The 72,089-nt window shown below is 37.9% G+C and overlaps 1 long non-coding RNA gene across 1 annotated transcript; it reads right to left on the bottom strand.

Moving 5' to 3' along the window:
• Nucleotides 1-24,130: 24,130 nt before the first annotated feature.
• On the bottom strand, nucleotides 24,131-53,432 carry LOC132342559 (uncharacterized). Its single transcript, XR_009490968.1, has 3 exons — nucleotides 53,201-53,432; nucleotides 35,890-35,983; nucleotides 24,131-24,338 (listed from the first exon to the last, which is right to left on the bottom strand). It is a non-coding gene; the product is annotated as an uncharacterized lncRNA (long non-coding RNA).
• Nucleotides 53,433-72,089: the final 18,657 nt, after the last annotated feature.

The following is a 72,089-nucleotide window of genomic DNA, read 5'->3' as shown; positions in this document are numbered from 1 at the left end:
TTGCACCGTTCTATGTATTCTTGCCACCTTTTCTTAATCTCTTCTGTTTCTCTTAGGTCCTTACCATTTCTGTCCTTTATCATGCCCATCCTTTCATGAAACTGTCCCTTTATATCTGTAATTCTTTTGAAGAGATCTCTAGTCTTACACATTTTCTTGTTTTCCTTTATTTCTTTGCATTGCTCACTTAAGAAGGCCTTCTTATCTGACTTTACTATTCTCTAGAACTGTGCATTCAGGTGGGTATATCTTTTCCCTTTTGCCCTTGCTTTTTGCTTCTCGTCTTTCTTCAGCTATTTGTAAAGCCTCCTCAGAAAACCACTTTGCCTTCTTGCATTTCTTTTTCTTTAGAATGGTTTTGGTCACTGCTTTGTGTGCAATGTTAGGAACCTCTGTCCCTAGTACTCCCGTGAATCTATTTGTCACCTCCACTGTATAATCATTAAAGATTTATGTCATACCTAAATGGCTTAGTGGTTTTCCCTCCTTTCTTCAATTTGAGCATGAATTTTGCAATAAGAAGCTCATGATCTGAGCTCAAGTCATCTCCAGGTCTTGTCTTTGCTGATGAATAGAGCTTCTCCATCTTTGGTTGCAAAGAATATAATCCATCAGATTTCTGGTGATGCCCATGCATAGAGTCGTCTCTTGTGTTGTCGGAAAAGGGTGTTTGGTATGACCACTGTAGTCTCTTGACAAAACTCAATTAGCCTTTGCCCTGCTTCATTTTGTACTCCAAGGCCAAACTTGCCTATTCTGGGCATCTCTGATCCATGAAGGGGCTTCTGAATTTATATCACTATTTACAATGTGGGAAAACAACAACTAAGAGATCAAAATAAAAAGTATTGCTTGAAAAGTCCTTTTTCTTATGTACTGTGGTTCTTCTTTGAACATTTTCAGATTGCACCTGTTCAATAGTGCTTTGGCAATTAATAAATCCATACTTGCCTATTAATAAATCCATACTTGCCAATATGTGGAAGTCACAAGCAAATAAATACATACTTATAATCAAACAAAAGATACATTAATCAGAAAATCCCCATGTTTTTGAAAATATTGTAATTCAGCATAACTAAAGCTATTTAAAAATAGAGGATAAGCCATTTTAAGACGTTTTTTGTTTTCTTTTTAAATTCAATTTATCTAAACTAAAATAAAACAGTTCACCCATTTCTTCCTTTATTGGGACAAATCTTTAAATGTCACATTGTTTAAATTGTTCTTTAAAATTTTAAGTATCAAATTGGTTTAAACTTTGAAGCCAATTCCTCTCCACATCTACAAATTTTAAATCACTTAGTCATTTATTGTACATGATATCTTGTATACTGAGTGCTATAACATGTGATTTATTAATTAGAAGCCATTATTAATTTACAAGAAGCTTACAAAGAAATTACTGTAAGACTTCCCTAAGAATTAAGTTACAGTTTCAAACCTTCTCTAGATAAGAGAGTCCTTTTCCTTAATGAAAAACATTAAGCTGTTTTGAATTTGCTAACATTTTAAACGTTCTTAAAAATTAACTAAAATTGCCACTTAATACTTTTTCCCTGCTATCAATTTTTTTTAATTTTATTTTATTTTTAAACTTTACAATATTGTATTAGTTTTGCCAAATATCGAAATGAATCCGCCACAGGTATACCTGTGTTCCCCATCCTGAACCCTCCTCCCTCCTCCCTCCCCATACCCTCCCTCTGGATCATCCCAGTGCACCAGCCCCAAGCATCCAGTATCGTGCATCGAACCTGGACTGGCGACTCGTTTCATACATGATATTCTACATGTTTCAATGCCATTCTCCCAAATCTATTTCTCTCATGATAGTTATTTTTAATTTTAGTAACTGCCAGAAAATAAGTAAAAATAAATATAAAATACATATGGGGAAAAAACCCACATACGCCCTTTTTAATTAAGAAATACAATCTCCAAATTTCATCATTCTGATTTTATGCCTACCCAGTATATTACTTAAAAAGTGTCATATGAATGGTCTGTGCTCTAGGTCAAGTTTAAGAACAAGTTATTAGCAAACTCAATAGACAACTTTTACTGCGACCTTTATTGCCCCCCCCCCAAAAAAAGGAAGATAGATCAAATGATAGGTATTAAAAATGTAAAAGTAGTTGGAGGTTATGTACAAAATATATATATAAAAAAAAAAATGGTTCCAAGTACTCAACGTATTTGAATAACAAGCTACTTAAAACCATTGAAAATTAAGAAATGGAATAAAATCCCAATGTCTTGTTATATAAATGCATCTTTCATTTGGTTTCAGTTGATAATATTTAAGATTCTTTCACTCACTATTTGCTCACTGCACCCTGTATATTTTTTCTGTTAGTTGTTTTCCTGTCTTGTTTGCTAGTACCAGTTGAGAAACACCTACACAAAAAGAATACTTTGATCATGTCTGTTACTTTCACTTTAAATATGTAGCTTAAAAATATCTGTCATTTAGTCCTTGCTTATGCAGCAGGGCAAAAGAATGTGATAACTACATCTTTTCCCCTTCTATAGACTGGATATTAAATTCCCTTTTTCTATACAGTGACACAAAATCTTATTTTGAATCAGAGGATAACTGTTCTCTATTCATTATAATGCTAGATTAATAATCTCATGTATTCAATATGCTAAAATTCATTTACAGTGTATTTTAAAAACTGAAGTGTAGTTGATTCTTAATATTGTGCTAGTTTCTGGTATAGAGCAAAATGATTCAGTTGTATATTTATTTTCAGATCTTCCACAATTTCTGTATTATAGGTAATAAAAATGAATCTATATACATAACAGAAACAGAATCACAGACGTAGAGAACAAACTTATGGTTTCCAAAAGGGAAAAGGAGACGGGGAGGGATAAATTAGAGTACAAGTTAAAAGATACAAACTATTATACATAAAAAAATAAGCAATAACTGTTCTTCATATTCTGTATGGCACAGGGAATGATATTCAATATCTTACAGTGCATTTTTAATTAAATATGCTTTTTCTAGATTTTAAGTTTCTGAATAATTGTCCAGGTGCTTTAAAGCAGAAATTGATCATAACATCTCTTTAATTATGGTAGCCTTGTTACTGAGCCATAATACCTAAAGTGTGACAATTCTAACCAAGCCATCAATAGCTATTTTAATTTCTTTTTTAAAATTAATTTATATTTTTATTGAAGGAAAATAGCTGAAAAATCCCGATGTCTTATCTTTAAGTGAAAAGTGAAAAGGGTACTTTACACTCTTTCAAAGTTCACTTTGAGTTCTTTGCAGTTAGCTGATGTCCTGACCTTCAAAGTATTCTTCATGGATTCTGGGCACTGCCCCATGCTCGGCCTGGCTTGACAGATACTGGGCAAGTTGTTCTCACTGGCACTCTGCCCCATGTGTTTAAGACTCGGCAGTGACATCTTTCAGCTTAGAAAACTCAGCATGAACAACTGTGCTCAAAATTCTACACAGTGACATCCAAGAAAAGTTTACTTTTGGGGAAAATAGCATATCTTACCCCTGCCAAGCCTATGAAGCTATTTCCAAACCATATATATTTCTAAAAGAGGGAAAACTACTTGCTCTTTTCAGACAAAAATAATATTCATAATGAAATATTTTCTGATCTCTAAATATATACAGGACTTAATTTAAAAACAAATCTCAAAAAACTTTTGTTTCTATCCTCTTTTGTAATTTTCATTCAGGAACTGCAAGAAAACAGTTTTATGTTGAACAGCTTATACATTTGTGCTTTTATAAGGAAGATTAAAATGGGATATAATCTTTATAAATCACTGGTTTAAAATATTCAAAAATTATTTTTACATATTCGATTAGGGAAATTTCCTGTATCTACATACAAGATAGGTACTACTTAATTTTCCTAAATTAAGCATTAAAAAATAAATGAATTTGTTTAAAAATGATCAAATGCATTTTTCTATTAATGCTAAACAATTACAAAATTAAGTATGAGTTTCACAAAGATACTGGTATTGTTTTCTTTATTGATGCTAGAGAAGACAGTTTTTGCAATACTTCATGCCAGACCTTATTATACAGTATATTCAGAAGTCAAAATACATCTGGTTTTATTGTGTCCTGATTACATAATACGGCTTCTGAGGCCACAGGCATCATGTATTTTTGAGTGCCGGATTCAGAGAGTGTTGGAGATGCAAGAGATAGCAAGTATCTGTTATTGTCTAGGAGACAATACCATTGTGCCGACTCCAACAGTCTCCATTTAAAGAATAATAGATTCCATGACCTATACCTTTTTACAAATATCAATATTAAGCCTAAAAGCCAAAATCTCCCCTTCTATTTCTGAACAAAAGAGAGTGTATATTCAAACGATAACTTAGTGGCATATCAACTCACAGAGATTTTTCATCTTTAATTTTGATGAAAATATTTTCACATGACAACTGTATTAACCAAAATCTAGAAGCTCAATGCAAACCATGTATACTTAAGACAGAATTTTATTCTGACAGTTTTCCATAGTTTGAGGCAATCGTTATGGTGGGTGAAATATAGGTCTGAGAGTCTATCCTGTGTTTACTTTTTGGACACTCCTCACGGATCCCTTATACCACTGATATTTATTTTTTCATATATTTCCACATTTTTATATTGAGCAGATGATGTTTTTTTCACAAGTATTCCACATCAATCCTGCCACATCACTTCACATTCCTTGAGTTTGAAATTGAATGTATTCATGTGACTCATTTTGGGCAATGAAATGTGAACGAGAGAGGCTTGGGTCACTTCTGGATTGACGTTTTGAGAAAACAGCATGTGTTTCACCGCGCTCTTTTACATATTGAGGATGGAGTAGAGTGGCACCTCCTGCTAGCCTTCAAACAACATGCGGCAGAACCACAAAGAGCAAGTCTTGGTTGTGTCACTGCAGCACAACTGATCAACTAGAGAATTCTTTTTAAAAAGAAAAAAAGAGCCATAAAAAGTATATGAATTGGAGAATAAAATTAATTTTGTGCATTTCAATTTTTTTTAACAAACCATTTACTTTTCCAAGACTGAATCTCCAAATCTGACTTCTCTTATGCTGTTCTCTAATAGTCAATCTCGAAAATGAATTTGAAGACTTCAAATAACCTGAATCAAGTTACACTACACAAAACTAGGCACCCACAGTCTCCCTTGAGCTTCCTTTCTCCCTCTCCTTCATAACATATAATTCTAATTTCAGAAGGTGTTAAGAATATCTATATGTGAAAAAAGGACACTATTCTCTTAATTTTTAATTCAACTTTAAGAATATGATTTGCTTGTGTTAATAAAGGCTGTTTTTACAAAGAATGATTTGCACGAAAAATGCCCCCTTCAAATACCTGGATCTCTCACTTCTATTCTTTGAATATATTCAATTTGAAAATCTTGGAAATTACATAGCATATCAATTTAACAGAATGTTCAGAAATCATGAGACTGATAAGATACTGATTCAAATAACTTTTATTGTTTTTTTCTCCTAAAATTAACCTTATTAAAGCTGAGAAATATAATAAAATATAAAGAAAACACAGGCAAAATAAATGAATCATAAGGCCTTTTGAGGCATTGCATGGATTTTATTTGATGGCTTGCTGCACCTCAAGGGTTTTCTCCCCAAAATAAGAACATTTTAAGCTATATTATTAAAAGAACACACACTGTTTGATAATCTTCAAGCCGCTTGAATCTTTTGTAGCTAAATGGCTTTATTCCAAAGGAGCAGATAAAATTTAAGCTGATTGGAGTTATAAATATGTCAAGAATCAGTCTAAATCCATCATTAAATATCACACTACAATTTGTAATGCTCTACAAATATCGAAAAAATGTAATTTTGAAGTTTTAAAATATCAATCAAATATATTAACAGGAGAAAAGATACTGCAAACTTTAGCTAAAAACATTAGAAATATGAAATTAGCATTTAAATATATGTATTAACCATGCAATTGCTTTGTATTTGGGATTATATCACATAAAGTATCAAATTCTACTTCATAAATGTTCAGTTAAAAACAGCCTTTGACTTATTAAAAATACCTTATAAATGCAAATACATGCTTCTGAATGAATTGGTATGTATTAATAATCACAAAATGTTAAAACATTTCAATTAGATATTGCTTTTAGCTTATAATCTGATTTAAACCCATTAACATTTCATTTTACATTATCAATCTTAGAATCATGTAAGTCTTTAATAATATTTTTAATTAGTACGTTAAGATTATAGTTACTTTTCATATAAGAAAACTACTAACACATCACAGCAAAGTTTTTTAAACCTTAAGAGGTAGGGTATTCTGGGGTGTTTAAAATAATATTTTAAATTTTTATTTTCTACCTTTTCCCTGAATATGGCTTCATCATGAAAGGTAGCAGAGTATGCCACCTCAAAATATGCCACTTTGGCATAAGGTTTGAGTTGAAGGCAATTGAGAAGAAGCAGATAAAAGCTTTTTTTTTCTCCCTCTATTTGTCTAAATGCAAGACATAAATTTACAAAGGTAACCTTCTCCATCTCTCTACCAGAAAAACAAAAGTTAATCACTGGAGACAACTTTTGGACTCTATTAATCTGGAGAAAATATCAGAAAATCTGCACAACAAACTTTACTAGTCAGCTTATATCTACCATTAGTTTACCCCAACACCAAAATTTATATTCCCACAATTTGCTACCCTTGAAGGCCTAAAACTGCTTTCCTTTGTCATGTAATTGAGCACAAATATATTGTTTTTTTGTTGAAGATGCTATATGAACCACAGTTCTAAGCCATCACTCTGAATTACTCATTTGTCTCTGGATGTCTCCCATTTATACATGAGGTACACATGTTAATGAACTGGCAAATATTTCTCTTATTAGTCTGTATTTTGTTACAGGGACCCTATAGAGAACTTAGAAGGGTAAAAGAAAATTACTTTTCTTCCTCTACAAATACGTAGTAAGAAATATGAGGAATGTGCTTTCTCACTAGTATTTAGCTTGTGCCTACAATGTAGGAGACCCAGGTTAGATCCCTATTGAGGAAGATCCCATGAAGAAGGAAAGGGCAACCCACTCCAGTGTTCTTCCCTGGGAAATCCTATGAACACAGGAGCCTGGTGGGCTACAGTCCATGGCATCACAGAATCAGATACAACTGAACAACTAACACACACATTACTGTCAGAGTGGCACTACCTAGATCCTGGATTTTATATAATTTTAAGCAGAAAATAAAACAACAGAAACCAAGGGTGTCCTCTCAAGGCCTATTCTCGCAATTTATTGGCCATACAGGTGTGTCTATTTCAAACGATTTTCAAACTTATCCCTTAAAAAAAGTTGCATAAAAAGTATCTTTGCTGGAACAGTTCCCTCAAGGTCATGCTCACCAAGTTAAATTATAATTCATTCATTCATTAATTCAATAAATATGAAACAAATACAAACTATGGTGAATCATGGAGTATGCACAGACATAATGTAGGATTCCCACTCCCAAGGCCCTACAGCATGGTTTTCAAATTACCTAAAGCATATGATGAGACTTGACATGCAAATTAGGGACATATCACTTTTTCAGTACAGTTACATCTCAGACCAACAACCTTAGATTTTATTAGATGGGAAATTACAAACCACTTATGGAACTGTGTCTACCATAGGATGAATATGGCAGCTTCCTTATTTGAGGTCTCTAATTCTCTCAAGGATCATTTCTTTGAGTCTTTATTTTCACTCTTCCCCATTCCCATCAACTTCATATAATCATAAATGGAGGGGAGAGTTGAAGGTCTAATGCATTCTCCTAGCTCCAAAACATTATTTTCCCACTGTCTGAGAAAAAATAACTAGTAGACTGAATCCTACAAAATAAAAAATACTCAACCATTGGAGAAGGTTGACTGTTTGTTCAAAGGGCAAATTCATAAAAATCACCAAATAATCTGATGCTGTCAAGACTTTTACTAATCCACTGATATTATCATTTTATAATATTAGCAGTGTTGATTCTTGGCTCATAACCTATTTACCAACCAAAATATTATCAACAAAAACCAATAATTTTAATATGCACTGACACCAATACCCTAATCTCATTCTTTTATCCAGTCATCAAAAACTCTGATGTCCTTTAGCAACAACTCTCATAGTATAGTTCAGTCACTCAGTCGTGTCAGACTCTTTGTGACCCCATGAACTGCAGCACGCCAGGCCTCCCTGTACATCACCAAATCCTGGAGTTCACCCAAACTTATGCGCATCGAGTCAGTGATGACATCCAGCCATCTCATCCTCTGTCATCCCCTTCTCCTCCTGCCCCCAATCCCTCCCAGCATCAGAGTCTTTACCAGTGAGTCAATTCTTCGCATCAGGTGGCCAAAGTATTGGAGTTTCAGCCTCAGCATCAGTCCTTCCAATGAATAATCAGGACTGATTTCCTTAAGAACGGACTGGTTGGATCTCCTGGCAGTCCAGGGGACTCTCTAGAGTCTTCTCCAACACCACAGTTCAAAAACAATTATGTAAAGTTTAAAAATAAAATAAAATTTAAAACAAACAAACAAACAAAAAAAAAAAAACATCAATTCTTTGGTGTTCAGGTTTCTTTATAGTCCAACTCTCACATCCATACGTGACTACTGGAAAAACCATAGCTAGATGGACTAGATGGACCTTTGTTGGCAAAGTAATGTCTCTGCTTTTGAATATGCTATCTAGGTTGGTGATAACTTTCCTTCCAAGGAGCAAGTGTCTTTTAATTTCATGGCTGCAGTCACCATCAGCAGTGATTTTGGAGCCCAAAAAGATAAAGTCTCTCACTGTTTTCACTGTTTCCCCATCTATTTGCCATGAAGTGATGGGACCAGATGCCATGATCTTCGTTTTCTGAATGTTGAGCTTTAAGCCAACTTTTTCAATCTCCTCTTTCATTTTCATCAAGAGGCTCTTTTGTTCTTCTTCAGTTTCTGCCATAAGGTTGTTATCATCTGCATATCTGAGGTTATTGATATTTTTCCTCACAATCTTTATTCCATCTTGTGCTTCATCCAGCCCAGCGTTTCTCATGATGCACTCTGCATAGAAGTTAAATAAGCAGGGTGACAATATACAGCCTTGATGTACTCCTTTTCTATTTGGAACCAGTCTGTTGTTCCATGTCCAGTTCTAACTGTTGCTTCCTGACCTGCATACAGGTTTCTCAAGAGATAGGTCAGGTGGTCTGGTATTCCCATCTCTTTCAGAATTTTCCACAGTTTACTGTGATCCACACAGCCAAAGGCTTTTGCATAGTCAATAAAGCAAAAGTAGATGTTTTTCTGGAACTCCTTGAGTTTTTGATGATCCAGCAGATGTTGGCAATTTGATCCCTGGTTCCTCTGCCTCTTCTAAATCTAGCTTGAACATCTGGAAGTTCATGGTTCACGTATTGCTGAAGCCTGGCGTGGAGAATTTTGAGCATTACTAGCGTGTGAGATGAGTGCAACTGTGCGGTAGTTTGAGCATTCTTTGGCATTGCCTTTCTTTGGGATTGGAATGAAAACTGACCTTTTCCAGTCCTGTGGCCACTGCTGAGTTTTCAAAATTTGCTGGCATACTGAGTGAAAAGACCTTGATGCTGGGAAAGACTGAAGCCAGGAGGAGAAGGGGATAGCAGAGGATGGGATGGTTGGAAGGATCACTGACTCAATGGACATCAAGTTTGAGTAAACTCCGGGAGTTGGTGAGGGACAGGGAGGCCTGGGATGCTACAGTCCGTGGGGCGGCAAATAGTCAGACACAACTGAGCAACTAACTGAACTGAACTGAAACTTTAGTATATGGAAGATTAGAGCAGGCTAATCTTCCTTAATTTGTTTGCAAAATTGTTTTAGGGATTATTGATCTTCTTGCCAATTCAAGAATAGCTTGACAATCATTATTGAAATTCATTTTTATAAAACTGGAATTGTATTATATTGAATAAATTAATATAAAAGTGGTATTTTCATGACATTCAACTTTCCTCTGCTTACACATGATATATACCTTCACATAGACTTTTTTTTTCCCTTCAGGAAAAGTAATGGATTTCCCTATAGCTCTACTAACATTCTATCTATAGTTCATTATGATTTTTATGGTTTTTTCATTTTTCTTAAAAATGGGATATTCATATTAATACTATATGTCTAAGTTTTATAAACTATAAAGGAAACTATTAACATATACTCTAGTATTCTTGTCTGGAGAATTTCATGGACTAAGGAGCTGGCAGACTACAGTCCATGGGTTTGCACATGATTGAGCAATTAATACTTTCTTTTCATTCATTTTAGGTCCAACAAACTTGCTAAATTCATTTATTTCACAGTTGAATTTTCTATACATGTACTAATACCCTCTGGAAGTAGCAATGTTCTTTTTTCCCATTCTTTATTGTTCTGAATTATTCTTCTAGAAGTGGTTTCTGACTTCACTATATGATTCTGAATATAATCAGTGACAGAAAACATCTTGTCTAGTCCCTGAATTTGAAGGAATACTTTCAATTTTTAGTGGTATTCACTGAAGTGATATTTCACAGAACACATTTTGTAAAGCAATGCTTTAACCCTAATAAAATGCAGCACTACTTACTTCTCTGCAACTCACATACTTTAACAAATACAAGCCAGATTACTGTTTTACTTTACCAGATGTAAAATACAGTCTGTATCTACTAATGGCATCAGTGATGTGTGTGTAGTAGCATCAGTTTAAGAAACAGATTTATCAAATGCATATTACACTTGTTCTGGTCTCAACACCAGGATATTATGCTACCCATGTTGCAACTTTAAAGGCATAAAATTAAGCTTGTGGATCTAAGTAGATATATTGTCCCTGAGTTCCTCTGATACCACATGTGGTGATAAGTGTAATACCCTGTCATTATAAAATATACATTCTTAATCCAAATACAGGAGTAAAAGGAGACCACTGATGTACTCAATAGTCCAAGGAACCAAAAACAGAACAAAACACACACACACACACAAAGCAAATTCTGATTAGAGACCCAGTAGAGTCTTGACAAGCTTCAAGAGATGCCTAAACACAAAAGAGGAAAAAGAAAAAAAAGGTATGCTTTATGGAAAAATAAAGCATAATTTTGACAATCTAAGCTTATGAGAACTTCAGAAATACACAGCATGTAAATTCTTACAGAATGGAATGCCTATGTCTGAAGGAAATTCACATAAACAAACAAAAAAAATAAGGCAAACAAGGAAGGAACACTGGAATAAAAAAAATAAATAAAAGGATTCTGATATTGGATGTAGAGCCCACAGGAAAATTATTTCAGAAAGTATTTTTTCAGCAAACATACATAACATTGAGAGTGCCACCTCAAAAGGCAAATCCTGTGGAGCCATAAAACAGGAGTGGAGTGGGGAGGTTGTAACTGGTGGTGAAATTAAAGTCCAATGCTGTAAAGAACAATATTGCATAGGAACCTGGTTTGTGAGGTTCAAGAATCATCATAATTTGGAATGTGGTCATACAGGAGGTGGCCAGCATGAACATTGACATTTTAGGAATCAGTGAACTAAAATGGATGGGAATGGGCAAATTTAATTCAGATGACCATTATATCTACTACTGTGAGCAAGAATCCCTTAGAAGAAATGGAGTAGCCCTCAAAGTTAACAAAAGAGTCCCCAATGCAGTATTTGGGTGCAATCTCAAAAATAATAGAATGATCTTGGATCATTTACAAGGCAAACCATTCACATATCACAGTAATCCAAGTCTATGTCCCAACCTCTAATGCCAAAGAGGCTGAAGATGAACCATTCTATCAAGACCTAAAAGACCTCCTAGAATTAATACCAGAAAAGAACACACGTTCTTTTCATCATAGGGGACTGGAATGCAAAAGTAGAAAGTTAAATCATACCTACAATAATAGGCAAGTTTGGCCTTGGAGTACAAAGTGGAGCACTGGTCATAGCAATCGACCTCCTCCAACAACACAAGAGATGACCCTACACACGGACATCACCAGATGGTCAGTACTGAAATCAGATTGACTATATTCTTTGCAGCTGAAGATGGAGAAGCTCTATACAGTCTGCAAAAACAAGACATGGAGCTGACTGTGGCTCAGATCATCAGCTCCTTACTGAAAAATTCAGGCTCAAATTGAAGAAAGCATGGAAAAGCACTAGGCAATTAAGGTATGGCCTAAATCAAATCCCTTATGATTATACAATGGAGGTTATTAACAGATTCAAGGGACTAGATCTGGTAGACAAGTGTCTGAAGAACTGTGGATGGAGGGTTGTAATACTGTTCTGGAGGTGGTGACCAAAACCATCCCAAATAAAAAGAGATGCAAGAGGGCAAAGTGGTTGTCTGAAGAAGGCTTACAGATAGCTGAGAAAAGAAGAGGAGCAAAAGGTGAAGGAGAAAGGGAAAGATACACCCAACTGAATGCAGAGTTCCAGAGAAGAGCAAGGAGAGAGAATAAAGCATTCTTAAGTGAACAACTCAAAGAAAGAGAGGAAAACAATATAATGGGAAAGACTACAGATCTATTTAAGAGAACTGGAGGTATCAAAAGAATATTTCATGCAAAGATAGGCACATTAAAGGACAAAACCAGCAAGGACCTAACAGAAGTAGAAGATATGAAGAAAAGGTGGCAAGAATACACAGAACTGTACAATAAAAAGCTCTTAATGACCCAGATAACCATGATGTGATCACTCACCTACAGCCAGACATTTTGGAGTGCAAAGTCAAGAGGACCTTAGGAAGCATCACTATGAACAAAGCTAGCGGATGTGACAGAATTCCAGCTGAGCTATTTCAAATCCTGAAAGATGATGCTGAAAAGTACTGCACTCACTATGCCAGCAAATTTGGAAAACTTATCCGTGGCCACAGGACTGGAAAAGGTCAATTTTCATTCCAATCCCAAAGAAAGGCAATGCCAAAGAATGTTCAAGTTACCGTAGAACTGACTCATTTCACACGTCCGCAAGACACAGTGTATACGCACACACATACCATATATAAATACACACACACACACACACACAGTGGAACATTACTCAGCCTAAAAAATAATGAAATAATGCCATTTGTAGCAACATGAATGGACCTAGAGATTATCATACTAAGTTAAGGGAATCAGAGAAAGGCAATGCAAGTATCATATGACTTTATATGTAAAATCTAAAAAGATGACACAAATGAAGCTATTTGCAAATGAGACTCACAGACTTAGGGAAAACAAACAAACAAACAAACAAACTTATGGTTACCAAAGGGGAAACGTGGCTGGAAGGGATAAACTAGGAAGTTGAGATTAACATAAGCACATACTATATATAATCTAGATAATTGAAAATAATATACTGTATAGCACAGGGAACTCCACTCAGTACTCTGCAATAATCTATATGGGAAACAAATCTGAGAAATAGATTATAATTAAACCACTTTGGTATACTCTTGAAACTAACACAACACAGTAAATCAACTAAATTCCAATATAAAATAAAAATGCAGAATATATGTATGTACATATAAAAACAGAAAAAACTACCTAAAAATAAAAAAAAAAATCACAGTTCTAAAAGCACAGTGCAAATCAGAAATAAAATACTTACTAATGTGGCAGAACTAAAAAGCAAATACAAATCAAATCTGTAAGTGTCAGTAAGCCTGCCTATGACACTGTTAGGATGTGAGATGATTTAAAATAAGCATTACTTTCACGGAACACCAGGAAAATTATGATAATATAAAATTATGATTATATATGGAAATATAAAGAGTATTTCATGCAAAAAAAAAACACAATTTCTTACGAGTGGAATTCTGCTGAACTTAAAAGACACATAAATTTCTGAAAATAAACAAAAAGTGTGAACAGGGGTAAATGGAGGTGAAATCTGCCAAAGAGAATTTATAAGATCAGAAAGAGAGCAGCTGAACTATTAGTGATATAGGGTGTGATAGATAGGACCCAATCAAAACTGAAGGATTTCCTCTTGCAAGATGAACTTACTTGAGAAACCATCCTCATCCCTACCCCTTTAAACTGCTCTACGCTGTATTTTAATTGTTTAATAAATAACATTAATCAACATTTTTGAAAAGGAAAATATACCTGTAACCAATTGCCTTCAAATGTTTGAAATATTTTCCCATTACCAGGGCTTCCCTGATAGCTCAGTTGGTAAAGAATCCATCTGCAATGCAGAAGATGCAGGTTAGATTCCCCGGTCGGGCAGATCCGCTGAAGAAGGGATAAGCTACCCACTCCAGTATTCTTGGGCTTCCCTTGTGGCTCAGCTGGTAAAGATCTGCCTGCAATGTGAGAGACCTGGGTTCGATCCCTGGGTGGGGAAGATCTCCTGGAGAAGGGAAAGGCTACCCACTCCAGAATTCTGGCCTGGAGAATTCCATGGACTATTGCCCGCAAAGAGTTGGACACAACGGAGCTACTTTCACTTTAACTTTCTATCAGGTGTTAGAGTTAAAGCAATATTGTAGAAATTACTGTACTTTTGGTTCATTGTATGTATGTATCATATATATGACTATAATATATATGATATCATAGTTATATATTATACTATATAATACCATATATGTATTCTATATATGTATATACCATATATATATGAAAATTCTCCAAGCCAGGCTTCAGCAATATGTGAATCATGAATGTCCAGATGTTCAAGCTGGTTTTAGAAAAGGCAGAAGAACCAGAGATCAAATTGCCAACATCTTCCGGATCATCGAAAAAGCAAGAGAGTTCCAGAAAAACATCTATTTCTGCTTTATTGACTATGCCAAAGCCTTTCACTGTGTGGATCACAACAAACTGTGGAAAATTCTGAAAGAGATGGGAACATCAGACCACCTGACCTGCCTCTTAAGAAACCTGTATACAGGTAAGGAAGCAACAGTTAGAACTGGACATGGAACAACAGACTGGTTCCAAATAGGAAAAGGAGTACGTCAAGGCTGTATATTGTCACCCTGCTTATTTAACTTATATGCAGAGCACATCATGAGAAACGCTGGGCTGGATAAAGCATAATCTGGAATCAAGATTGCCGAGAGAAATATAAATAACCTCAGATATGCAGATGACACCACCCTTATGGCAGAAAGTGAAGAAGAACTAAAGAGCCTCATGATGAAAGTGAAAGAGGAGACTGAAAAAGTTGGCTTAAAGCTCAACATTCAGAAAACAAAGATCATGGCCTCTAGTCCCATCACTTCATGGCACATAGAAGGGGAAACAGCAGAAACAGTGGCTGATTTTATTTTGGGAGGGCTCCTAAATCACTGTAGATGGTGATTGTGGCCATAAAATTAAAAGATGCTTACTCCTTGGAAGGAAAGTTAGGATCAACCTAGACAGCATATTAAAAAGCAGAGACATTACTTTGCCAACAAAAGTCTGTCTAGTCAAGGCTATGGAGAAGGAAATGGCAACCCACTCCAGTGTTCTTGCCTGGAGAATCCCAGGGATGGGGAAGCCTGGTGGGCTGCCGTCTATGAGGTCGCACAGAGTCGGACACGACTGAAGCAACTTAGCAGCAGCAGTCAAGGCTATGGTATTTCTAGTAGTTATGTATGGATCTAAGAGTTGGACTATAAAGAGAGCTGAGCACAGAAGAATTAATGCTTTTGAACTGTGGTGTTGGAGAAGACTCTTGAGAGTCCCTTGGAATGCAAGGAGATCCAACCAGTCCATCCTAAAGGAGATCAGTCCCAAGTGTTCACTGGAAGGACTGATGCTAAAGCTGAAACTTCAATACTTTGGCCACCTGATGCAAAGATCTGACTCAATTGAAAAGACCCTGATGCTGGGAAAGATTGAGGGCAGGAGGAGAAGGGGACAACAGAGGATGAGATGGTTGGATGGCATCACCAACTCGATGGACATAAGTTTGGGTAGGCTCTGGGAGTTGGTGATGGACAGGGAGGCCTGGCGTGCTGCAGTTCATGGGGTCACAAAGAGTCAGACACGACTGAGCGACTGAACTGAATTGAACTGACCATATGTGTGTGTGTGTGTGTGTGTGTGTGTGTATGTGTGTGTCTTATATGAAGACTCATACGTACAGCCAACTACATGCCCTTATTCTTTTGTTGTTGTTTAGTTGCTAAGTCGCATCTGACTCTTTTATGACACCATGGACTGTAGCCTGCCAGGCTCCTCTGTCCATGAGATTTCCCAAGCCCGAATACTGGAGTGAGCTGCCATTTCCTTTCCCAGGGGATCTTTCTGAGCCAGAGATCAAACCTGTGACTCCTGCTTGCCAGGAATATTCTTTACCACTGAGCCACCTAAGAAGCCACTCTTACTCTTTTACTGGGTAATTCTATTCCCAAATTCATCAATTAAATGACCTGAAAAACAGGAATATACTGTTAATTTTTTCCTCTCCCCATCTATCAATTGAAGAAATGTATTCAGTCCCTACATATGCCAAACACAGGGCTAAGTGTGAGAAAAAAGGTGAATATAAGTTTTTATATTCAAAAAGCTTGTAGTTAGAACAAATCAGTCAGGAGGACTGTAATTATCATACCTTATGGCAAACGCAGTAACAGCCCATGCCCTAATGATTATTTAGGCACGGGAAGAAAGCTTTCTATTTTTATCTCATTCTTAATGATAATTGCTTTCAAGTGGTTAAGGAAAGCTTTTTGGATTAAAGAATATCTATCTGAATCTAAGGAGTCAAGAAGGATTCATCAAGCAAGGGAGAACAGTGGAAGAATTACAGACTGAGGCAATAGTAAGAAAAGGAATACGGTATATACAAATAACAAGATGTGCTCAGAGTAATAAAGCAGATCAGCGCTTTTGGTGCATGTATTTTCTGGCATGGGTTGGTAGTTATGTGTGTGCTGAAATCAGTGGTGGTGAAAAGAGTTGGAGAGATTTCAAAGACGAAATCAAAGAGAGAAAGAGATGATCAAATTTGACTCAATAGAATTTTATATGATGAACAGCCTTAATCAAATCTGATTTATAGCTCAGTTGGTAAAGAATCCCCCTGCAATGCAGGAGACCCCAGTTAGATTCCTGAGTTGGGAAGAGCCCTTAGAGAAGAGATAGGCTATCCACTCCAGTATTCTTGGGCTTCATCTTGTGGCTCAGCCGGTAAAGAATCCGCCTGCAATGTGGGAGACCTGGGTTCAATCCCTGGGCTGGGAAAATCCCCTGGAGAAGGGAAAGGCTATGCACTCCAGAATTCTGGCCAAGAAAATTCCCTGGACCGTACAGTCCATGGGGTTGCAAAGAGTCGGACACAACTGAGAGACTTTCACTTTTGTTTGTTGAATTATGGACCTCTCCCTCCTCCTGATAAATGAATTATATTTCCAAAAATCACAAAATAAGAGGTCAATAATTATGTCATGCATCACAGAATGACTGAAAAATGGTACTTTATTTTTTTTTTTTAATCAACTGCTCTAGTGTAGGTGTGAGAGCTAGATTTGAGGAATATACAATTAAAAGGAATTAGAATACTCTACTATAAATGCAAATTAGTCTTCATGGGAATTTATTCTAGAACCATCTCCAGGGATACTAAAATGGTAGAGTGGAATAAACAATTTTATGAATAGTGATTGTGAACTGAGGGTGACAGAAGGATCAAGGATAAATTCAAGTTTCTAATTTCAGGACTAGAAATGAAACAGCTCAGAGACTGCATATAGAAAGCATTATAAATACAATATTTAAATATGAAAACTAAACAATAGGACATACCAGTAAGTGATGCAGTTATAGAGCTCATCTTGTTTGACAGTTTAAAGTAAACAGTGATCAGAATACGTATTAAGTATTATGTCAATGTTGTTTGCTTTGAAAAAGCCAGGTGACAAATTTTAAAAAGATTAAGTTTACTGTTGGTACTCTATTATTCTCAGGTAAAGATGGGTAGGAAGGACTAATTTTAAGCAATCATGATCATTACAGACACATTTCCTAGGAAATTTACTCATCTCAAACAAAATGTTCTATAGTGGGCACTGTGTAAAATACAGTGTAAATCCTGTGGTAGTGATAGAGGAGGATATGAGATACCGATTTTAACAAATTCACAGTTTTGAATGAAATGAAATTGCATCAACAAGAATTCCTTGCCCAAAGTCTAAATTACCTACTCAATGTGCTTGCTGAACATCTGGTTTTCTCTTCTTATGGTTTCCCAGTAATTGGCAGTTACGCAGCACTATATGAAGCTGGGCTTTAAGAAATCCTTGAGCATTCGTTGAGTCTAGTTACCTGGAGTTATGCTCCTCAGTTTGCTGGAAGTAAGTGCTCCAGTTCCTTGGGTACCTCGCAGTCATACAGGCTGCGAGGGGCACTGGGACAGTGCCTTCTAGAGGAGGACGGAAAGGTCGCTACACCAGGCACTGAGCACACTTCACAGACTGCTGCCAGGTTTCCCTCTAGATGCCCATCAGCCACAGTCTAGATTGATGTGTACAGACTTTGAAGGGCCTTCTCCAGTGCTTCCTCTAACAGAGGGTGTTTGGGCAAAGAAACCAAGCTGACCATTTTCAGGAGTAAACTGGTTTTCTCCTAATTTTCTCTTTCACTCAGAAGTTAAACTTAGTCTTTCCCTACTAAAGAAAACTACCCTCAGAGGAAACAACTATCACTCAAAGATGAAATGTTAAAATAGCAACCAATTAATGAACCAACAAAACCCACAGAAATATATGTGTGTGGGGGGGTCAGTTCTAGCTTTCACCAGTCACTCCTATCTTTATGTGGTAAGGAAATACAACTGACACTGTTTACACATGAATATATATATATATATATTTCTGTTTCCTCTAACATTTATTAAGCATGAACTTAGTACCAGGAATTGCACTTTAATGTTGTCTCATTTTAGCATTACAACAATCTCGGGGTATAATTCCGCTTACTTTATAACTACAGAAAATTGAAAGTGTAAGTCACTCAGTCATGTCTGACTCTTTGCGACCTCGTGCACTATACAGTCCATGGAATTCTCCAGGCCATAATACTGGAGTGGGTAGCCTTTCCCTTCTCCAGGGGATCTTCTCAACCCAAGGATCAAACCCACGTTTCCTGTATTGCAGGCGGATTCTTTACCAGCTGAGCCACAAAGGAAGCCCTAATGAGATGCAAAAGCGCTGAGAGTGAGAGCTCCATTCATTATCCCCTCTTAGTTGCAAGGACTAAATCTGAACTAGGGCTAGGATTCTTGGCAACCCACTCCAGTACTCTTGCCTGGAAAATTCCACAGACTGAGGAGCCTGGTAGACTACAGTCCATGGGGTTGCAAAGAGTCAGACACAACTGAGCAACTGCACTTCACTTATCCTAAACACATTGCCATCGCCTGGGGACCTATGAGAAATTTTAAGCAGAAGAGCATTTTAGAAGCTGAGAGGTATGTGTAATGCAGACGGCCCCCTGCTTAAACACAACTCATACACATGTTCGTATACATTCACATCCATACTCAAGCGAAACTTCACTTGAGTGAAACTTCCTGTAAGAAAGGAAGTTTCACTCAAGTGAAACTTCCCCAGGGATCAAGAGAACACAGGTCATTACTTTAAAGAGAATCCACCTACAGAGATATTTTAAAATTTCTGCTTTTAAAGGCATGTAAAGCCAGTGACTCACCTTTCCCTTAATATTATACTATTTTAAAAATAGATTCTAAACATTTACTGATACACTCTTGGTTTAACATGCCTCAAAAATACTCTTCAAAGTAACTGAAACTAATTTGTTTATTCTCAAGAATTCCATGATATAGTTTAACCAACAGTGCCTGATTTCCAAAAAGGCTACATATATGTTGAGATTCTCTAAGAAGGCATGGGAAATGGGAGAGAGTAACTCCTAGAAAAAAGGAAGGAAGATCAATAAATATTGCACATAAATATGTATGATATAGTAAAGGCTACCCAATAATGTATCACCCATTAAATGTTAATTTCAAATGATACTCAAGATCTTTTATATATATTTAACTGCCAAGTAATCAATATGCTTCTGTAACTATTCCAATGTATAAAAGTTTCTAATAAATTATCACAATGAAATATCCCAAAATAAAACTCTATAAATCAACCCTGTATAATAGTATTCATTTCAAATACTTAAACAAAATATTGACAAGTTAAAGTTCCTTTCAGTTTTCATTTTCAACATTAGATTCTGTTTCAAAAATAGTCATTTTCACCTTTCATTCTTACATATAAACATATAATTATAAAAATAATTACTGTACTTGAAGAGAATAAAAATTGGGGAATTCAAGATTCAAAGCAATATTATTATTACTTGCATCAGTAGAGAAGATATGCTGGCCTGAAATACTAAAGAGGTTTCCCTGATGGTTGGCTCAGTGGTAAAGAATCTGCCTGCCAATGCAGGAGATGTGAGTTTGACCCCTGGGTCAGGAAGATGCCTTGGAAGAGGAAATGGCAACCTACTCCAGTATTCTTGCTTGGGAAATGCCATAGACAGAGGACTTGGCAGGCTACAGTCCATGAGGTCTCAAAAGAGTCAGAGATAACTACTTAGTGACTAAGCCAACAACAAAATCCTAAAGAACTAAATTTTTTTCTCTCTCTCCTTCCCTCCTACCCTCCTTCCTTCTGTTCCCAAGAACTGTAATATTATATTTAGAATATTTCAGAGATTAATAACTCTTTTTAACGATATGTTCAACTCAGGTTTACAGATAAGATGTAAAATACAGAAGAAAAGCAACGCATCTTTCTTAATATGGACTTAATGTCTTTGCACAGCTGAAACTTTCTTACAGGAAATACAATATAGCAAGTGACAAACACCTAATTCTCCACTCAAAACCTACAGAAACTCAGCTTGGCTTCCCAGTAACTTCCAGTCCCTTGCTTTGATTTTTGAACTCACTGTTTCTCCAACCTTTTCTGGACTATATCCAATTTATAGGCTTTGTCTATTAATTTGCAACAAACCCAGTTTGTCTCCAGGATGGGTAAGGGTATGGATTGAACCTTTCTATACAAATAGCACAGCATGCCTTTCCCAATTTCTAGCCAGTTGCACCTGCCACTCCAGTCTCTTGTTGCTGCTGTTAATGCATTGTGCAGCTGTGCCATCTAGTTCCAAAATTCCCTCCTTCCTCAGTGTGTCGGCATCCTACAATGAAAAGAAAGCTTTCTTTTGATTAACAGACAATGACTATTTCTGAAGGCACTATCCGAGTTTACTAAATAATTTGTTCCTAACCAGAATAAGCGGAGAAGGTGATGGCACCCCACTCCAGTACTCTTGCCTTGAAAACCCCATGGATGGAGGAGCCTGGTGGGCTGCAGTCCATGGGGTTGCGAAGAGTCGGACACGACTGAGCGACTTCACTTTCACTTTTCACTTTCATGCATTGGAGAAGGAAATGGCAACCCACTCCAGTGTTCTTGCCTGGAGAATCCCAGGGACGGGGGAGCCTGGTGGGCTGCCGTCTATGGGGTCGCACAGAGTCGGACACGACTGAAGTGACTTAGCAGCAGCAGCAGCAACAACCAGAATAAGACACTATACTACATGTTGGTAGATATGCTAGTTAAATCAAAACACCTGTTCAGATATATCCCAAATAGTTTGGAATATTGATTAGCAAGGATCCAAGAAAATAAAATTCCATTTGCTTTCTAATAATGTATTTAGAATTTTGTACACTCTACTGGAAAGAAATGTAGATTTGAGCTCTACAATGATACCTTAAATGATACCTTAAATGATACCTTACCTTAAAACAGGGAGAATTCAGATTTGCTCTGGCAACAAAGACACAGGAATCCTAGATTATTTTAATCCATTTTCAATAAGAAGACATTGTGAAATCAGATTCTAGTCCTATAAGTACTGATATATTTTACATCCACTTTTTATTCAGGGGTGCTTCTGAACATCTTACTCCAAAGTATGGGATGTTAAACAGGGTTTGTTTTAAAAGACTCTGCAAATTGCATCCTCATTTCTAGAGACCAGAGAAGGTCTCAGAAGCTGTAGCTATTCTGCCTTTTATCAGATTCTTTGCAATCTGTTAGTTTCCTTCTATTGTAAAATTACTGACTTAAAATTATGGTTAGCATTTCATCTCCACCCGCGCCCCCACCTCCTCCACCCCTGGCCAGGATATCAGCTCTGTAATTCTTCTCTGGTGTTTCAACTTCCTTACTTTTTGTCTTTTAGTTGAATTTTCAGTTGATTTTCTATTTTGCTTACTCTATCCTTTTTGCTCTATATTCTGTAGTTTCCTTCAGTTACATCTTCTAGGCTGTCAGTTCTTAAATCATTTGTAGTACCTAAGAACTCTTTTGCTTAGTGAGTTGTTTCCTTTCTATGAAAGTGAAAGTTGCTCAATCGTGTCCAACTCTTTGAGACTCCATGGTCTAAACAGTTCATGGAATTCTCCAGGCCAGAATACTGGAGTGGGTAGCCTTTCCCTTCTCCAGGGGATCTTCCCAACCCAGGATAGAACCCAGGTCTCTCACATCATGGCAGGCAGATTCCACAAGGGAAGGCCTTTCTTTTATAGCACCCATTTATATTTTCATATAGACGCAAAAAACTTGTAAAACACTTTAAGCATACTAATAGGAGTACTTTAAAATTTTCCTTTTCCCCCTGAATTATTTCAGTGTTTTGAGAGGATGCATGCTCTGTTTTAATTTTTGTTGTTGTTGTTTTTCTTTATTTCCCTCAGCAGAAAGTAAGAGCGCCTGGCGACATTCCCACTTCTTACTCTCCACAACATTCACAGCTTGCCACCAATGTCTGCCTTGGGACCATTAGGGCCAATTGCATCATGGCTTTTATTTCTGTTTATCTGATAGTAAAAGCAGCTCAGAATTCTCTTACCACCTATTATACCCTGGTTCTGATCCACTTACAACTCTAGGGATCACTCTGGTGATCACTCCTCTGATTACATTTCTTATCAATCTTTCATTTCCTTAAAACAAACCCAAAATTCTTTTAGACTGAATTTAGGAACTCATTGCCTATCATCAGCAAATCTCTTATAACAGCAGGCACTTTTGAGAACATGCCCTTTGCCTCTCGCTCAATCTGAAGTCTAAGTTTCCTTACAACAGTCCCACTTATGCTGACTTCTCATATGCAAATCACACTGAGGTGTGTTCTCTTCTTATTTCAACTGCTAAATCATTTAAATCATTCACCCCTTTTTCTGTGAGAATAGCCAACTTTGATTCTAATACCATAAAACTCTACCAACCGATTCCTTTGCAGCCGGTCACTGAAACTTGGGCGTTTTATTACCGGGCTCATTGTCACTCTCTCCACCACTAATCCTATCACTATTCCTGGTTATTTCAATATACTAGTACTAGACTCTAGTAGATTATTTTCCCAATAACCTGACTTATTAGCTTCTTGGCCTCCTCTCTTTCATTTCTTGACCTCCATTCCATTTATTCCCCTGATCAGATCACATTGTAGATCTTGTCTTTACTAGTAACTACAATTCCTGAAAAATCTTAGTTTCAATTTCTACTCTTTATTCCACCAACTCTCATTTTTCCAGCTCTTGCTCTAGAAATTTAACTCCATCAGTTCCTCCACATCAGTGTAACCTACAGAATTTAGTTTCTTTCAATTTTCCAATGTATTCTGTCCTATCAGGTTGTCACTTCTAGTTTAATTCCATAGTCAGTGATAAGCATCACTTTCTCATACTTTTCACCAATGTCCCCCCTTCCATAATTTGGCTCGCTTGTCTAAATCATAACCTTAATTAATTTTTTAACCCCTCTCCTATTTTCTGTAGAGTTAAATGTGACTGAAAACTATAACCAGCTGATTAACTCACATATGATTAGTATTTACTGACTTTAATGATGTCTACTGTGCCAAAATTATAACAGTTTATTTACTTATGCTCCTAGCTGAATACTCTTTCCACTCTCTTCAAATCTCCAATATCTTCTACCTAATTCTTACCCTGAGTTGATAATTTTACTTCCTATTTCAAAAAAATATTAGCAATCTCAAATCAATCTATCACAACCACATTATGTTACCTGTATGGCATCCATGCCTAAATACTCCACTTTTTTTCTTTCACCACAAAAGAAGTGTCTCTGTTCTTGACTTTGGTTAAGCATCCACTTGTGCACTGCATGACATATTCTTATACTCATATTGCTTGGGCAGCTTTTCTTTTTGCATCAGATAGTTTTCCTTTTCTGCTGTATTATTTCCATGAGTTTGCAAATACGCTGTTATTTTTCCTGTTAAACAAAAAGTGAAACAAAAGAAACCCTTTTCTTGCCCTCAATTAACTGTCTAGCTAGCTTCACATTTCTTTATTAACTCTGTAAGTGAGCAGTCTGCTTTAGGTAACTCCAATTCTCCTCTCTCTCTCTCTCTTTTTTTTTTTTTGCTAACACCAGTTCTTTACTTAAACATTTCATGAAAACTGATTCCTATCAAGTTATTGCATGACTCTTCCAGTTGAACTGCTCTAGACAAAGCTTTCCTTGACAAGCATCCCTATGAATGTGACTTTAGGGTTCCCAGCATCAGTCTCTATCCCAGCTTCTTGAATCTGGACTGTTTCTGTAACAAGAACCTAAGGCTGTTACTATTCGCTTTGGGAATATGAGGTAGAGGAAGGCTGTAAAGACCACAAATAGACTATTGGTGGAAACTGAAGAACTGTGAAGAAACATACGTACAGAATATAAACTACATATTTATCAATATGTAATATTTGTTTTCACTGATCTTGCTGCTTTTTTGAACTTCAGTTCATCTTAGACTGTGAGCCTGTAGAAGCTGGATTATAACTATATCTGTTCTAGTACTTTCTTCCAGTTTTTAACCACCTTAAGTGGAGCATTCAGGATCTTGCCTCTGGGCACTTCCTCATCTCTGCCCATTTGTGCTTCCTTTTTAGACAGACCAAGTGGGATGATTCTACCTGTCTGTTCAACTCCTCTGTTCAGTCACATCTGTTCAACTCCTCCAAAAGAGAAGTTGAGCTTCAGAAAACTACATACAACTCATCTTTGCTCAGCATTTTCTTTGGAAGAAAAGATGTAATAGTATAAAGGGTTGTAAATTAAGATGAAAAAAGGGAACTTTGCAAGCGAGGGTATTGGTAATGGACACAGGACAGCCGAAGCACTGGAGAAAGAATCAAAGCAAAGCAAGTGAAGCTACAGAGCAAATAATCATGTCACATCAAAACTACCAATAGTTTTATATCTTAAAATGACATGAACTTTAATATACTGGAATCCTTAAAATCAATGCCTAACCTTGAAAAATGGCTATAGATTTTTGAATAGATATACAGAAGACAAGCAGAATTAGATACTTTAAGCTCCATGGGGATGGACACTGTGTTTTTAAAATCTCTGTCTTCCCAGCAGCCAATCGAACTATTTGCATAATAGTGATTCAATAAATATCTGTTGACTATGGATGGATGAATATATGTTAAAAGCTCTCAATCTTTATATAAAAATTAGGCTGGGAAGAAGAAACTTTCATATGTGTTTGAGAAGTAAGTAATATAGCTTGACTAGAGTCTAGGTGGTAATAAAGGGATCAAGCTTGAAAGGGAGTAAGACACTGCTATTATATTAATACCATCCCAATGCATAATATAATCAATAGAAGATAAATACTACCTAAGAGACTTAAGGGATGATAATTTTTTAGGAAATGAGAGTCTTAGCTTTGTAATAGAGAGTGCATATTTAGGGAATTGATAACACTTTTAAGTGTGTCTCAGATCACACCACTACACACAAGCATTTTTATACTATGAATAAGGTTATATTTTCCTTGTATAAATAATAAAAGCTTACTTTATTTGAGGAACAATTTTTTACTTTCTTTGAGGAACAGTTTCTAATTTAGTCAAAAATAACCAAACAAAATAATGACATGTCTGAAAAGGAAAAGAATCAATGGAAAATATATAATTAACAGAATATCCATATAAGGTACTGATGAGACACAGACTTTTCAATACTTCAAAAGACTACATTCATAAACATGAATTGTTTCTTAAAAGCCAAATGGAATTTTAAATATAAATACTAAAAATTAAAACCTCAATAGATGGAGGGGTGGTTAATGTCTGGTTATATACTGATAAGTTGAAAGAGTAAACTTGAAAAAAAAAGAAGAAAATATGCAAAATGAAAATCAGAGATGTAAAGTTAGAAATGAGGAGAAAACATACACAAATGTGAGATAATAAATGCATTTGATTCCCAGAAATAAAAAAGTGCATCATATAGGAATTATATATAAAGTGATATTTGCTAGGTCTTTTCTTAAGTAGCAAATGAAGCATAATTTCTAAGCAAGTTCAAACAAACAAAACAGCAACAAAAAAACTATGCCTAGATATACCAAAATAAAACTACTGAAAACAAAAATAAAGAGTAGATAATAAAAACAGCAAGAAAAATAAAGTCATATTATCTTTAAAGAAGCAATACTAAGACTGAGAGCTGATTCATAGCAAAATTGAAAAAAATCAAAAGATGATAGAAAAAGATCCCTCTAAATGTTAGAAGAAGAAAAAAAGCTGCCGATCTAGAATTTAATAACCAGAGAAAATAACTTTCCAAAGTAGAAGTAAAATGAAATAATTTTCAGAGAACAAAAACTAAGAAAAGTATGTCACCAGCGTGTGCCACATGTTCAGTTGTTCCCACTCTTTGTGACCCCGTGGATTGCAGCCTACCAGGCTCCTCTCTTCATGGGACTTTTCAGGCAAGAATACTGGAGTGGGTTGCCAATTTTCCCCTCCAAGGGATCTTCCTAACCACAAGATGCAGGGATCAAACCTGTATCTCCAACATCTCCCGCAATGCAGGAGGATTCTCTACCCACTGGGCCAATTAAAGACAGGCAAAGTGGTTTAAATATCCATGCTTTTTTCTGGGAAGAGGTAAAGTACTACCTTACATTAAGGTTGACAGATCCAGTATGACTTTGTAAATTCCAGGATAACTGCTAACTGAATAACAGAAAAGTGAATATTTAATAAGCTAGTTAATAGGGGAAGATAAGCAAAAATGTAATGTTTCAAAAAAGAATGCATTAAAAGGAAAAGCAGAATAGTAGAACAAAAAAGCAAATAACATAATAGACTTAAACCCAAATAATTATATAATAACTTCACAATATGAATGAGCTAATGCTTCATTTAGAAGATTATCAGTCTTAAAAACACTGAATGAATGTATTTTGTTTATTTATTTATTTTTTTAAATTTTATTTTATTTTTTTAACTTTACAATATTGTATTGGTTTTGCCATATCTCAAAATGAATCCGCCACAGGTATACATGTGTTCCCCATCCTGAACCCTCCACCTTCCTCCCTCCCCATACCATCCCTCAAATATAAGGATACAGGAAGGTTGAAAGCAAAATAAGGGAAAAGATATGACAGAAACTTTTTCCAAAAGAAAGCTGCTAGTGCTGTTTTAATAACATATAATACAAAACAGGTTCTAAAGCAAAAATAAGATTCTCTATAGTGATCAATGTTGAAATTACTGGAAATATATAATTTTAATTTCTATGCACTTGATCAGAGAAGGCAATAGCACCCCACTCCAATACTTTAGCCTGGAAAATCCTATGGACGGAGAAGCCTGGTAGGCTGCAGTCCATGGGGTCGCTAAGAGTCGGATACAACTGAGCAACTTGACTTTCACTTTTCACTTTCATGCATTGGAGAAGGAAATGGCAACCCACTCCAGTGTTTTTGCCTGGAGAATCCCAGGGACGGGGGAGCCTTGTGGGCTGCCGTCTATGGGGTCACACAGAGTCGGACACGACTGAAGTGACTTAGCAGCATGCACTTGATAATATAACCTAGAATAGTATGCATACAGTAGCATCAAAATACCTAAAGCAAAAATTGCAACAAAAAGAGAATTAAGAAAAATCATCTTTACGAGAGGAGTTTTTTAAACTTATAATTGCCCAGTAACTGACTGGACAAGCTGACAAAAAGAAAGGCAAGAAGATGTGCTCAATACAATAAACAAAACTGACTTTTAGTCATGTCATACATCCACTTGGCATTTGTGGACACCTCAATAGAAGACCACAGAATGCACGCTCTTCAAATATTCACAGGATATTTCCAAAATTTAAGTGTATGCTAGGACATAAAAGAGTAAATTTTAAAAATGATAAAGGGTCAAAGTTACACAGAGTATATTCTCATAATGTAAACGCAAAATAATAAAAAAAAGAAATTCCCATGCATTTAGAAATTCAGCAACATATGTTTCAAAAACAAGTAGATCAAAAGTGTCGGGAGAGTTTGTAATTTCCTTGCAACAAAAATTTGAAGTGACAGACAGACCAGCCTTACAACCCTCAGACAGACCAGTGTTACAGCTCCATGTTACAGCTCAGTTTTATTTAGAAAGTAAAGGAAAATACATCCTTGAGGCCTGACGGCATGCAGACCCAAAAGATGCAAAAAGAGAGGCCCCCAGCCCAATTCTGGCTCCTCTTTTTTACATTTTGTCTCCTCTCCCTGGGCCTGCCCTATGTAAATTGGGCTATCCAGGAGTGCTGTTTGTTCTACCTGAGGTCCTCACTCTGGTCCTTGGACCTTCCTGTGTTCTATTTTTGCAGGCTTTTCCCTTCCTTGTCTTTTAGCCACCACCATTCTGGACTCCTTTTTCCTATTCTAACTACCTAACAAAAGAAAACACTATGATTAAAAATAGGAAATATTTTTAACTGAATGATAATGAAAGAATGTTATATCAAAATTTGTGTGATACAGATGAACCATGCTTACATGGAAATTTTTTTATAGATTTGAATGTAATTATTAAACAAGAAAGGCTGAAAATCAAGGATCTAAGCTTCCACCTCATGAAGTTTGAAAAAGAACAGTAAGTTACACCCTAAGAAGTGAGTGAGCAAGCAAGCAAGGGACCTGTTGTTCTCACCCTTTCCCCACCTCTGCTGCAGCTGGGGCCCCCAAAAAGCCTTGCCTTAATTTCTTGTCTGGCCTCTGATCAATTTCTATTGATTAAGAAGGCCAAGAACCCTGGTCAGTAACATATTTTGTGGCACCCAATGTGGGGCTTATCCCCTTCTGGGGAGAGAGTTTGGCACCTCTTGGACCACTGAATGCAGCTTCCTGTACGTGGCAAGCAGGGACCTGAATCTCTTGTTAGCATCACCACGTTTGTTAAGTATGTCTTCCTGGCCCCTGGGAGCTTCAGTACTCTCATTCAGGCAATACTTTTCCCCTCCCATCTGTTCTTTATCTCTTACCATATTCCCTTTCCCCGTTGTCCCTTTCCCTTTCCTGAAATTTCTCTACTTCTCTCTCTGTCCTCTCCTACTTCTGTCCTATCCTTCTGAGATTGTGGATATTGGGCAGCTACAGTATCACTCCCCTCAGCTTATGAGACCTGCTTCTTTTGGCCTGCAAATGGCTCGCCTTGATGGGTCACAAGCAGAAGTGAGAGAGGCTCACTTCACACTATGCAGACCTTGATCCAGTGGGCTCTCCTGACTGGGAACATATGAGAGAGATAGAAATTTAAACCTTATATCATGTAGTGGTTGGAAGTCCAATTGTTCCAATATTCTCACTTTTATTTTCCTGCCACCAAGAAAAGCTGCATTAGGAACAGGCTAAAGTAGCAGATTTCTATATACTGGTGTATGAGTTGGTGAGAGTCCCACAGAAGACATACAGCTGGCTGGTTTCTGGGCTTGATTACCCTAGTGGGCAGTGGGCACTCTCCTTCTCTAGGCCCTTTCTAGAAGCATGCAGGTTGGTGCCAGAAGAGACAGCTATGGGGAGTAGGCTGAAATGACAATTTCACTCCTTCTCTTTTTCAATGTTTTCTGTCTCTTCTCCTTTTATCTCTCTCGGTCCTCATGACTGCACTCTTGTCCCCTGTGACCTAAAAACATTTTGCTGTGTTTTTAAGTTTTATAATTGGTATATTTGTTTGTGTTGCAGTTTTCTGTCTGTCCAACTTCTCCTGCAACCCTCTGCTGACATTGTGGGTGTGGTGGAACACTTTAGCCTTGAAATACAAACACAGTCCAGACTGCCTGAGACTTCAGCCTTGGGTTTCTTGGTATTTTAAAGAAGGAAAAGAAATGACAGGCCCTTGCATTTTTCCCTCCTCTGCCTCCATAATGTAACTATTCTGCCTGGACTCTCAGGAACTAAATGATTCATCTGCAGTCCCCTCAGACTAAAGGAAAAAAAGAGGGGCATTTTAAATTCAGACAGAAACCTATGAGATCTCTGGTTCTACAGAAATTAACTTGTCTAGCTTAAACTTATGGGTTTAATTAATATAGATCTGTCTTTAGAGTCATCAATGTTAAGTATACTTTCATTATACCTAGAGTTACTGGTAATCTTTAAGTGCATATTTTTTTTTTCAGTTATAATGTCTGTCAACAGGGAAAATAACCGGATATTAAATTTTTAAGTAAATGTAACTGAGATAAGAACTTTTTGGTAAACTGTAAGAATAATTTTATGTTTTAGAAACATCTGTCTAAAACAATCTCTCCAATGGGGGCAAAGTCAAGATGGCAGAATAAGAGGCTGTGCAGTGCCTGTCTCCTCATAACCAGGGCATTTACCAGGTACAGGCAGGGGACCTCAGACACCTAAGGGGATGGGAGGTGCCTCCACACCACCAGGTAGGATATGGTCGTGGGAGAGAAGTGGAGCCGGGATGGGACCAGTGGCCCTGATGGGCAGTGGGGGAGGGGAGGGGTTTCCACACTTAGGGAGGTCCACTCATCGCAAGGGACTCAGCTAGGATGGGGAGAGACCTATAGAGGAATGGAAGATCAGAAGGGAACAGGGCCACCATCTCCTTCCTCACCACTTAAGCCCTGGGGAGATCCTTCTGAGGTGCTGGGCCTGAACCTCTGCCATTTAACGGCCCTGGGAGTGGGAAAGAAGTAAAAGCAAGATGGGACTGGTGCCCCCAAGAGGCAGTTAGAGGATGGGAGGGCTTCCCAAGCTCAGAGTGACTCACTCACAGTAAGCACACCACCGGGGATGGAAAACACTTTCAAGGGGTTGGAGGATCAAAGGGGAGTGTGGCCAGCATTCTCCTTGTCAGCTCAGGCCTGGCGAGGCTGCTGGGGTCCCAGGCCTAAGCCTCAGCCCTCTGAGGACCCCTCTGGGCACAATGAGTCTAAGACCTTCCCCCCACACACTCTCCCAAGGAGGACCTTTTCTGGTCACTCTGGCCCTGTGCCTAGGGTCCCAGTCCCACCTAAGCCCCTGCCCCCTACAGCCAAGGCCTTTTCTGGCCTGTTTTTTTTTTTTTTTTTTGCTGTTATGGTTGTTTTCTCTTGTTGTTTCACTTATATTTTTATTTTTTCTAATATATTTTTAAGTTTTCTAATTTTATTTTACTTCCTATTCTTTTGCTATTGCTCTGCCATGTTTTTTCCTTGCAGACCACATAGTTTGTAGAATCTTGATTCCCAGGCCAGTGGTCAGGGCTGAGCTCCTGTGGCGGGAGTGCCACGCTCAGCCCCCTGGACTAACAGAGAACCTCACACATCATGGAATGCTAATCAGAGTGAAGTCTCCTGGAAGGCGCCATCTCAGCACCAAGATCCTGCCCTACCCAACCCCCTGCAAATGGTGCTGAATGCCTCAGGCCATACAAGCAGTAAGATAGGAACAAAGTCCCACCTCCTCCCCTATCAAACAAAATGAAATGACAAAAAAGATTTTACAAAGGATCAAGGTAAAAACCTACAAGACCAAATAAATGAAAAGGAAATAGGCAATCCATATGAAAAAGAATTCAGAGTAATGATGGTAAAGATTATTAAAAATCCTGGAAAGAGTGGAGGCTCAGACTGAGAAAATACAAGAAATGTTTATCAAGGACCTAGAAGAACTTGCAAGGGCTTCCCAGGTGGTGCTACTGATAAAGAATCTGCCTGCCCATGCAGCAGACACAAGAGACTGGGAGGTTTGATTCCCTGGGTCAGGAAGGCCCCAGGAGAAGATCTTCCTGGGTTGGGAAGATCCTCTGCCCAAAGAATACTGGCAACCCACACCAGTACCCTTGTTTGGAAAAATCCCACGGACAGAGAAGCCTGGTGGGCTACAATCCATAGGGTTGCATACAGTCGGACACAACTAAGCACAAAATTTGGAAGAACTCGAGAACGACAGTGATGAAAAACACAATAACTGAAATGAAAAATACACTGGAAGTAATCAATAGCAAAATAACTGAAGCAGGAGAATGAGTATGTGAGCTACAAAATGGAATGGTGGAAATGACTGCTGTGGATCAGAAAAATCAAAAAAGAATGAAAAGAATTGAGGACAGTCTTAGAGACATCTGGGACAACATTAAACACACCAACATTTGAATTTCAGGGGCCCCAGGGAAAAAAAATAGAAATGTTTAGAGAAAATATATGAAGAGATCAGAGTCAAAATCTTTCCTAAAATGGGAAAGGAAAAACAAAAAAAACATGCAAGTTCAGGAACTGCAGAGAGTCCCACACAGGACAAACCATAGGAGAAAAACGCCAAGACACAAATGAATCAAACAAAAATTAAATTCAAAGAAATAATATTAAAAGCAACAAATAACATACCAGGGAATCCTCATACAGTTATCAGCTGATTTTTCAGCAGAAAATCTGCCAGCCAGAAGGGAGTGGCAGGATATATTTAAAGTGATGAAACGGAAAAAGCTACAACCAAGATGTCTCTACCCAGCAAGGCTCTCATTCAGAATGGACAGAAAATAAAAACCTTTACAAACAAGCAAAAAGCTAAGAGAATTCAGCACCACCAAACCAGTTTAAAAAAAAAAAATGCTAAAAGAGCTTCTCTAGACAGGAAAAACAAAAGAAGACCCACAAAAACAAATCCAAAGCAATCTAGAAAATGGTAATAGGAACGTAAACGTCTATAATTACATTGAATTTAAATGGAATAAGTGCTCCAACCAAAAGACACAGACTGGCTGAATGGAAACAAGAGACCCATTTCAGAGCTATGGACACATACAGACTGAAAGCAAGGGCATAGAAAAAGATATTCCATGTCAATGGAAAGCAAAAGAAAGCTGGAATAGCAATACTCGTATCAGACAAAATAGACTTTAAAATAAAGACTGTGACGAGAGATAAAGGTCACTACATAATAATGATCAAGAGGTCAATCCAGGAAGAAAATACATCAGTAATAAATACTTCTGTAGTCAATGCAGGACCACCTCCATACCTAAGTGAAATAATAACAGCCAACAAGGGGAACCCAACAGTAACACCATAATAGTGGGGGACTTTAACACCCCACTTATACCAATGGACAGATCACCCAGGCAGAAATTAAATAAAGAAGTAAGAGCTTTAAATGGCACAACAGATTACATATATTTAATTGATATTTATAGAACATTCCACTCAAAAACAGAATATACTTTTTTCTCAAGTGCACAGAGAGCATCCTTCAGAATCACATCTTGAGTAACAAATCAAGCCTTGGTAAGTTTAAGGAAACTGAAATCATATCAAACATCTTTTCTGACTATAACACTATGAGATTAGAAATCAATTACAGGAAAAAAAAAAACAAAAACTATAAAGAACACAAATACATGGAGGCTAAACAGTGCATTCTGAATAACCAAGAATCACTGAAGAAATAAAAAGGAAGTAAAAAAATACATCAGAGCAAATAAAAATGAAAAAACAATGACCCAAAACATAAAGGATGCAACAAAAAAGCAGTTCTCAGAGGGAAGTTTATAGCAATTCAACCTCAGCTCATGAAACAAGAAAAACCTCAAATAAGCAAGCTAACCTTACACCTAAAGCAACTAGAGAAAGAAAAAGAACAACAACAATGAAGTTAGAAGGAAAGAAATCATAAAGATCAGAGCAGAAATAAATGAAACAGAAATGAAAAAAACAATAAAAAAGATCAATAAAAAAGTTGGTTCTTTGAGAAGATAAACAAAATTGATAACCCTTTAGCCAGACTCATAAAGAAAAAAAAAAGAGGGGAAGAGAACTCAGATCAATAAAATTAGAAATGAAAAAGGAGAAATTACAACTGACACCACAGAAAGATAAAGGATCATAAAAGATTACTAGAAGCAACTATATACCAATAAAATGGACAATCTGGAAGAAATGGACAAATTCTTAGAAAGGTACAATTTTCAAAGACTAAATCAGAAAGAAACAGAAAATATAAACAGACTAATCACAGTTATGAAATTTAAATTAAAAATCTTCCCACAGAAACATGACTGAATTGACTGAGCATGCACACATGCATTCTGGTTTGTTTTATCTTGAAATAAAAATTAAAAAATGGGGCTACCCTGGAGGCTAAGTGGTAAAGAATCCACCTGCCAATGCAGGAGACACAGGTTCGATTCCTGATCCAGGAAGGTCTCATCTGCAGTTAATTGCAGGTGGAACAACTAATTCCAGGCATAACTACTGAGCCTGTGCTCTAGAGCCCAGGAGCACTACTGAAACCTGCATGCCTAAAGCCTGTGCTCCCCAGCAAAAGAGGACACCACAAGCCTGTGCATCACAACTAAATAGCCCCTACCAGCCACAACTAGAGAAAAGCCCAAAGAAGCAATGAAGACTCAGCTCAGCCAAAAGTAAATAAATAAAATTAAAAAAAAAAAAATCTTCCCACAAACAAAAGTCCAGGACTAGATGGGTTCACAGGTGAATTCTATCAAACATTAAAAAAAAAGCTAACACCCATCCTCTCAAAACTCTTTCAAAAACATTTCAGAGGGAGGGATACTCACAAACTTGCTCTATGAGGCCACCATTGCCCAGAGATATCACAAATAAAATTACTGACTGATATCACCAATGAACATAGATGCAAAAATCCTCAACAAAATGCTAGCAAACAGAATCCAACAACACACTACAAGGATTATACACCATGACTAAGTGGGATTTATACCAGGGATGCAAGGATTCTTCAATATACAGAAATCAATCAATGTGATACACCATATTATCAAATTAAACAAAAAGTATGATCATCTCAATAGATGCAGAAAACGTTATGAAAAAACTCAACACCCATTTATGATAAAAACTCTCCAGAACGTGAGCATAAAGAGAACCTACCTCAACATAATAAAAGCCATATATGACAAACCTACAGCTAACATCATTCTCAACAGTGAAAAACTGAAAGCATTTCCTCTAAGGTCAGGAACAATACAAGGATGCCCACTCTCTCCACTGTAAAAGTCCTATCCACAGCAATAAAAGAAAAAAAGAAAGAAAATGAATTCAAATTGGAAAAGAAGTAAAACTATCACTGTTTGCAGATGGCAAGATACTATACACAGAAAACTCGAAAGATGCTACCAGAAAACTACTATAGCTAATCAATGAATTTAATAAATTTTCAGGACACAAAATTAGTGTACAGAAGTGTCCTGTATTCTTATACACTAAGAACAAAAGATAAGATAGAGAAATTAAGTTAACAATCCTGTTTATCATCTCAAGAAAAAGAATAAAATACCTAGGAATAAACCTAACTAAGGATGCAAAAGACCTGTACTCAGAAAACTATAAAACACTGATAAAAGAAATCAAAGATGATGCAAACAGATGGAGAAGTATACCATGTTCTTAGATGGGAAGAATCAATATTGTGAAAACGACTTTACTACAAAACAATCTACAGATTCAGTGTGTTAGATCAGTTCAGCAGAAATCAAGGTCCTTCAAGCCATAGGGCAAGGACCCTTACCTTATCTGGAGGCAGTCAGCAATCTGTTTCATGGCACCAAACATCAGGTTGATTTCTCTTCCTCAGTTCTTGTCACGACAGTTGTAATGACGGACTAAAAGGTTTAAAACAACAGACAAGTTACAACTCAGTTCAGCTCAGGCAGACAGATCTTTATTGTTAGACAATCCCAAGACATGGGAGCAGGCTGACCCCAAGAGTCATCGAAAAGATTTCTCTTGGCTTCCCCCTTTTCATACTTCCCATCTCCTTTTGGCTGTGCCCTGTGCAAAAACAGGGTTGTACCCACCACCAGTCAAGAGAAGAAATGCAAACAGGCATGTTTAAGACCGACTGACAATTGCAAGTTACATAACAACAGGCCCTGTAGTGTATGTCTTCCTGTAATGTAGTTATTAGTCTAAATTAGACTAAATATTTAGTCTGTTATTCAGTTCAGTTCAGTTCAGTCGCTCAGTCATGTCTGACTCTTTGCAACCCCATGAATCGCAGCACGCCAGGCCACCCTGTCCATCACCAACTCCCGGAGTTCACCCAGACTCACGTCCATCGAGTCAGTGATGCCATCCAGCCATCTCATCCTCTGTCGTCCCCTTCTCCTCCTGCCCCCAATCCCTCCCAGCATCAGAGTCTTTTCCAATGAGTCAACTCTTCGCATGAGGTGGCCAAAGTACTGGAGTTTCAGCTTTAGCATCATTCCTTCCAAAGAAATCCCAGGGCTGATCTCCTTCAGAATGGACTGGTTGGATCTCTGTGCAGTCCAAGGGACTCTCAAGAGTCTTCTGCAACACCACAGTTCAAAAGCATCAATTCTTTGGCGCTCAGCCTTCTTCACAGTCCAACTCTCACATCCATACATGACCACAGGAAAAACCATATCCTTGACCAGACGAACCACTGTTGGCAAAGTAATGTCTCTGCTTTTGAATATGCTATCTAGATTGGTCATAACTTTCCTTCCAAGGAGTAAGCGTCTTTTAATTTCATGGCTGCAGTCACCATCTGCAGTGATTTTGGAGCCCAAAAAAATTAAGTCTGACACTGTTTCCACTGTTTCCCCATCTATTTCCCATGAAGTGATGGGACCGGATGTAGAATATTCATAAACATGTAGAATGTTTATGAATGCTTAATGGGCTCTTAGCTCCTAAGGTTACCTGAGGAAGCCCCCGTGGTTAGTTTGTATCTACTGTGTGCCTAGGGTGCATGTGTGGGATTTGGAAAAGTCCCTGATAGCTCAGTTGGTAAAGAATCCACCTGCAGTGCAGGAGATCCTGGTTTGATTCCCGGGTCAGGAAGATCTGCTGGAGAAAGGATAGGCTATCCACTTCAGTATTCTCAGGCTTCCCTTCTGGCTCAGCTGGTAAAGAATCTGACTGTAATGTGGGAGACCTGGGTTTGATCCCTGGGTAGGGAAGATCCCCTTTAGAAGGGAAAGGCTACCCACTCCAGTATTCTGGCCTGGAGAATTCCATGGACTGTAGAGTCCATGGAGATGCAGAGAGTTGGACATGACTGAATGACTTTCACTGCGGGTTTAAAGATTAGCTTGCATTCTTTTTGGCTAGGCCATCCCTCATTGCTCATGCCTAACTTCCTACCTAACAAATGTAAACCACTAACAAATTACCAATGGCATTTTTCACAGAATTAGAACAAAAAACTTTACAATTTGTATGGGAACATAAAAGATCCCAAATAACCACAGCAATTTTGAGAAAGAAAAACAGAGCTGGAGGAATCAGGCTCTTCAACTTTAGCCTATACTACAAAGCTACAATAATCAAGACAGTATCATACTGGCACAAAAACAGAAATATCAGATCAGTGATACAGGACAAAAAGTCCAGAGATAAATCCTTGCACCTATCGTCACCTAATCTATGACAAAGGAGGCAAGACCATACAATGGACAATAGACAGTGTCTTCAGTAAGTGGTGCTGGAAAAACTGGACAACTACATGCACAAGAATGAAATCAGAACCCTACCTAACACAAGTAAACTCAAAACAGATTAAAGACTTAGACACTGGAAAAACACTTTGACATAAATCACTGCAAGATCTTTCTTGACCTACCTCCTAGAATAATCAAAATAAAAACAAACAAATGGGACCTGATTAAACTTAAAGATTTTGTTATCAAAGGAAACCATAAAGAGGATGAAAAGACAACTCTCAGAATGGTTGAAAATATTTGCAAATGAAGCAACAGACAAAGGATTAATCTCCAAAATACACAAACAGCTCATGCAGCTAAATATAAAAACAAACAACCCAATTAAAAAAAAAGGTGAACAGACATTCGTCCAGAGACATACAGATGGACAAGAGGTACATGAAAAGATGCTCAACATCACTAATTGTTAGAAAAATGCAAATCAAAACTATTAATACAATGAGGTATCACTTCATATTGGTCAGAATGGCCATAATCAAAAAGTCTACAAACAGTAAATGCTGGAGAAGATGTGGAGAAAAGGGAACCTTCTTGCACTATTGCTGGGAATGTAAATTGATATAGCTACTATGGAGAACAGTATGGAGGTTCCTTAAAAAAAACTAAAAATAGCACTATCATATGACCCACTACTGGGCATAAGCCCTGAGAAAACCGTAATTCAAAAAGATACATGTACCCCAGTGTTCAGTGAGGCACTATTTACAACAGCCAGGACACAGAAACAAATTAAGTATCCATCAACAGATGAATGGATAAAGATGTTGTGTGTAGGTATATATGTATACATATATACACACACATATACATACACAAGGGGATATTATGCTGTGCTGTGCTTAGTCACTCATGTGTCCAACTCTTTGTGACCCCACAGACTGTAGCCCACCTCCTCTGTCCATGGGGATTCTCCATACCAGAATTCTGGAGTGGGTTGCCATGCTGGCCTTCAGGCCCAGGGATCAAACCAAGGTCTCCCACAGTACAGGCAGATTCTTCACCGTCTGAGCCACCAGGGAAGTCCAAGAACACTGGAGTGGGTAGCTGATCCCTTCTCCAAGGAATCTTCCAGAACCATAAATTGAACCAGGGTTTCCTACATTGCAAGCAGATTCTTCACCAGCTGAGCTAATTACTTAGCTATAAAAAGGAACTAAATTAGGTCATCTGAAGAAAGACTGTCATACAAAGTCAATCAGAAAAACAGATACTGTATATTAATTCATGTATGTGGAATCTAGAAAAATGATACAGATGAACTAAGTTCCAGAGTAGGAACAGAGATACAAACATAGAGAAGGGATGTGTGGTCATGGAGAGGGGAGGTGCCGGGATGAAGACAGCAAGATGATTGGGAGATTAGGTTTCATATGAATACATTATCTTGAGTGAAACAGATAACTAGTGGGAACCTGCTGTACAGCACAGGGAGCTCAGTTTGGTGCTGTGACGACCTTGATGGGTGGGGTGAGGAGAGGGTGGGAGGAAGGCTCAAGGGGAACGGGATATATGTATACATATAGTTAACTCACTTCTTTGTATAGCAGAAACTAATGCTCTTGTAAAGCAATTATACTCGAGTAAAAAAACAATAAAAGTCTCCAAATTTTTGTAAATTTGAAACTAAATTAAGTTAAATGATAGAAATTAATTGAATATTCAGGCTATTTTCAAATAAAATAAAATACTGGAACATTATTGTTAAACATGTCTAAATTTACCTTTGTCTTCTTGTGAGAGAAAAACTAAAGACGTTTTGTGCCACCTTGACATGTTCTCTACCAATTTAAGGAATGCTAACGTAGTGGACAGTTCATGGCTACTTAGGAAGTATGTTTTCAGAAAAGAACATATGAGGAATGGAAATGCATTTTGTTGAAAGGAAAAAGGATGATTTTGTCCTGCTGCTGCTGCTGCTGCTAAGTCGCTTCAGTCGTGTCCGACTCTGTGCAACCCCATAGACGGCAGCCCACCAGGCTCCTCCATCCCTGGGACTCTCCAGGCAAGAACACTGGAGTGGGTTGCCATTTCCTTCTCCAATATGTGAAAGTGAAAAGTGAAAGTGAAGGCACTCAGTCATGTCCGACTCTTCGTGACCCCATGGACTACAGCCTACCAGGCTCCTCCATCCATGGGATTTTCCAGGCAAGAGTACTGGAGTGGGGTGCCATTGCCTTCTCCGTATTTTGTCCTAGAAGTGGCTATTTCTGAATGTGGAAAGAATAAGGGCCAAAGTAAGTTGCAGAAAGTCTGTAGAAGAGGGACATTTTGAGAAAAGAATTTTGTATGTGGTCAAGATTTTCAAAAGTAGGATTAAATTAGGTAAATGGATTTTTTTAACAGTAGGCTGATGCAAAACTCTCAGCAGAGAATCAAGTTATCCTGGAATGCTGCTTTTGATAACACATTGTTTAAGCTCCTGTGCCTTTAGTAAGTAACCTATATTTACTCTTGATTTTTTCCCCACCTTAGCTCAAGGAATGGAGCTTCCCAGGTGATAGAGTGGTAAAGAATCCATCTGCCAGTACAGGGGATAAGAGTTTGATCCCTGGGTCAGGAAGATCCCCTGCAGAAGGAAACGTTAACCAACTCCAGTATCCAGACTTTCAATATCGTTTTAACTTTGAACGGAGGGGCCCTGACACCCTGGATGCTACCAAATATACCTGGACAGTGCTTCCCCAGGGCTTTAGGGACAGCTCTTGTGTTTTTGGAAATGTGTTAGGTAAGCAAGGGGACTGAAGGAATTGTTCCTTGAGAAGGGAACTCTGCTAAAATATGTTGATAATTTATTGATAAGTAGTGAGACCAATGCAGGAGACCTGGGTTCAAGTCCTTGGTTGGGAAGATCCCCTGGAGGAGGGAATGGCAACCGACTACAGGATTCTTGCTTGGGAAATACCATGGATAGAGGAGCCTGGTGAGCTACAGTCCATGGAGTTGCAAAGAGTTGTGAGTGACTAACACACTGGCAACCCACTCCAGTGTTCTTGCCTGGAGAATCCCAGGGATGGGGGAGCCTGGTGGGCTGCCGTCTGTGGGGTCACACAGAGTCAGACAGACTGAAGTGACTTAGCAGCAACACACATTAGTGAGACCAAACAAGATTCAGATCAAAATACCATTAGGGGTCCTTCATTTTCTGGCAAAAAGAGGATATAAAGTCTCGCCCACCAAGGCCCAGATCTCACAGTAACAGGTTCAATATTTAGGATTTGTTTTAACCCCGAAGGCACAAGCCCTGGCCTGGCTGTAGATCAAAAACCAGCAATTATCACATTACCATCTCAATCACAAAGAGGCAACCCCAAGGTTTTCTCAGGATGGCTGGGTTGTTTTGTATCTGAATTCCAAATTATGGCCTTATAGATGAGGAGGAGAAACATAAGCCTTTCAATGGAAAAAGGCCCACTAGTGGGACTTTGAGACCTCAAAGACTGAGTTGAGTAGACCACCAGCACTGGGGCTTCCAAATTTGGACAAGTCCTTTACCATATACGTTCACGAGAAGTCCGGGACAGCGCTAGGACTCCTGATCCGAAAGTTGGGACCTACTCAGAGGCCAGTGACTTACTTTTCCAAACAGCTGGACTCAGTGGCTCTAAGATGGCCAAGCTGCCCATGAGCAGCAACAGCCACAGTCCTGTTGGTTGATGAAGTTTCCAAGCTCACTCTGAGGAAACCTCTAGATGTATTAACTCTTCATAAGGTACAATCTGTGCTGGAAGTCAAAAGACATAAACGGTTGACTGGAGGAAGGTTAATAAGATATCAGGCCCTCTTAATGGACACCGTCTAAGTTACCTTAAAGGCATGCCAAGCCAGAAATTCTGCTGCCCGTGGTCGAGAGTGAATACTTACAGCATCAGTGTATAGACACCCTGGAACAAACTTAGTCCAGCAAATCTGATCTTCTAGATGAGCCCCTTGACAGCCCAAAGGTCAAATGGTTTACTTATGGAAGCAGTTATGCAGAATGGGAACCCAAAAGGTAAGGGTATGCCATGGTTAGCCTAGATGAAGTCACAAAAGCAAAGGCCCTGCCACCCCAGACATGAGCCTGGAAGACTGAGCTAACTGCATTAATGAGAGCGTTTCAATTAAGGAAGGATAAGAAATTAAGTATTTTTACTGATTCAAAATGGGGTTTCCATGTGCTACATGCTAGAAAGAAGAATGTTAATTGCTAGAAATCCCCTCATAAAACATAAAGATTTGATTCTGGCTCTTTTAGAAGCAGTGCAGCTTCTGACCCAGGTATCAGTAATCCACTGTAGGGGCCATCAGAGGAATGGAAATTTTTTGACACAAGGGAACAGCAAAGCTGATCAAACTGCAAAGCATGCATCTCAAATACAGGAACCTAAACAATGCATCTTGAATCCAGGAACCTATGGCTCTAGTGATTGGCCTCCCTGAATTCCCTAGTATTCCCCACAGGAACAAGAGAATGCTGAAAATGAGGCTATGAGAAAGGAAGCACAGGCTGGTATAAAAAGGAGGGTAAGGTTCTAATCCTCGAGGCCCAAAAATGGAAACTAAGAGCTTATATGATGCCACTCACTAGAAAAGGGACGCACTATGGGACTTGACGCAAAAGTCTTTTTCAGGAAAGGGCCTTAAAAGAACAGTAAAACAAGTAATGCTTGCCTATGATGTATTAATATGCATCCATAGATCCATCCAATCCCCCTCTTCATTAATTAGGTCAATTCAATGCCAAGGGACATATCCAGGGGAAGACTGGCAGATTTCACCCAAATTCGCCCATGATCAAGATGTAAGTATCTTCTGGTATCATGATACTTTCACCGGATGAGTTGAAACCTACCCCATCAAATCTGAAAAGGCTATGGGTGTCTGTTGAGTCCTTTTAAAAGAAATAATTCCTTGGTTTTGACTTCCAAAGTCCCTCTAGAGTGATAATGGGGCCTTTTTTAAAACCAACCCTCATACAGGGGCTCACAACAGCCCTAGGGACAAACTACAAGCTGCACACCACTTGGCACCCCACACCTCTACTATCCCTTCTGTGAGGTGAAGAAAATAAACCATACTTTAAAGAAAACCTTAGTAAAGCTCTGCCAAGAAACTTATAAACCTGGACCAACTTGCTTTCTACTGCACCCCTCAGGGTCCAGTAGCCTCAACTGAGTGCTCCAAGATTTAGCCATTGAAATGAACTATGAGAGGCCTTGTCTTACTATTGATGTTCTACTGGATGAATATATGGACAAGTCCCTGAGGTCTATTATTAACCTAGAACAAGTTCAGAAGACAATCCAGGGCTATGCCCACAAGCACTGCCAGCTCCTACTAAAAATACAGAGGAAGTAGTAGTTCCTTCACAAATAAATCCTGGGGACCAAATTCTTAAAAGGTAGAAAGAGGGATACCACCCCCAAGACCAACTACTGCAAAAATGGAAGGACCTCAATAAAGTAATTTTAAAGAAAGCATTGATCCTCAGTGATCAATGCAAAGAAATAGAGGAAAACAATAGAATGGGAAAGACTAGAGGACTCTTCAAGAAAATTAGAGATAACAAGAGAGCATTTCATGCAAATATGGGCATAATAAAGGACAGAAATTATATGGACCTAACAGAAGAAGGCAATGGTACCCCACTCCAGTACTCTTGCCTGGAAAATACCATGGACAGAGGAGCCCGGTAGGCTGCAGTCCATGGGGTTGCTCAGAGTCGGACATGACTGAGCAACTTCATTTTCATTTTTCACTTTCATGGACTGGAGAAGGAAATGGCAACCCACTCCAGTGTTCTTGCCTGGAGAATCCCAGGGACGGGGGAGCCTGGTGGGGTGCCATCCATTGGGTCGCACAGAGTCAGACACAACTGAAGTGACTTAGCAGCAACAGAAGCAGAAGATATTAAGAAGACGTGGCAAGAATACACAGAGAAACTATACAAAAAAGATCTTCATTACCCAGATTACCACATATTACCACTCACCTAGAGCCAGACATTCTGGAATGCAAAGTCAAGAGGGCCTTAGGAAGCATCACTATGAACAAAGCTAGTGGAGGTGATGAAATCCAGTAGAGCTATTTCAAATCCTAAAAGATGATGCTGCACAAGTGTTGCACTCAAAATGCCAGCAAATCTGGAAAACTCTACTAAAGGTCCAATCCCTAAGAAAGGCAATGTCAACAAATGCTCAAAACACCGCATAATTGCACTCACCTCACAAACTAGTGAAGTAATGCTCAAAATTATCCAAGCAAGGCTTCAACACTATGTGAACTGTGAACTTCCAGATGTTCAAGCTGGACTTAGAAAATGCAGAGGAACCAGAGATCAAATTGCCAACATCTTCTGGTTCATCAAAAAAGCAAAAGAGTTCCAGAAAAACATCTACTTCTGCTTTATTGACTATGCCAAAGCCTTTGTGTGGATAACAACAAACTGAAAATTCTTCAAGAGATGGGCATACAAGACCACTTGACCTGCCTCCTGAGAAATCTGTATGCAGGTCAGGAAGCAACAGTCAGAACTGGACATGGAACAAGAGACTGGTTCCAAATCAGGAAAGGAGTACGTCAAGACTGTATATTGTCATCATACTTATTTAACTTATATGCAGAGTACATCATGAGAAATGCTGGACTGGATGAAACATAAGCTGGAATCAAGATTACCAGGAGAAATATCAATAACCTCAGATATGCAGATGAGAGCACCCTTATGGCAGAAAGCAAAGAAGAACAAAAGAGTCTCTTGATGAAAGTGAAAAAGGAGAGGGGAAAAGTTGGCTTAAAACTCAACATTCAGAAAACGAAGATCAAGGCATCTGGTCCCATCACTTCATGGCAAATAGATGGGGAAACAAAGGCAACAGTGACAGACTTTATTTTTTGGGGCTCCAAAATCACTGCAGATGGTAACTGCAGCCATGAAATTAAAAGAAGCTTGCTGCTTTGAAACAGTGGAAACAGTGGCAGACTTTAGTTTTTGGGGCTCCAAAAGCACTGCAGATGGTGACTGCAGTCATGCAATTAAAAGATGCTTACTCCTTAGAAGGAAAGTTATGACCAACCCAGTGAGTGAGTGAAGTCGCTCAGTCATATCCAACTCTTTGCGATCCCGTGGACTGTAGCCCCCGAGGCTCCTCTGTCCATGGGATTCTCCAGGCAAGAATACTGGAGTGGGTTGCCATTTTCTTCTCCAGGGTCTCCTGACCAACCTAGACAGCATATTAAAAAGCAGAGATATTACTTTGCCAACCAAGGTCCATCTAGTCAAGGCTATGATTTTTTGAGTAGTCATGTATGGATGTGAGAGTTGGACTATAAAGAAAGCTGAGCACCGAAGAATTGATGCTTTTGAACTGTGGTTTTGGAGAAGACTCTTGAGAGTCCCTTGCACTGCAAGGAGATCCAACCAGTCCATCCTAAAGGAAATCAGTCCTGAATAGTCATTGGAAGGACTGATGCTGAAGCTTAAACTCCAATACTTTGCAAAGAACTAACTGATTTGAAAAGATCCTGATGCTGCCAAAGATTGAAGGTGGGAGGAGAAGGGGATGACAGAGGATGAGATGGTTGGATGGCAGCACCGACTCAATGGACATGAGTCTGAGTAAACTCTGGGAGTTGGTGATGGACAGGTAAGGAAGGCCTGGCCTGCTGCAGTCCATGAGGTTGCAAAGAGTAGGACATGACTGAGCGACTGAACTGTGCTGAACCACATCTATTGTGGTCAAACTGCAAGGGATATCTAATTGGGGACATTTGTCCAAAATAAAGCTTTTACCTCCAGATACCTCACAGGTCACAATAGAAGAACAATACACCTATGATCCTGCAAAATATTTGAGATACCTATTTCAAAAACAGTCACCATCAACAGATAAGTAAAATGTTGTAGTGGGTTGGCTCCTACTTGAAGCATTAATGGGACTTGGGACCTCTCTTATTTCCTTGGCTGATATAGTTCGTGGTAATTGTCTGGCTCCTGGTACCTCTTGGCAGAACAATGTAGAGTTTGTGTAATAACTAATACTTCCTGCTGCAACTTGAATCAATGCAACAGGATATGTAAAAGTTAATACTAATGAAATATATGCTCAGGCATAATGGAGTCATAATTTTGGCAGGGGTGATGTCGCCTCCCTTGTCTGGTCAACAGTAAAGGAATCCCAGTTCCTTTCCTTTCTGAACCATTTAAAGGCTATTACTGCTTTTCTCCTTTTTGGCCCTTGTTTGTTTAACCTTTGGGTTAAGTTTGTGTCTTTCAGAGTACAAGAGTTTGAAGTAAGACTTATGACAGCTCAAGGAAATCAGCCCATTCCAGAAGGTGGCCCAGGTCCCTACATGTCCTTCGAACAGTTGGCAAGGGAATTCTACACCTTTAGGGTAGGCAAAGGTCTGCAGTCTCTTTAGCAGGAAAAAGAGACTTTTGACTCCCTAGTCCCTTAAAAACAAGGGTGATGAGCCTCTGGGGGGAATGAGACAGGCTTGGGACCTGGGACCTTTGCTGCAGTGCTGCAATGTTTGCACCTGGACATACCTCTTCTTGAGCAACAGAATAGAAAAGAAATTATATGGGACCAAAAATAACTGCATGTATGCACAGTCAGGGTAAATTCTAGACAAAAGATACAAAGAGACCAGAAAGCCCAACTACCACTTCTTTAGAGCCCAGAGCAAAGGCAGAGTACTGCACATGCCTTCTACATACCACACCACCTAAGAGGTGGGCAAACCACCTAAGCTACCCCTCCGGCCTGACACCTGGACCCATCCATCCCAAACTCACCCCATGTACGGAACAAGACTGACTCCCGCCCCGACCCAGGGAGCAAGCAAACAAGGGAACCTGCTGTTTGTTCTTGCTCCCCACTCTGAAGCAGGGGCCCCAATAGAGCCTTGCCTGGAAAGTATCTTTTTTAATTAAGAGAGGTTTGGGGTTTTAAGTATGAGCCACCCTATTCTCCCTGTATGTGTGTGTGCACTCAGTTGCATCTTTGTGACCCCAAGGATGATAGTCTGTCAGGCTGCTCTCTCCATGTAATTTTTCAGGCAAGAATACTGGAGTAGGCTGCCATTTCCTTCTTCATGGGATCTTTCCCACCCAGAGAAAACCCACATCTCTTATTTCTCCTGCATTGACATATGGGCTCTTTACCAGCTGAGCTACCAGGGAAGCCCCTTCTCCCTGTGTTCAGTTCAGTTCAGTCGCTCAGTCATGTCCGACTCTGTGACCCCGTGAATTGCAGCACGCCAGGCCTCCCTGTCCATCACCAACTCCTGGAGTTCGCTCAGACTCACGTCCATTGAGTCAGTGATGCCATCCAGCCATCTCATCCTCTGTCATCCCTTTTTCCTCCTGCCCCCAATCCCTCCCAGCATCAGATAAAGGCTGCTGTTTCTTTCACCACACAAAAAAATAAATAAAATTTTAAAATTAAGAGCATAAAATAGTAAAATAGGAAATTAAGAGTACAATAGAGATCATCAACAGTCAGTGTATGTTAACTAATAACTATTATAACTAAATGCAAGTAAAATGTATTAGTTCATGGGAAGATTCACACAGAAATATTTACAAATGTTACTATTGGAAGAGAGAATATTTTATGGACTCTATCAACTTTAAAAATTCATAATATGGTTAAAAATGAAACAAATTTTATGCCAACAGCAAAAAAACCTAGATTAAATAAACATAAAAATAAGAGAAAATTTACCAAAGTAGACACAAGTACAGGCATAAACACTGAAATGCCCTGTGTCCAGAACAGTAGCTGGACCTGTAATTTAAAATTATTTCATTTCTCTATACTAACAACAGTTGAGTAGAACACACATTAATTAAAAAAAATACAAATATACAGACTCAAAACATCTAGTAATAAATCAAACTCCTATGAGTAGATAAAACAAAAACTGTATACTTAGAAAACTATAAAACAATTCTGAAAAGTCTACAAAGGGTCTAAATAAATGTAGGGATATTCACATACTTGAGTTTCTGTTTCTCGTCAATGTATTTTATAGATTCAAAGCAACTCCAAACGCAAAATCTTTTTATCTTTTGGTAAAAATATGTATGCAATGCAGAGGATAAGGGGAAAAAAAAAAAAAAAAGCAGTCCTGTAAGGCAGAAGGACGTACATAGTAACATTATGAAGACCTAATAAAACTACAGTGATCAACATAGTATACCACTGATGCATGGTTAAAGACAGAAGCATCTGGTACTGAAAAGATGATCCAGTAATAAACCCATACTTATGGAAACATTGAATTTATCATAAAGTATCACCTCTGGTACCACAGAGCAGTATGGAAAGGAAGATCTTTCCCAAAACATGATGAGTCAATTGGATGAGTTAATCCATATAAGAACAAAATACATACTTTATGCCATACACAAACATTTTGATGATCTGTGAAGTGGTTAAGTAAACAATGCTTCTAAAATAATATGGAATGTTTTCATGATATGAAAAAAGAAAAAAGTTTCATCAGAACGAAAGAGGAAGGAAAGACTTTATAAATTTGAATATGTTATACATAATTCCTTTTCATCAAAATATACCATTACAAGTATGAAAGGGGAAGCTGTAGACGGGAGATACTTATACAACTGGAAAAGGGTTGACTCAGTACATAGCAGTTGACTTTGAAAAAAAAATATTCAATGTTTTTTGAAATGCAAATGAGTTAGTCATCAAATGACCAATAAATGTATAGAAAACTACTCAATTGTATTAGTAAACAGGGAAAAGAAAATTAAATAGCATTAGATAGCATTGGATAGCATTACACAGACCCCAATTTCACGTGTTTAAACATATGGAAGAGCAGGCAATCCAATGCACTACTAGAGGGTATCTATGGACAGTCTCTGATTTATGATGGTTTAAGTTTTTTTTTACTTTACAACAGCATCAAAAAGATGTGATTCAGTAGAAACCTTACACAGAATTTTAATTTTGATCGTTTCCTGGGCTAGTCATGCACAGTATAATACCCACTCCTGATGCTGGGCAACAAAAGCTCCCAGGTAGCCACATAAGTATGAGGGCACACAACCCATACACTCATAACCATTCAGTACCCATAAAATCATTCCTTTTATAACTTTCAGTATTCAATAAATCACATGGTATATTTGAAATTCTGTTACAAAACGGGCTTTGTGTTAGATGATTTTGCCCACCTGTAGGCTAATATAAGTGTTCTGAGAACATTTATGATACGGGAGGCTAAGGTCAGGGTATTAAATGTATTTTTGACTTATATTTTCAGTTTATGATGGGTATATCAGAACATAACCCTATCACAGGTCAAGAAGATCTGGGTATCTGTATAAACACTCTGGAATTAATGTGTGGCATTATATACTGCTTGGCATATATAAGTTTGAATATATACATAACCTATCAGACAGCAATTCAACTCCTTGATATATATCCAAATAAAATGTATGTGCTTTGGCATCAGGAAAAATGTAGCATCATCATTTCTAGCACTTACACACAGACACAAAATTTTGATGACAGAATGGATAAACTGTGGTATATTTATTTAATTGACATAATACTAAAAAAATTTTAAACTACATCTACACTTAATCTGTAACAATGTCACAAGTATGTTTAGGAAAAGAGGTCAGGTGCAAAGAACACGCACTGCTTGATTTTAATTTACATATCTATTTCAAACACAGGTACAGATAAATTACATTATTCGATATAAAGTTATAACAATACTTACCAATGGGGAGTAGGGATCATAATTTTGGGGAAGAAATGTGATGGGAGCTTGTGCTATTTATTTCCCTGTGTGTTCACTTTGTAATAATTACTGTGCTTTACACCTATGTCTGTACCTTTTGGGGTATGTGTATATTTCAATTTCTTTAAAATTATAATAAAAATAAAAGGAGAAAGTACATGACAAAAAGATTAGCTGTGCCGGTCCAATATGTCATGAGTAGTATTAAGGGAAAGAGAGAACAAAAAGATGAGAATTAGCTCAGGAGTAGAAGATCATAAGCAAATCACAGAGCTACGTAACTATCACACAGAGAATGTTCATGCAGCATCAAGCAGGACTCATTTTAAAAAAGGTGGGGGGGGGTGGTGAGTAACATTCTTTGGAAATTTCTGAAAACAGGCCTCCTACAAAGCAAAGAATTAGACCTCCCCAAGACTTCCCACTGATGACTCTTGATGTTATGAAACAAGAAGTGATGATATTAAAGTTTTCAGAAAAAAATGACATTCAATCTAATTCAGATCAGCATCCAGCTAGTTTGCAAATGAAATCATTATGTATCATACAGACATGATGTAATCAAATTCTATCACTGAGCTCAATCTTGAAAAGACATACTTTGGAAAAATTATGATGAAAAACAGGGAGATAAATGAAATTTGAGAACTTTTCTCAAGATGAAAAGATGAAAGGAAGAGAAAGGAGAAAAGAAAACAAAGAGGTAGAAGAAGGAAGGTGAGAGGGAGGGAAAGGAGGAAGAGGGAAGAATCCTGTAGGTATGAGAGATACTCTGCAGTCCTTGTAATAAAAGACTCCAGATGAGAATTCTCTGTTAGTGGAATTTGAGAATATGCTCAAAAACTTCATCCCATATAAAAACAGAATAAGGAAGCTAGCATTTGTTGTGACACTGAAAGAAAGCATTTTCTTGCTTTTCCAAACACATAAAAGGAAATTATAAAGTCCAAAACAAAACATTACTTACACACTGTGTAACAAAGCCAAGCCACTATTTTGAAGCACATTGAAATTGAGCAAAACAAAAACACTGCCATACTAGAAACAGTCTGTTTTGAGTGACACAACAGTTCTGACATTGGATATGTAAAAACAACAACTGCAACAATAATAGCAACCCTCATTTATGGAAAACTATTAGCCAGGCACTACTATTCTATGATCTTTTCATGTTGTGAATCATTTGATTCTCAATATAGTCCTAGGAAGCAGGTCCTATTTAATATTTTACAGGTAAAGAAACTAAAGAACAGAGTATATGTACTTTGTTCAAAGTTATATTCCTTAGTAAGTGCTGGATCAAGATTTTAATGTAGTGAGGTTGGCTCTAAAAAGTTGAGCTTTTAATGACTGTTTTTATGTCTTCTGCAAAAATATTATTCCACAGGCATTTTTAAAAATTAACCAACTTAATTGAAAACTGAGATAAATGCTTAAGATTAATGTTAATTTTAATAGACAATGCATGTTAATCGTGATTATTTAGAGGCAGCCCCATTCTTTTTCTCTTATTGGGCTGGCTCTCTCTTTTGCCTCTCCCCCTCATCCTCACCCATATAATCCACCCCCGCCTCTGCTACATTATTAACTTAACCTGCTATATAATCATACATATTCCCCCATGCTCTCATGCCAGTGCATTAGGACATGTATTGTAACACACAAATGCAAATAAATGCCTAGAACCAGCTGTGTTTCGAGGCTTTCATGACTCCCTGGATTTTGGTAAGCTCTTTTTGTCTGAATACACAGGTCTATTTTTATTCATTGCTTGTATTCTATGTTCATTTTCTTCCTTAAAATTAATCTAAATATATCACACATGAGCTTCTCCCTCTTTTTATACTTTTTAACATACACTTAAAGAAATTTCTTCCAATTTGTTTGCCAGGTCACTAATTTAGGCCTCAAAAGACAATCCTACCATCTAACTATTGATATATCAGGGAAATGTTTCACTGTTACTCAGAATTCAGATTTGTTTTCCTTGCTTAACTATATGCGTGTGTGAGTGTATTGATGTGTGGCGAAGCATCAGAATTTTCTTAACTGCTATAATTCATTTTTTTCTGTTGAAATTATCAGTCTCTTCCAGCATCTTTACTGTGATTGTCACGTGTTCTATAAGCACTGAATCTTACAGTCTCTAGAATACTACACACAGTCCCCCAAGTGAAAAGGAATAGCCATCTATCCACCAATGGACCAGTGATAAGGCTGCAGTAGAGCCCCTAGCTAAAATATTTAGATCAAGGACATCCATGGGGCTGACTTTAAACCTTCCTGTGCCAGTCCCAGAGTTCTGAGAGTCACATTTTTCTCAAGAGCTGCACCCTTTGTGATCTTTAAAAGATTCCCTGACAATGGACTCCAAACATTTTGCCTCACCCACAGCTGAGAAACACGTCAATTTTCTTGGGCCAAACTCCATAGAGGCCAAAGGATTAATTCAGACCCAGTCACCTGAATCTTTCAATAGATTTCAAATCTGGAGAGGCAGAGGTTTAGTGTTGGTAACAGTGGAGAATGCGCTGTAGTGTGAGGAGTCTGGCTGTCGGACAAAAACTCACGCCAGTGTGTGAGGGGGGAGGGGGAGCGGGGGGCCACACTCCCCACAGACTTAGAGATTGGTCAAGGAATCGAAGGCTCTAAAGGAAGTAACAGTCAAGGACCAGTCACCCTGGTCACCCATGTCTTATTCTTCCCTGCATTCAGTTCCTCCATGTGAAGGCCGCCCTGGCGGAGGCGAGCTCAGCTGAGGCCTTATGGGGGCAGGGGCCCTGAAGACACTTTTCTCCACTTAGACTCAGTATGTGATCCTCTCCCCTGCCCCAGGAGCTTTGTTCCAGTTTCCCTCAGCAGTGAGACAATCCCCACGTCTTCTTGGATGCTCTGACTCCCACCCCCTCCTTGTCCCATGCGGGAAAATGGGAAGATTTGGGGAAGTGACATTTTCTCCTGTTTAGCCTCACATTTATATTTACTGAATTAAGGGCTTCACCGTTACTTTCATTTTGGCTTGACCATTTCACAGCTCTCTCCAATTCAGCTCAGCTCGTGACACAGCAGTTGCTGCTATCTGCGGCACAGACCACCCCCAGGCATTTGCCCTGGCCTTCCAACAGCTTTGGCTTCTGAGTTTTCAGTTGAGTGGCTTCCAGAAATTTCCCACTGCCTCAGGAAGCAGCCACGTCCACACCCAGCAAGCACCACAAGCTAGGCGGGAAGTCCCGCCTTTCCCCCCCCCAAGCCCTCACCACCACGATGAAGAGCACCTGGGAGCGTCCAGCCGAGGCCGGTGATTTCACTCCAAGTGCTTGGCTCTTCAACCAGCCATTCTGCCCAATCCTACCACCTTACTCCTCCATATGTGACCCCGGGCCACTTCTCCCAAGACGACAGACTCTTAAAACGAATATCAGTCCGTTTCCAAATTGGACCTGGGACAAGAGTTGGCTACAGACCTTCATTTGCCCCATGCCGCTGCTTCTTTACCATAATTTCTCTTTAACTTGCACTCTAAAACAGTAGATGGCAGGAGAGAAAAAGTTTGTAAAAGAGAGGGAAGGAAGAAGGTAATATTCGTACCTTATGTAACGGGCATAAAGGGATACCGAAGGAGGCACTTAGGCCGAGGAATAGCGGCTCGGCACGCAAACCACCAGACCACCTTGGGATGGAAGCAAGTGAGCATAGGTGCTGGACATGCGCAGTCGGGCTGCTGACGAAGCTACAGAAGCACCGCCTTCCACAGCTTCCTGGCCAACCGGGGGCTGTTCCTAAATGCCATGCCTTTGAGCTGGGAGGGCCTGCAGGCTGGCTCTATTTTTTTTTTTTTTTTTTGGCTCTATTTTTAAAAAGAAGAAAGAAAAAAAAGAAATCTAAAGTTTATGGCAATTGAACACATTTAAATATGTACTAGGAGTTATATAAAACATCATTTTCTCAAATATAAAGATACTATTCTGGTTATGTAAGAAAATATCTTAATTTTAGGAAAGATGTGTATGTGTGTGTGTGTGAGTGAGTGGGCATGCATCCACGCTTCCTCACTCATGTCACTGTAGCCCACCAGACTTCAGTGTGTATAGAGTTTTCCAGGCAAGCATACTGATGTGGGTTGCCGTTTCCTTCTCCAGGGGACTTAAAGACCCAGGAAATGAACCTGTGAATCTTGCCTCTCATGCATTGGCGGGTGCATTCTTTACCACCTGCCAATACTTTACACATATCCTTATATTCAGAAATATGATGCTGGCAATTAAGATAATTCAACCTCAAATATAAAAACAGATATAGAATGTATATAAAAATATATTACTACTACTACTAAGTCTCTTCAGTTGTGTCCGATTCTATGTGACCCCAGAGATGGCAGCCCACCAGGCTCCCCGGTCCCTGGGATTCTCCAGGCAAGAACACTGGAGTATTAGCTAAGTCTATATCACTGAGGATGGTGACTGCAGCCATGAAATTCTTGCTCCTTGGAAGGAAAGCTATGACAAACCTGGAATAAGTGAAAGTCGCTCAGTCCGACTCTTTGCGACCTCATGAACTATATAGTCCATGGAATTCTCCAGGCCAGAATACTGGAGTGGGTAGCCCTTCCCTTCTCCAGGAGATCTTCCCAATCTGGAGATCGAACCCAGGTCTCCTGCATTGCAAGCGGATTCTTCTCCAGCTGAGCCACAAAGGAAGCCCAAGAATACTGAAGTGGGTAGCCTATCCCTTCTCCAGCCTTCCTGGAAAGCCTATTAAAAAGAAGAGATGTTACTTTGCCAACAAAGGTCCATATAGTCAAAGCTATGGCTTTCCCAATAGTCATGTATGTATGTGAGAGTTGGACCATAAAGTAAGCTGAGTGCCGAAGATTGATGCTTTTGAACTATGGTGCTGGATAAGACTCTTGAGAGTCACTTGGACAGCAAAGAGATGAAACCAGTCAATCCTAAAGGAAATATGAAATATTCAACCCTGAATATTCATTGGAAGGACCGATGCTGGAGCTGAAGCTCTAATCGTTTGACCACCTGATGCAAAGAGCCAACTCAATAGAAAAGACCCTACTCTTTGGAAAAGACCCTGAAGCTGGGAAAGATTGAGAGCAAGAAGAGAAGGAGGTGACAGAGGATGAGATGGTTGAATGGCATCACTGACTCAACAGACATTAGTTTGGGCAAACTCCGAGGGATAGTGAAGGACAGGGAAACCTGGCATGCTGCAGTGGGATCAGCCTGCCGAGGGGTCACAAAGAGTTGGATACAACTTAGCGACTGAGCAGCAATATGATGTTTATGAATATATATCATTTTGCTCTGATTTTTTATATATGAATGTTTATATGATGAGTAAACAAAAGCATGAATTCACGAGATAAAGTTTCCAGAATATTATTTGATTATAAAAATGACTAAAGTTATCTTATATAACCTGACATTAAAGTGAAAGAGATGACTTGAACTATATGTGTTCTATCTATTTTAGTTTTATCTATTATAAAAGATAGTTTTATCTATTTTTTCTAAAAAAATTATTTTTATCTATTATAGAAAGTAGTAACAAAAAATGTTAACTAGCACTCATATTTCAAGAAATGCTACTATTAAAAATGACTTAGTATTATGGAGATAAACAGAGAACCAGAAATGCACACATTGAGAAATCACTGTCTCTACAGAGGGGTAGAAAACAAACTGTGACTCAGAAAGGATATGTGATGCTGCTGCTTCTTTTTGCATGTTTTCTGTATCATTTGACTTTCACTATCCATAAGTTTTACATCAATAACAGAAATAATAAAATGAATTTAGTAAATAAAAATAACCCCTGTTGACTATCATGAATTAAGTACTCTGCCTTTCTTTTTATCCTAATAATTTTCATGAAATACATAAAGCAACTCTCTTGCTATGACTTGTTTTGAATTTTATTAGTAGGTGACAATATATACTTCAAAGATATCTATTCTCCAAAACTCATATGAAGAGAAATCATTCATAAGTTAGGTGCAGCCTTCCACAGAGTATGGCTCATCATTACTGCCTTCCATTGCCACTTTGATCAAGATGTTCCTTATGACTCTATAAAGCATATAATACATTATCAGGAAATCATCCCAAATATCAAATCCCTGTTTTGATGACATTTTTTTTTCCCACATCAGACTTCAAATTTACCCAGGGATTTAAAACACTCTGATTTATTTTATATTTGGTTTTCTGTATAAAACACAACTTTTTTATATGAACTTTGCTATTCCATATCATGTTACATGTATAAATGACAGAATGAGGATGCTTGCATGTGGTCATTATAGTTCCCAGTCTTTTCAATCTGCCTTGAGCTTCTCTTGGACATCGGGCATTATCAGCTGTGTCCTGTTTCTCCAGCAGTGCGTTTTTCCTGTTGCTTATATGGGATTTAAAGGAAGGTGAGATACAATTAGTTAAAATATCTGCCAACACTTGCATATCAGTTGTTCTCCAGTTTAGCTGCACTAGTTAATTACTAGCTCTAGGTAGTTCTTTTGCTTTATTCATTTGCAGAAATGACAAACTCTTCTGTTAAAGTGTTAGAGCTGATAAAAAGAAATATGGGAAGTGCTGAATCTTAAATATCACTTGTCTTCTACAGCATCTAATTTGTATAAAGTAAATCCTAACTTAAAGAGTTCATAAATAAATTGTATATAACAAATCTATATATGTAAATAATGATAATAGATATGTCTTATTTATACATAATTTATATGTTCACTAATATACATGTATATATATACTTTCTATCTACCTAAATGTAAAATACATATCAACAGTTACAGAGATTTGGAATTACGCTGGAGGAACAGTCTAAATAATGTGCTTGGTACAAGAAAACTGGTTGGTTATTCCGCTTAAAAATTCAATAACACATTTAAATAGTGCCATTTTTTATCAACAAACATCTTATCTATCTTTGAAGGCACAGTGTTAAACTGAGAGTGCTATCGGATCAAGTGTATATTTTTCCAGTAATAAAACATTTACTTATAATGAGTAGCTGCAGTAAAACAATAGGAAATAACTGGATATGGAAACTGAACTTAGTCTGAATCCAAGTTATTATTATATGACCTTGGACAGTTCATGTACTCTCAGAAATTAACTTTTCCCATCTGTAAAATGGAGGTGAGATTTTCACAGGGTTTCTGCCGCTATCATAGGAGATAAAGTATATGAAAGTTCTCTGTAAGTTTGCTCAAAAGTGTTAGCTAATTTACTTAGCTAGAGGTCATATTCCAATGTACTTGACATCTACGTTCTTTTTCATTCTCATTTAGAGTTAGGAAAAGTCATTCACTAATCATAAGGTTATTATTAAAATTTGTTTATAATTCAAAGGAAGCAAATGTTAATCAGACAAATGAAAAATGCTACAAATTAGAAGTAGGAACACTTTCGTTCTGGGATAAGTAGGCATGGCATATGGGAATTTTGTGTTAGGTGATTGTAGTAATAATGATAGATAATTAAATTCATGTGTTCAAGTGGCCTCATTTTCATCTGATTCTATGTGTTCACATGAATACTTAAAAATAAGCATTTTAAGATAATATTATTTTCCTGGTTATGTTATAATTTATTATCATAAATTATGTTTGCCAAAGTCTGATAAAAATACAATATAAACCCAAGTTGTATTTCATTATTATTACATAAATTGAGAAAAGTAAAAAAAAAAGTAATATATCATCACCTTCATGCTAAAAAACCAAGTATATACATAAAGTCTCTGGTGAAATATCTTTGTAAGGAAATATGTTGCTTAAAAACACATTCCTAAATTGATTAATCCATATATTTTTATTTAAATAAAATTATCACAAATAGGCCAAATTAAGAAATTACTTAAAAGTATATTCTCCCACTGGAACTAAAAAAAGTAAAAACCATTTTTCCAAAAGCTTTTTTTTTTTTTTTTTGCCACTGAGTTTGTTCAAAATAAATCAGACAACAATGAAATAAATTTATTCAACATTGTTTACAGTACTCTTTAACTTTACATAATTATTAAGATTGTTGCTAAAAAAGGGCTAACCATCATCTGAGCCTTCAGTGAGTTGTAGTAGAAACATCAGAAGTCCCTGAATGCAAATCACCTTTACAAATATAATAATAATGAAAAAGTGTGAAATATGGCAAGAATTACCAAAATGTGGCACAGAGACTCAAAGTGAGCAAGGACTTTTGGAAAAAACTGGCACCAATTTATTTGCTTGATGCAAGGTTGCCACAAACCTTCAGTTTAGAAAATAATGCAATATTTCTAAAGTGAAGTAAAATAAGGTATGCCTATATATAATAGAAATCACATTTTATCACTCTCTAAAGGTAATATTCATTCTTTCTTACGGCTACAGTGTATCCTTCTGCATTATATACAGGATTTAATCACTGGGTTCCTTATTGAAAGATCCTAAGTTTTTTCAGTCATTTGTTTTTAAGAAGAGTATCATAATGATTATAAGTCATTTTATATTTTTGCCAATGTATCTTGGTGATGGATTCCTAGAAGTGGAATCAAGGGGGATTTGCACTATGTAAAGTTTACTAACGTTGCCAACTATTCCTCTATTTATGTAATGCCTTTTCTCCCCCAACCTCATCAGCAGTGTACGAGACTATAAATTTCTTCACAGCTTTATTAACAAAATATTTTGTCATGCTTTTGGAATTTTACAAAAATGATGAAATAAAACATTTAATCATCTTTCTCTTATTATAAGTGAGAATGTAATTTTTCTTATGGTTAAGGAGGCTTGTTTTTCAGTGAATGTATGGTTTATATCATTTATTCATTATGCTACAGGCTTTTCTTTATTCCTTGATATTTAAGAACTCCTGGTGAGTAGGGATGTAAACTCAGTTTCTTATAAATTGGGTTATTTTTCATTTTGCTGTTAGGTTTTGACTTATCTTATTGTGTTTTTTCTACAATATTCTTCCACACACACCAATTTTCTTCTAGTTCATATATATTTTCATTTTTTATGTTTTATTCTCTAATCAATTTGGAATTTATCCTGGAGTGGGAAGAAAAACTGTAATTTATCTTTTATTAAATAGCGCTCCAGTTGTCATGAGATATAAGGTCTTTTCTTTAAATTAATATGTAAAATACAGAGTTATTTTATTTCTGGCATTTATATCACAGAAATATGTTTTCCAATTAGGGCTACCTTAATGCAACCTGAGAAAAGCTTAATATAGACAGTAGAGAAACAATCTTTTTTGCAGAATTATTTGGATAGTAGCATTTTTGAAGTTTAAAAGTCTTTAAAAAGCCAGAGAACAAGTTTTTAGTAACATTTTCTTTTTCTTTTTTGCCACATAGGAGGCATGTAGCACGGGGATCTTAATTCCTGGGTTAGGGATTGAACCCTTGTACCCTGCAGTGGAAGTGTGGAATGTTAACCATTGTACAGCCAGAGAAGTCCTTTAGGGATCTACTTCTATCTAATGAAATTTTACAAAAGTAAAAACCTTTCTTAATGCTTATAACTTTTAATTTTTTACTGTTTTTTTTATTGCAAGTTTTATTTTATAGCTGTTCTAAAACTGTTTGTAAAATGTAGCTCTGGAAAAACATTAGTAAAAACCTATAGAAAAAGTTTTCTAAATGCTTATAGCTTTGGTTCTGAATTATTTTTAGCCATTGGAAATCATTTAGACTACATTTCTAAAATAAATTTAGCTTCTTGGAAAAGTCAGATCTGAGTTAGTTTTTCATATCTGAGTAGGCTTTAGTCTTTTTGCTCACACTGATAAATTCAGGTGTGTCACTGTTCCAATATCCCATTTCAGGTCCAATGTAATGTGGCTACGTCTCCCTGATTCTAACTCATTTCAGTTTACTGCCCAGCAGTGATCCTTTTTCACCCTGGATGGTCTTACTTTCCTGTCCCTAGTATAAGACTACATCTATCACTTTCTGTCTGACCTTCTTAGATTATCTGCTGATGGATGATACAGATCTTTACCATAACTATAGGTCATATTATGAATTTGTCTTCATTTCGTTGAGACATGGTGAAGTCTTTTAGAGGAACACCATAACAAAACTTTCTACTATAATCACATACTAGTGTAAATTTAAAGTGATATTGGAGGGTATAGCTGTGAATCTCTGCTTATTTCTTTCGTTTTGGTTTTATGGTAACAAGTTTTCAAAACTAAACAAAAATCTATGGATTTATAGCGAGTATTAGCTTTCCTATTCATACACTGAGGAAAATAACTAAAGATCAAATGAAGATCAATATTAATCTTATACTTAGGTGTACAGTCAGTATAACAATTGGTTTTTTTAAAAAGGTATATAATTTGTGCTTTACACACAATTTGAATAAAGTGGGTAGTATATACTTTGGCTTACTTATTTTATTATTACAAGAGTCAGACACGACTGAGCGACTTCACTTCCTCTTTTCACTTTCGTGCATTGGAGAGGGAAATGGCAACCCACTCCAGTGTTCTTGCCTGGGGAATTCCAGGGACGGGAGAGCCTGGTGGGCTGCCGTCTATGGGGTCGCACAGAGTCGGACACCACTGAAGTGACTTAGCAGCAGCAGCAGCAGCTTGAACTGCATTCTAATATATCAAGTATAGAAGTGGGTTCTGTTTTCTTTACTATTTTTTCATGTGTTTAATAATATATAAGGTTTTATAAAATATGTGAACTATCATGAGATTACATTTATGGTTATATAGTTTATGAGCAGAGAAATGGAAACAAAATTTTGTGTATTGCTATTTATAAACTGTAATAGTTTTAATATTATTGAAAGAATCCTCTCTCCACACAAAATTTTGAATAAAGCCAAAGAAGATAACAAGCTTATATGCAGTGTATGATCCAGGGAGAAGTATATTTAACTAAATTATCAGAACATGTGAAGATTAGCTGTAATGTCTGTTTTTCTTTTTCACATTGTCTCAATTCAGTTCGGTTCAGTCACTCAGTCATGTCTGACTCTTTGCGACCCCATGAACTGCAACATGCCAGGCCTCCCTGTCCATCACCAACTCCCAGAGTTTACTCAAACTCATGTCCATCAAGTTGGTGATGCCATCCAGCCATCTCATCCTCTGTCGTCCCCTTTTCTTCCTGCCCCAATCCCTCCCAGGATCAGGTCTTTTTCAATGAGTCAACTCTTTGCATGAGGTGGCCAAAGTACTGGAGTTTGAGCTTTAGCATCAGTCCTTCCAATGAACACCCAGGAGTGATCTCCTTTAGAATGGACTGGTTGGATCTCCTCGCAGTCCACGGGACTCTCAAGAGTCTTCTCCAACACTACAGTTCAAAAGCATCAATTCTTCAACATTCAGCTTTCAAAAAAACTCTCACATCCATACATGATGACTGGAAAAACCATAGCCTTGACTAGACGGACCTTTGTTAGCAAAGTAATGTCTCTGCTTTTGAATATGCTATCTAGGTTGGTCATAACTTTCCTTCTAAGGAGTAAGCGTCTTTTAATTTCATGGCTGCAATCACCATCTGCAGTGATTTTGGAGCCCAAAAAAATAAAGTTGGACACTGTTTCCACTGTTTCCCCATCTATTTGCCATGAAGTGATGGGACCAGATGCCATGATCTTAGTTTTCTAAATGTTGAGTACAGATACACAAAAACATCTGGGGAAAGATGGGCTTCCCTGGTGGCTCAGTGGTGAGGAATCTACCCACCAATGCGGGAGACATGGTTTGATTGTTGGGCTTGTAAGATCTCACATGCCAGGAAGCAACTAAGTCTGTGTGCCACAACTACTGAGCCTGTGCTCTAGAGCCCAGGAGCTGCACCTACTGAAGCCCATGTACCTTAGAGCCCATGTTCCACAACAAGAGAAGCCTCTGCATCGGACCTGCTGGCTCAATCGGTAAGAATCCACCAGCAATGCAGGAGACATGGGTTTGTCCCCTGTGTCAGGAAGGTTCCCTGGAGAAGGAAATGGTAACCCACTCCAGTATTCTCGGCTGGAAAATCCCATAGACAGAGAATCCTGGTGGGCTACAGTCGATGGGGTTGCAAGAGTTAGACATGAATTAGCAACTAAACAACCTCCACCACCACACCTCAACTAGAGAATAGCCCACATAGCAATAAAGACCAAGCACAGGCAAAAGCAAATAAATAAAATTATTTTTTTAAAAATTGAGAAAAGACTGTTAGATATTTAATATTCAAAACAAAATATGCCATATATCATAAAGCAAAGGGAAATGTGTTAATATTCTATAATTTAGGTTATGTATATTAGCTTTCTTATACTCAGGATTTATTTTTAAGTATAGCTACATAGTTCTTACCAGTCTGATAGCTAGGAGTATTTCCTTTAATTTTGGACTAGAAAGTACATATTTGCTATAGTGCTTCAAACATGTCCCTGGTGGTAAATTGTTTTTATACACAATATTAGACATTCTTCAATAACTTAAAAAGTATTTTAAGTAGACTAGACATATGATATGCAGAATATATATACATATTCATAAGGTTCAGGAAATAATATAGCAAATGTGTGTGGGCAACAGTAGGTGCTATTATGATGATTTTTCAGTTTCACACTGTTTAAAATAACCCTCAGTAATTTTACACACTTATGGAAACAATACTTATCTTTCTAGACACTGATATGATTAGATTCATTGCAAGGTAACTTTGTACCTATTATATTCCATTAACTAATAAAATCATATAGCTTCCAAAGATGCAACTTATAAACATAGAACACCAAGAAAAACAAAAGTTCACATCTAGGAGTTTAAGATCACAGAACATGAGTTCACTATGGTCTCCATAGTCTCCCTATCACTTTTTGGAAGCAAAATCAAATGAAAATGAATTTCAAGATAAGCCATAACTAGGAAAAGAATTAACAAAGTTAGAGCATAAGTGTGTTCCAGAAGGGCTTCAGTCTCCCCTACTAAAAATATGTTTAACTTTATTAGGAAAGATTAAGAAATGAATATGGTTGTAAGTGTCCCTGTTTTATTTTGTATTTCTTCTTCACCTCCCCCTGAAAGTGAAAGTTGCTCAATAATATCCAACTCTTTGTGACCCCATGGAATTTAGCCTGCCAGGCTCTCCTCTGTCCATGGAATTCTCCAGGCCAGAATACTGGAGTGGGTAGCCATTCGCTTGTCCAGGAAATCTTACCAACCCAGGGATCAAACTCAGATCTCCCACATTGCAGGCAGATTCTTTACCATTTGAGCCAGCAGGGAAGCCCTCACCTCTCCCATTCTCTCCCAATAACAACACTGAGAGGACCGGTTCTAATCCCTCTGGAAAAGGACAGGGAGGTGGCAACAGACAAGTGGGTTCAAGGCTAGGACAACCCTCAATCACCAGGCAAAGGGCATTCTTGCCCAGGAGGATTTTGTTCAATGAATGATCATTCATGGTTCGACTCACCATCTGGAATAATTACAAAGTACTCTTTAAAATCGATCCCTGGGTTGGGAAGATTCCCTGGGGAAGGAAATGGCAACCTACTCCAATAGTCTTGCCTGGAGAATCCCACAGATGGAGGAGCCTGGTGGCCTACAGTCCACGGGGTTGCAGAGAGTCCGACACAACTGAGCGACTTCACTCACTCACTCACTCTTTAAAATTCTATAACATTTAATTTTTAGATAAAATAAATGCATGTGTATTAATATGCAAAAGTTTAAATATGACTACCACTGCTTGACAGACTACTAAATAGAAATACTAAGTATTCACTTACATTTATTTGATTACTATAATGACCTTAAAAAGATTATTATTTTCTCTACTCTATACTGATAGGAAATATTAAGTAGTGGAGATAGATTCTAAGCTTTGTACCATTTCATTCTATCACTTTACATCTATATTCTTTATATGTAATAGACAAAGGCTACATGCAAAACCATTAAAAAGCAGATATGTTATGGAGTAGATTCAACCTTGCTTTTGTTACATGTCCTTTGCTAAATTCCAATCAGCAGCCATCATATTAAACATTTTTTATAAATCAACTTGTTTTTTTAATAAGCCACTTGACACTGAGTAGACAACGGAAAATGAGACAAAGGATTTAAAAATATCCATGCCCCTTTTGAGAAATTAATAAGTACGTCCTCCGTCAAATGCAATTGAAGTATTGAGGCTTACTCTGCACTGTAGTGGCATGTATGTTGCCAACATAGAAGTATATCCAAGTAAAATACAGGTAGCCTTCCTATGACTATATTATTTTAGATAAGATGATATATTAAGCATGTGAAATTTAGCTTTTGCAGGTGAAGAATCTAATCACCCATGGCAGCTGTCATATTTAGAGCAGCATATGAGAGGTGGGAGAAAAGTACAAGTGTCAGGGAATGGAAAGTCCTTTTAAGGATCAAGATTTTTCCAACAGATGGCTTGATAGTTTGTTTTTTATATTCTATGAGTTCTAATTTTCACCATAGTAAATAGATTTTAATAATGTTTCATATGTCAAAATAATTTGTTGGAGAAATCAAATGATAGAAAGCAGATTTATAAAATTATAAACATAGAACTGAACAGTATTCTTCTTGGTTCTATGTCATATTGAAAGTTAACGGTTTGAGTTGAATTTCTATCCAATGAGATAGTATATAAATGAGATTTGAGGAAAAGGCAGAATGAAGATCAAAGTGAATATAAAATATGACTGTCAAAGAAACTGGTCTTCTGAAAGAGCTCCCAATGGTCAAGCTAGAACAATAGAAGCTACAAAATTAATGAGGTAAATTTGGATTAAAACCCAAAGTATAAAAGAAATTTACACAAATCTATACTGCTATTAATTAATGATTATATACATAAACTGGTGGACAAAGCTCCTATGCTATGCTATGCTATGCTATGCTAAGTCACTTCAGTCATGTCCAACTCTGTATGACCCCATAGACGGCAGCCACCAGGCTCCCCCGTCCCTGGGATTCTCCAGGCAAGAACACTGGAGTGGGTTGCCATTTCCTTCTCCAATGCATGAAAGTGAAAAGTGAAAGCGAAGTCACTCAGTCGTGTCTGACTCTTGGTGACCCCATGGACTGCAGCCTACCAGGCTCCACCATCCATGGGATTTTCCAGGCAAAAGTACTGGAATGGGGTGCCATTGCCTTCTCTGAAGCTCCTATACAGAGTTGCAAACAATATATGTAGATATTGTACCTTATGGGAGGTAGAATTTAATTCCAGTCACCAGGCCCTCCATGACTCTATCCACCCTAACCTCTACCCCTCCATGCCCCAGAGTGTTCTACACTTAGTGACTTACCTCTAAAAACAGGATAAAGACAGAGAAAATACTAACATTACAATGAAGGAATCTGGCAAACATTACCAAATGGCGACTGTTAACCTCAGCAATGAGATCATGTGGATATAAAGATCTGTGATAGATGCAATGAGAAAGGTTCTTCACCTCTGGTATTCTTTTCAAAAACCCATTGCCCTAGCCTAACTTAAAAAATAAAGGCTAAACTCAAATTGGGAACATTCTACAGAATACCTGTTCAGTATTCCTCAAGACAGAAGAGACTTCACAGACAAGCTAAATAATTACAATGCGGCAACTGGATAAAATCCAGAAACAGAAAGAGAACCTTAACCTGAAAATTGAAGAAACTCAGATAAGCAAAATAATGCATCTATGTTGATTTTTCAGTTTTGAAAAATGCATCATGTAATATAAGATGTTAAAAAGGGGTGGGGGGTGGGCAATGTAAGCAGTCAGTCTCTCTGGATGTAGCTGCAACTTTTCTGTAAATCTAAAATTATCACAAAATAAAATTTTCAGGTTTTTGCTTTGTTTTAAATATGGCCTAGGCCTTACTGCCATGATTAACCAAGAAAGAAATAAGTGAGGGAAACACTTTAAGTTAAGGAATCTAAAGAGTTGCTATCATAATTGACAATTAATTGTAACGCATAATTATGTTTATCCTAAATTAACAAAAGTGTCTAAGAGTTACAAAGGGTATTATTGTGAAAATATGGAAAGTTTCAATAAGGATCTTATATAAGATTATTATGTTATATAGCATTCTTTCACAAAGTTAAACATATTGAGTTCGATAATATTATTTTGATTGTAAAGAGGACTGCATGAGTTTTTTGAAAATGAATGCTGAACTATTTAGTAGTGAAAAGTCATGATGTCTATAACTTACTTTCACTTGGTTTGGCAAATAATATAAAGAAAGAGATGAATAGATTCATAGATAAATCATATATGGATATAGATAGATGAGTAAAGCAAATAAAATCATTAAAATTATTAAATATTTTATTTTGTCTTTAAGTCACTTAAAAAGAATTTTAGCAGTAAAAGTGACATTATATCCTCATATCATTATATCTGTATTGTAGAGGCAAGTGAGTTTAACAAGAAAAATAAGGAAAGTAAAAATCAAAATTTGAGAGGAATGAACCATGGTGATGGGAGATATTAATGAAGATGGAAAAATCAATCCGGTATTAGAATACTATGCATATGTGCTAAGTCACTCAGTCGTGTCTCACTGTTTGCAGCCCCATGGACTGTAGCCTGTCAGGTTCCTCTGTTCGTGGAATTTTCCAGGCAAGAATACTGGAGTTGGGTTGCCATTCCCTTCTCCAATTAGAATACCAGATTTATCTATATTTTATCTTATTTTTAACTTCACTACCCTGGAAAGTTAAAGTGATAGTAATGAAAATCAACTGTATCTACTTAGCTTTGTCTCATTTCTTCAGTATAAACCCAAAAGTCCTTTATAGAGACAATAGTGGCCATGAAAGTTGACACTGCAGTATTTATTTAGCATAACTAAAAAGCCTACAGAGAAGGCAATGGCACCCCACTCCAGTACTCTTGCCTGGAAAATCCCATGGATGGAGGAGTCTGGTAGGCTGTGTTCCACAGGGTCGCTAAGAGTCTGACATGACTGAGCGACTTCACTTTCACTTTTCACTTTCATGCATTGGAGAAGGAAATGGCAACCCACTCCAGGGTTCTTGCCTGGAGAATCCCAGGGACGGGGGAGCCTGGTGGAGTGACGTCTATGGGGTCACACAGAGTCGGACACGACTGAAGCAACTTAGCAGAAGCAGCAGCAGCAAAAAGCCTAAGCTAAATATGATTTTCAAATGAGCCCTGATGGTGAATTATTTGGGAATGGACTTTGTAGCAGACAGTATTGGTGTCCTGTCCTAGTTGGCCCACCCAAAATATCATCTGTAACTTCAGTGAATAGTTTCTTTATCTATCATCAACTTCCTACCTGAATCTCCTGCATCTAATCTCCTGTGGGTTTCTTTGGCCAACATGAGGTTCTTGACCAGTTGCAAGGCTGTGGAAGTACCAGGGAGTACTATCACCTAGAGAAGGATAAGAGTGGAGTGAAGTCTTACTGAAATCTCCTGGCTTTCACTGTGTTCTACAGTCTCTGAAAGGATCCCTGGCAGGATGGAACTCCCTTATCCAGAGTGTAATTCACTCTCTGTTTTCCTCCTTATGCTAGTTTCCTACCATTTTCCATGGTGCTTCCCAGATAAACTATTTCATTCAAATTATTTTTTCAGGGTCAGTATTTGGAGAGACATAAATTAAGATATACAGATTATCTAAAGTTTTCAAATGTGTATTGAGGTGATAGAAATGGAGGCAGGTAAAAGGAAAGTTTTCATCTTTCTGCTATAAAAAAAGTGGAACAAGTGTGCATTTTTTCTGAGACAATGTTATGTCTAAACATGGGTCCTGGGAGCTGTGCAATTCCCTTGACTGACCTGGAGGATACATCCCACCTTTGGTTACACCAAAGGACTAAAGCTTTTTGACTTTGTTAAATGGCTAAACTATTATTATTTTGTCTTGCTTGACTGTTTTCCTTTGTTTCTGCATTTCTCACTTCTCTAGATAAATTTGCTCTTTGGAGCTCAGGGAAGGCCTCAGTTTAGTTTAGTTCAGTCGCTCAGTTGTGTCTGCCTCTTTGCGACCCCATGGACTGCAACACGCCAGGCCTCCCTGTCCAACAGCAACTCCCAGAACTTGTTCAAACTCATGTCCATTGAGTTGGTGATGCCATCCAACCATTTCATCCTCTGTCATCCCCTTCTCCTCCTGCCTTCAACTTTTCCCAGCATCAGAGTCTTTTTCAATGAGTCAGTCAGTCACATCATGTGGCCAAAGTATTGGAGTCTCAGCTTCAGCATCAGCTCTTCCAATGAATATTCAGGACTGATTTCCTTTAGGATGGACTGGTCTGATCTCCTTGCAGCCCAAGGGATTCTCAAGAGTCTTCTCCAGCACCACAGTTCAAAAGCATCAATTCTTTGACACTCAGCTTTCTTTATGGTCCAGATCTCACACTCATACACAACTACTGGAAAAACCATAGCTTTGACTAGATGGACTTTGGTTGGCAAAGTAACGTCTCTACTTTTTAATATGCTATCTAGGTTGGTCATAGCTTTTCTTCCAAAGAGCAAGCGTCTTTTAATTTCATGGCTGCAGTCACTGTCTTCAGTGATTTTGGAGCTCAAGAAAATAAAGTCTTTCATCTTTCAGTGTTCTATCTTTTTGACTTTTCATGCTGTTTATGTGGTTCTCAAGGCAAGAATACTGAAGTGGTTTGCCATTCCCTTCTCCAGTAGACGCCATTTTGTCAGAACTCTCCGCCATCACCCATTTGTTTTGGGTGGCCCTACATGGCATGGCTCATAGTTTCATTGAGTTAGACAAGGCTGTGGTCCATGTGATCAGTTTGATTAGTTTTCTGTGATTGTGATTTTCATTCTTTCTGCACTCTAAGGGATAAGGATCAGAGGCTTATGGAAGCTTCCTGATGGGAAAGACTGACTGCTGGGGATACCAGGTTTTGTTCTGATGGGCAGGGCCATACTTGGTAAATCTTTAATCCAATTTTCTGTTTGATGTGTGGGGCTGTGTTCCCTCCCTGTTGCTTGAGCTGAGACCAAACTATGGTGGAGGTAATGAAGACAATGGCAACTCCTTCAAAGGTCCTGCCCATGCACTGCTGCACTCAGTGCCCCGGCCCCTGTAGCAGGCCACCGCCGACCCACGCCTTCAAGGAGACTCCTGGACACTCAACAGGCAAGTCGGCGTCAACCTCTTGTGGGGTCACTGCTCTATTCTCCTGGGTCCTGGTGCACACAAGGTTTTATTTATGCCCTCCAAAAGTCTGTTTCCCCAGTCCTGTATAATTTCTGTATCAAATCCCACTGGCCTCCAAAGTCAAATTCCCTGGGGGTTCTCACTCTCTTTGCTAAATCCCCAGGTTGGGAAATTTGTTGTGGGTCCTAGAACTTTCTTAACAGTGTGAGAACTTATTTGGTATACTTTTCTTCAGTTTGTGGGTCGTCTGCTCGGCTGCTCTATGGTGGGGTTAATGGTGACCTCCTCTCAGGGGGCTTATGCCACACCCAGCACTGCTGCATTCAGAGCCCTGGACCCTATGGTAGGCCACTGCTGACCTGTACATCTGCATGAGACACTCAAACACTCAAAAGGAAGGCTTAGGAGGCTGTTTTTCTACAAATAAGGGTTAGGCAGATGACATCGCTGGAGGAGCAGGGGAAGAGCTGTGCCAGTGTCCTAGGAAGGTTCCACAGAGTCCTATTTGGTTACACTTGTAAACCGATTTGAATTGGGATTTTTTTTTAATTACTGTAAGTCTGAATTCCCATAACTGATACAGAGGAGTTTGGGGTAGCAATTGATTTGGGGGAAGACATAGTTGGTGGCTAGAAGACTGTTTTTAAGGTAGTCACTTAAGAATGAAAAACATTGTTGATTAAAGAATGGAATGGAGCTTAATAGTGACTATCAGAGAAAGTGCCCCTTGGTATGAGCACTGTGAGTACTTCCTCCATAATCTCCTTGGAAATTAGTTTGACCAATAGCTTCAGATTCTCTAGCACTGTTAGTTCATTTACTCAGCAAACATTTATCAATCATAAAAAATATGAACTTTGTGCTTAGTTCTAGAATTAACTGCACTGTCTTCCCTTAATTAATACACAGATAATAAATGCCGATTGTCTAAATTGAGGACAGCTGTAATATCATTAGGCATATGCTGTGAGCTCTGGAGGCCCAGAGAAAGTGTTCACTCCCCCAAACTTTACAGTTAGGTGGGTCTTACTAAAGAACTAAGTCTTAATACATGAGTGGGTGAACCAGAAACAAAAGGAAAATTAGCAAAGACATGGAGAAGGAAGAACATTTCAGGCAAAGGAAATACTATGTCAAAAGGCACTGAGGCAAGATAAGCGTAATTCATTTTATGAAATGTGCAGGTTTTGAGATAACTGGAGCACAGTATATGTGTCAGAGTATAAGAGAAGATGGAGCTGACTGAGTGTCTCATTTGCTATCAGGATAGGCTGGAACCTGGGACCCTTTACTGGAGCAGGAAAGATAAAAGATGAATTTGGAGCATTTTTGTAGTGCCACAAAGTGAGGAAGTGCTCAAAAGAGAGGAAGGAAAAAATCCTACAATGATGGGGATATGCCAAAGGGACAGAACAGTCAACTGAAAGAACTCTGAAGGTCCAAAGTGGGAACAATTTAAGGAACAAAATAAAGAAACTGAATTGGAATATAATTCAAAGTATAAAATAAATATCCATGAGTCCATAATGAGATAAATATTATTAAATAAACAAATAGAGAAATACACAACTTCCCTGTGCAGAATTACAAATAATTCATGTAGATACTCTGTCCCCAGGAGGTGGAACACAACTCCCCACTCGTAAGTGTGGGTTATGAGTAGTGATTTCCTCCCAAAGACCACAGTATGAAAATTAGGGGTGCGGGGGGGAGTGACTTTACAAGGATGTTAACTTTGATCACCATTTAACGTCAACAGTGATAAATTATGTTGGTAGTGTGCACATTTGATACAATGTGATGGGGATGTCTCTTTAACTCTGTGGTCTTCCTCCAAAAGCTTTAATCTAATTCCTGGTGGCTCAGATGATAAAGAATACGCCTGCAATGCAGGCATCTGGGTTCAATCCTTGGGTTGAGGAGATTCCCTGGAGGAGGGTATGGCAACCTACTCCCGTATTCTTGCCTGGAGAATCCCTAGGGACAGAGGAGCCTGGTGGGCTACAGTCCATGGTGTCGCAAAGAGTCAGACACAACTGAGCAACTAAGCACAACACAGTCATAAGAAAACATCGGACCAATCCCAATTGAAGAAAATTTTACAAAATACCAAAGCAGTACTCCTCAAAACTGCTAAGGTCTCAAAAACAAGGAAAGTCTGAGAGACTGACACAGCCAAGAGATGCCTAAGGAGTTCTCTGGTGGTCTGGTGCTTAGGACTCTGTGTTTCTAATGCCTGGGTTCTGGTTTCAATCCTTGGTTGGGGAAGTAAGATCCCACAAGCCATGATGTGCACCTAAAAATAATAATAATAATAATAGAGAGAGATGCCTAAGGAACCATGCCAGCTAAATGTGGTGTGACATACTGGATGGGATCCTGGCATAGAATGGATTTCATTTAATAATGATACATCAATATTGTTTCAATATTATTATGACTAGTTAACCATACTAATTAATTGAAAACTGAATGTGAGGCATATGAGAACCCTCTGTACTATCCTTTCAATTTTTCTGCAAATATAAAATAAAATATATTTTTTAAAAAGGCGAGTGAGAACAGGGTTTTAGTTATAAGAGTGGTCAATTGAAAAAATAATGACCAAAGAGCAAGAACTAAAAAGAGCATTTACTCGATTTATTTAATTGGATTTCTGGGGAGATGCTAGAATAGCCAGATGAATGCTAGTGAAAAGAAAGAATAAAGCAATGAACTTGGGAGTAAATGTTAATTTAGACAATGAAAACAGCATGTATAAAACATCTCCTGAAACTATCTTCTTTGTTAAATGGGAAAGAAAAAATAAAAGAGAACATGGAGGGAAAGAGGTAAGTGTTTGTAACAGAAAAGAGTTTACTAAGAAGAAACTGAAACAATATAAAGGGTGAATAAATAAGTGTAGAAAGAAAGTCCCAAGACCCTGTTGAATGATAACGTGGGGCACAGGGAGGACAGTCAGGCCTAAATACAGAGAACAAACTTCTGTTTCTGAGACAGGAAGGAAGACTATAGTGATGGGTGGCTAGTAGATCATTTCCATCATACAAAGGGAGCTGGGAATAATGATGCACAATATTCATGTTCTGTAGACAGCATGATATCACATAAATGTCCAGAGGCATTCTTTTACATTGCTCTCCTAAGAAAAGAGCTGTTTATAGTTTATAGCTGCGTCTGTTTCTAGTTAATAGCTCTGAAGTCTTTCTTTTTTTGAAGTCAAAGTGGTTGTTACAAGTCCCTTTCCTGACACTGGTTATTTTCTTAATATTGAAATTTCTAAATTACAGTTTATGTTATGCAATTTTCTCTACATATCCT

The sequence above is a fragment of the Bos taurus genome, chromosome 17 (genome assembly GCF_002263795.3).
Source record: "Bos taurus isolate L1 Dominette 01449 registration number 42190680 breed Hereford chromosome 17, ARS-UCD2.0, whole genome shotgun sequence".
Classification (NCBI taxonomy): Eukaryota; Metazoa; Chordata; class Mammalia; order Artiodactyla; family Bovidae; genus Bos; species Bos taurus.
Note: the sequence above shows the minus strand (reverse complement) of the source record. Positions and strands in the feature narration are given on the sequence as shown.